The sequence below is a fragment of the Lygodium microphyllum genome, chromosome 30, assembly GCF_053477565.2.
Source record: "Lygodium microphyllum isolate KBCC chromosome 30, Lygodium_microphyllum_v1.1.10, whole genome shotgun sequence".
Lineage (NCBI taxonomy): Eukaryota > Viridiplantae > Streptophyta > Polypodiopsida > Schizaeales > Lygodiaceae > Lygodium > Lygodium microphyllum.
The window spans coordinates 36932277-37004365 of record NC_141164.1 but is presented as its reverse complement, the minus strand read 5'-3'; the positions used below and the strand labels follow the sequence as shown (position 1 = coordinate 37004365).

The following is a 72089-nucleotide window of genomic DNA, read 5'->3' as shown; positions in this document are numbered from 1 at the left end:
CCATAGTTTGTTATAAATGTCATCAACCTGGACATCTAGCAACCAATTGTCAATCCAAAAAGCCATCCGTCCATATCAATTATCTGGGAGCAATAGAAGATGAAGAACGTGAGGAAATGCCAGACTTTACGGAAGACGATGACGACATTGGTACTACTTCGGATACTTTGCCAGGTATGCCATCAGTCAATTTGATGATTACTTCCATGAAGAAACATATGCTAAGAAAGACAAAATTAAATGTGTCACTAACCATTTAGTTGACCGAGCATCCTTATGGTGGACTATGGTCCGCAAAAGCGTTGATTGTCCCACTACCTGGGAGACTTTCCAAAAGAGATTTTTGCAGAATTTCCTTCCTCCCCAATTCCATGAAAAAGCAGTCAAGCAATGGGATCTTCTACAACAAAGGGATCGCGAACCTGTTTTCCAATACACTGAACATTTCTGGAATGCCCTATTGCAACTACATATGCTCGAAGATGTACCTGAAGCAACTCATAAACGCAAGTTTATGTCTGGCCTACTTGGACATTTCTATGTGGAGGTCAATATGTTCAAGCCAACAACCCTTGAAGATGCAATTTCCTTGGCCCATGACACCGAAGACAAAATTCGTGGACGAGAAAAGCGACCACAACAATTTCCAACTAATGGTAATTATGGTTCCAAACAATTCAATTCAAATTTTCGAAGATTCAATCAAAGTCATTTTCTTCCATTTTCATTTCGTAAATCTTGGACACGACCACCTGCCTTACCATCAAACACAAATCCAAACCCTAAGCCATCTCTTCAGTCAAATCCCAACATTCCTAAACTTCCTGCCATTACCAATAATGTATCCAAAGCAAAACCCATAGTTTGTTATAAATGTCATCAACCTGGACATCTAGCAGCCAATTGTCAATCCAAAAAGCCATCCGTCCATATCAATTATCTGGGAGTAATAGAAGATGAAGAACGTGAGGAAATGCCAGACTTTACGGAAGACGATGACGACATTGGTACTACTTCGGATACTTTGCCAGGTATGCCATCAGTCAATTTGATGATTACTTCCATGAAGAAACATATGCTAAGAAAGACAAAATTAAATGTGTCACTAACCATTTAGTTGACCGAGCATCCTTATGGTGGACTGTGGTCCGCAAAAGCGTTGATTGTCCCACTACCTGGGAGACTTTCCAAAAGAGATTTTTGCAGAATTTCCTTCCTCCTCAATTCCATGAAAAAGCAATCAAGCAATGGGATCTTCTACAACAAAGGGATCGCAAACCTATTTCCCAATACACTGAACGTTTCTGGAATGCCCTATTGCAACTACATATGCTCGAAGATGTACCTGAAGCAACTCATAAACGCAAGTTTATGTCTGGCCTGCTTGGATATTTCTATGCGGAGGTCAATATGTTCAAGCCAACAACCCTTGAAGATGCAATTTCCTTGGCCCATGACACCGAAGACAAAATTCATGGACGAGACAAGCGACCACAACAATTTCCAACTAATGGTAATTATGGTTCCAAACAATTCAATTCAAATTTTCAAAGATTCAATCAAAGTCGTTTTCTTTCATCTTCATTCCGTAAATCTTGGGCACGACCACCTGCCTTACCATCAAACACAAATCCAAACCCTAAGCTATCTCTTCAGTCAAATCCCAACATTCCTAAACTTCCTGCCATTACCAATAATGTATCCAAAGCAAAACCCATAGTTTGTTATAAATGTCATCAACCTGGACATCTAGCAGCCAATTGTCAATCCAAAAAGCCATCCGTCCATATCAATTATCTGGGAGTAATAGAAGATGAAGAACGTGAGGAAATGCCAGACTTTACGGAAGACAATGATGACATTGATACTACTTCGGATACTTTGCCAGGTATGCCAACTCCCCATTCCTTATTAACAATGAAATGTTTTGTGCATGGTAAAGAAAAGACTATTTTACATGATGATGGGAGCACACATGACTTTATTTCTGCAAAATTAGTCAAAGAATTGAATTTACACACTGTTTCTACACATTATCGCAGTAAGGCTCCATTCTTAGATACGAGATATAATGGAACACAAGAGGTGCATAATTTAGAAATTAAAATTGGTGAATATACCGAATGAAGAAATTTCTTAATTGTACCTTTGCAGTCTAGTGACATTATCTTAGGAATGCCTTGGTGTCATCAATACAATCCTGATATAGATTATTCTACGCATTCAATTAAAATTTATTTTCAAGGAAAACAAATCACACTGGATGGTATGCAGGCTTCCAATAATTTTCCATTGCTTACTCATACTTAGGCTAAACGTGCATTACATAAAAGTAGCAAATCCTATTTAATATGGGTGAATGAAATTCAAGCTAAAGAAAAACAGATACATTCTAGCCATACACAATTTCTTGCCCAATTTCAAGATTGTTTTGATACTGATTTACCAGTTGGATTACCACCTTCACGACCTGAAGATCATAAGATAGATTTAATTCCTGGAACACAACCACCATATAAAGCACCATATAGACATAACCAAATTGAACAGAAAGAAATTCAAACCCAAATAGAAGAATTGCTTAACAGAGGATTAATTAGACCTAGTAGTTCTCCATTTGGTGCACCTGTTTTATTAGTGAAAAAGAAAAATAATACTTATCGCATGTGCATTGATTATCGTGCCCTAAATAAAATTATTGTTAAGAATAGATACCCAATTCCTAGGGTAGATGATCTTATGGATAAGCTACAAGGATCTGCCATATTCAGTAAGATAGATCTTAAATCTGGATATCATCAAGTAAGATTGGACAAATCTGATATATTCAAAACTGCATTTAGAACACAATTTGGACACTATGAATTTTTGGTTATGCCTTTCAGTTTAACTAATGCACCAGCCACCTTCAGTCGTATGATGAATCGCATATTTCTGAAACATCAGCAATGTGTCATTGTTTTCTTTGATGACATATTAGTTTTCAGTAAAAATGAGAATGAGCATTATGAACATTTGTCTTTAGTTTTTAAGTTGTTAAAAGACAATCAATTATATGCTAATCCAGAAAAGAGTGAATTCTTCCAAACAGAAATTGAATATCTAGGACATATTATTTCATCAGAAGGTATTGAAGTTGATCCTAAAAAGATAAAGGCAATCTTAAATTGGCCCATACCCAAAAATGTGCATGAATTACGTTCTTTTCTAGGTCTTGCTAGTTTTTACACAAAATTTGTGAGGAATTTCTCATTACTTGCATTACCTTTGTCAAAACTCTTGAAGAAGGGTATTGTGTATAACTGGTCTGACAATCAACAAAAGTCCTTTGATTTGATGAAACATGCTTTAACTCATACTCCTGTATTACAATTACCTGACTTCAATAGACCATTCTTCTTAGTAGTTACTGACGCTAGTGGATCTGAAATAGGAGCAGTCCTTATGCAAGATTCTCATCCCATAGCTTACTCTAGTTGCAAACTCAAACCATCTGAACTTAAATATTCTACCTATGATAAGGAATTGCTAGCCATAGTACAAGCCTTATGTCAATGGAAACATTATTTAATGGGATTTGAATTCATGATCAAAACTGACCAACAAAGCATTAGACATCTCCTTAGTCAACCACAAATATCCACCGACACATTAAATGGGCCGCTTTTATTCAAAGTTTTCATCCCCTTATACAATATCAACCTGGAAAAGAGAATGTCGTTGCTGATGCTTTGAGTAGAAGACCGACAATTCACAATATTTCTATGATATCATTTGATTCCCTTATTCCTATGAAAGATACTTATCATCAGAATCCTACTTTTCAAGCTGATTGGAATAAACTAGTTGCAAATAATTGGATTCCTATTGATTCACTATCTTATACTAATGGATTTATGTTTTATGAAAAAATATTATGTGTGACTATTCCATTTCGATCATTTGTTTTGCATGAAATTCATTGTCTTCCATATCAAGGTCATAGAGGGATTATATTTACTTTGCGTACATTGATTGAAGATTTTTATTGGCCACATATGGACACTGATGTATCTATTTTTGTATCTGAATGCTTAATTTGTCAACGAGTTAAAAGACACCATGGTAAACAATATGGTTTACTAATGCCATTATCCATTCCATCACGACCATGGAAACAGATTTCAATGGATTTTATCACTGGTCTACTTAACACTAAAGCTAACCGTGATATGATTTGGACTATTGTAGACAGGTTCAGCAAACAAGCATATTTTATTCCATGCAAGAAAACTTTAACTGCATCTCAAGCTACTCAATTGTTTTTGAAAACTATTTTCACTAATCATGGTTTACCAAAAGTTATTATTTTTTATCGTGATTCTAGATTCTGCAATAATTTTTGGATTACTTTGTTTGCTAACTTAGGAACAAAGATTGATTTTTCATCTGCATTTCATCCTGAAACAAATGGTCAAACAGAAGCTACTAACAATACTATTTTAGATCTTTTGCATGCTTACATCGTTTCAAAACCACACACATGATATACATATCTACATTTACTTCAATTTGCATAAAATAACACACCACATACAGCTACAAAGAAAGCACCATTTGAAATTATCTATGGATATCGATTGCCTACACCTGTTACATCATTATCAAACAAAATTCAAACTGCTGATGATATTACTAACATGCATGCTACTATTTTTGATGAAGTTAAAGATATGATTGCCAAAGCCCAGCAATCATACACAAAACAAGCAAACAAGAAACGACAGGCTATGAGTTTTAAAGTTAATGATTATGTTTGGTTACGAATTGAAAAACGCAGATTACAAAGTGTAGACAAACACCCCGTTGTCAAATTAGCACCTAGATTTTATGGACCATTCAAGATCATACACAAAATCATGACAATGCATTTAAACTAGAATTACCATAACATTGGAAAATCCACAACACCTTCCATATCAGTTTATTACAACCTTTTAGAGGACAACTACCTGTACACCCTCTCTATGAAAACCCTCCTTTGCTAGATGATGAAACTGAAATCCTTGAGCCTAAAACTATTATAGATACTAACTTTATGACCACTAGAATTGGCCATAGATATTCTAGATATTTGGTCAAGTTTAAAAATCATCCTGTTGAAGAGGCCCAATTGATGCATGCTAGAAACCTAAGTGCTTTCCCCACACTGTTAGCCCCACATTGAGCTAATAGTAATTGAGAACAATTGCTATCCCACCCCGGGGGTATGATGCCATGAGGCATATTCCATGGTGGATTCCGTGAGGTTTTGCGGTGGATTCCGTAAAATTTTATTACAATGGCTCATACACAAAGTGGATTCTTTGTGCGAGAAGTCGATGGGGACACCTATCCTTTTCGGGCGTTTTGTTAATTTAATGTGTAAGTGGGTGATTCCATAGCGGGTGATTCCGCAAAATACATATTTAAATTAATAAACATTTATGAGTTTTGAGTGCGCACTCGTAATAAAATAAGGTTAGGATTGATTTCTAACCAATTTATTTTTGTAGCTGAAGACTGCTAGGTATTCACTTTTGTCGGTTTAATTGTATTATTTTTCTAACAATTGTGAATGCTTCAGTTGATGTGTAGAGCAAGCAGCGGTGGCAGTGGGAAGTATTGGGGGATAGCATGTATTCAAATTATCATCAATTTTTTATGGGCGCGTATCTTAGGCATGGCGCCTATATTTTGTCGGGCTTATTTATTAAAGCACTTGATATTTATTTATTATTTTTGTATGTGTATGGATGTACGATTTAAATATTTGTATTGGACATTATATTTGGGTACCGCATGACTTCTTGGGCGCCCAATAGCTTTAATTCTTTAGTGGCACTAAAGCAAACACAAAAGCTAAAGCGTGCTATTTTGTAAATTGGGCTATTTCTTGAGCTTGAAGATGAATAATATATAAAATACATGCTTTGTGGAGTGCTCACACAAGACATGGGGGGGGATTGCACCCAATTGGTCTCTTGTTCATGTCGTGCAAGCTTTCTTCATTGGTTTTTGTGTAAAAAGTAGAGTTCTTTTGTTCTTGGGGACCTTCTGACGCTCACTACGTGCGCATACGGCATCCGATCTGTGCACCATAAATGGGGAGGAGTTATCCAAGTTAGGCATGTTTCTTAACCAACAATCCTCATGCTTTATAAGGAGGTCAATTTATTGAATTAATATATTGCTATCCTTTTGTGTCTAATATTATTGCATGTGTAGCTAATAACGAGCTTGTATTTATATTTTTTTTATAAAAATATTTTCAAAATTAAAATTTGTTAGTTGATGTTTAGCTAATTCGTTAGTTGGACTGCATGTTAGTTAGTTGGTTGATGTTTAGTTAATTTTTTAATTACTAATTAAAACTAGAATTAGTTAGTTGAAATTTAGTTAATTCTTTAAAAATTAGCTTTGAAATTTAGTTTAACTAATTAGTTAATTGTTGGTGTTGACTTAGTTAACATTGATAATTGATTATTATTGATTAGTTAGTTGGTGTTTAACGGTCGTTAATTAAACTAATTAAGATAATTAGCTAGTAAGTCTTAGTCAATTTTAAAACTTAGTTAGTTCATTACTTAGTAATCAAAATAGTTTTAAAATTTAGTTAAACTATTAGTTAGTGAGTGGCTAATTTATCAAGTAGTTGTTGTTAACTAAACTAATTAAACCAATTAGTTAGTGACTAGCTAGTTTAGCAGTTCGTTATTGGATAGTCAATTGGTTTAAGCATGGGTTGTTACGGTGTTCTAGAAATTAATTAGAAATTAATCTGATCAAATTAACTAGTTACTAGATAGTTTTGAAACTTCATTATTAATTTGAACTTTAAAAACTATGAAATTAGTTTTGTAATGTGTCATGAGGAAGGAGGGCGAAGGCATGGGGGACTAGAACTAGTAATTGCTTTCAAAGTAAAATCAAAAACTACTTTGAAGATTAATTTTTATACTTATAATTCTAATATAAATGTAATCATATTGAGAATTCTAATTAAATGTAGTTATAATTATCAAGATTAGTCAATTGTATATAGTGTGAGAAAGAATGTATGTGTGTTATTAGCTAGCTATTCATAAGTTACATAGTCACTTTCTCAAATTTAGTCACATGCAAGGGTTGTTAGCACATTTCGTAGTAGATAATTTGGTGAGTACAATTTGTTATCCATAAAAAAAAAAAACCAAATACATGGTAAAGAGGCGATCCTGATACCCATAAAACCAACTAAAAACACTAGATAGTGAGAACTAAAGGGCATTAATAGGTTATAGGTGTCAAGCGACCACCTCGATTGTTATCCCCTTTGTACCATGTGGATGACACCTAAATTGACAAAGTCACGGGAGATATTTTGTTGTGAGAAACCATAGTAGCAGCTTCCTTCTCTTAAAAATTGTATGCAACACAATCAAATTGCTACCATGATAGGAGAAACGTTGGGAGGAGTGATAGAATTTTGTTTTAGTTGCCACCATCAATAGAGGAAATGTGGAACAATGTAAGGATGTATGGGAGGAGCAAATAAGGAAGAAGATATGAAAACACAAGGATGTATGAGAGGAGTGGTGGGATTGTCATGTAGGAGGATTGATGTGTGTGTGTTTGTGTGGTTAAACATGAAACTAATAATTGTTCTACTTAAAATTAATCTACATTTCTCATTTGGTTGTCTTATCATTGTAAGTTTTGATTTAGCAAAGGCAACTCCAATTTTCATACATAGAAGCTTTCATAAGGTTGGAATTCGCTTTATCTAGTTTTTTAATAATGAGCAATAAATGAAAGTAAATAAAAGCAAAAGAAAGTTCAAATATTCTCACAAGACTAGGAAACGATACCATCCCCCATAATTATAAAATGACAAAGAGACTTGTGCTAGCTCTTTGATATGCTACTTGTATAGCATGATGATATCTTTTATTGTGTTATTGCTATGCTTTTATGAAGTTATAAGTTAATGCTTAACCAAAAAGGCTAGTTAAACATGAAAGCTACCATATATGAGAGTTTGACTGAGTAACTTTCTTTTTTTGGTTTTATATTTTGCATTCATCAACACAACATCTCAAGCTATATATGAGAATTTGCTAGCCAAATCTGATTACCTTAAAAAACTTGAGTAACTAAACTTGATCAAACATTCTACAAAATCATATAATTTTTTCAAACATAGAGATTAAGATGTAAAATCATACTTAATCATACAATCATACTATTGGCATGAATAAGCAAACATTATTATGCTAATAAAACATAGAACAACAATGCACTCCATGCACATCCCACATTACAGGATCTCATTAAGGTCTTCTAGGAAAATAAAAACTATAGCTTCAAGAAAAACATCACTAAAACCATGCGCCGCAAGTTAGTATGACATGTACAAATTGGAATCAACTTGGGGAGTTGAATGTGCAAGCATCATTGGTACACTAATAGTATCCACAACTTCTAGAGTAATCATGATGAAGCATCAGAACACTATCTCACAAAGAAACAAATGCAAGTTTTGACAACTCTATCAAGTACAATCCTTATCCTTGATGCCATAATAACAAGCACAAGGTCAACAATGAACATCATAATAACAAAATGCACACCATATTGTGCAAAAAAAGATCAAAATCTCCTCTTCCACATTAGGTTCCACTTCTTCTTCAGTCTCAATAGATCATTGGGAAAGCCACTTGCATGGGACATGGCCAACATCATGTGATTAGGTATGAGATTCTACATAGAGGCTCATTGCATGCACATGCCATTCTATGGTTGCACTAGGTAGACATTGAAAATACAACAAACAAGATTTGTGCATATGTTATGTCCAGTGATGACCAATGTTGTTGGACACAAAAACTAAGAGCCCTCGTCTTGGCAAAGCAACTTCACAAGGGTCTTCGCACTTGCTATATAACCAATACTAGTGGCCACGAAAAATGCAAGTATGTTCATTTCCCCTATACAACAATCCAAAACTAGTAGTAGACCTTGAAACTCAATAATACACCTACTACCATTTTAGAGATGAGCTTCACAATGTTGTGGCATATCACCCAACATTACTACTCTTGTGTGGAGCACACATAAATATTCACTGAGTAATGAATTCATGCATCTCATTCTACTTGCTCAAGTATGAAATGAAGGTTGAGCTAATGGGAAAATTAAACATTCAAATGGAAGATGCCAAGAGACTAGGTCTACAAGACTTAGTCTCAAACAACTAGAAACTAATATTTGCCACAATATTGTCCAAGCCAATATCAACACCACTGAAACAATCCTTGAATTGGATGCATATTTTAATAATGACAAAAAGCAAGGATGTTGAATACATAGACACCTTCCTAGCTAATATATGACAATGTAAGCTCATAAGGATAGGGAATATCATCATGTATCCCATCGACATATACTGCACCTGGCCATCAAGCTTAGACCACTTGGCATTCTATGACTATCACAAGAACTATACTATCAACAAAGCTATATTTGGATTTGATCTTCAAGTCACTCTATGGGATGCTTATGGAAACATAATGCAACAACTCAAAAGACTAGTACGATTTACCAATTTTCGTATGGGCCACCAAACTGAAGGTTTCTTCTTTAGATGTTACTGTAATGCAAATAATGATTAGATCTAAGAGCGACCTAATAAGCAACCAAAACACAATGGAATCATACTATGTTGAGTGCCAACTTTGTGGTCTTGTGGTGAATGAAGAAGAAATTGAAAGGTGCATCATCAAGTATACATAAAGAAATTTGTTGGCCTCAACCTTGCCTCAATCTGCACCCACCATAGTTGATAAATATGATCATCCAAAAAATCCCATTCATCAAAGCCAACCCAATAACAATCACATGATCTCCAACATCAACAAAGTGCCAAAACAACATTACATTGATGCAAACTAAGATGTTGCAACCAATTCAACAATGCAACATCTAGCCTCCACATAGTTAAAAATGCACCAGGTTGTAGAAAAAGATTTCTCATATACTATTAAAATTATGATCTCATTACTAATAATAAGAGCGTCTTGTTGGACAGCAAGCATAGGAGTTGTTGTAGCTAGATTATGTAGCCTCTCCACCACGATCCACTACCAATTTAAGATACCAATACTTGCACAACAATATCAAGTGTCCAATATCATTACAAGAGATAAATAAGCACTTTATCATAATAAGAGAAGTAGACACAACCATCATTGATGAGATACCCATGTTGACATTAACAACATTTGACATAATAGTGCACCAAATAGTTAGCGTTTACCAAGGCTCTCCAATCAATCCATTCAACAAAAATCTCATGATATTGTTTGGCGACTTGCACAGTTGCCTCCAATGTACAACCATTAAATCAAGTTGTGCTAACAATTTCACATCACCTATTAGCATGCTGGATACACTTACAACACCACACCTTGCATACTTCAGTCCTGCCATGCATAAAACCTATCGTTTCTACAATTCCTACAAGTGATTAAGCATCGATATCCAACAAATGAAGATATATAATAATGCCTACACGAGTGCATCATTGACAAGAAGGACATCTTAGATTTTATAGACCAAACAACAACAATCATACGTACACACAAGGAAGTCATCAATAACTACAGCAAGCAACTTTTGTACAAGTACTACACATTCGAAGATATCCATGTTGTCGAAGTTCTGACGAATAACATTGCCAAACTGGCTACAAGGCAAGAACTTCCACAAGATAAAAGAGATAACAATCAAAGCGATTGCAATGATAATAGAGAACTTTGATCTCACCATAGGTGCTACAAATGATGCAATATGTAAAATCAATCGTATTGAGAGAACAAAGGACAAAATGATCTTTGGAATCTATCACAATCTTGTCCACCAACCAACAACTTACACTACGATGTAACAAGCACCAATGCAAGGCATTAACTAGCAAGTGTGGCACCACGAATCTGCATTCTCATTAACTCTTGTTTACACAATCTCTAGTTGCAAATCACAAGGAGCTACAATCACCCAAATTGCCCAAAAAAAACTTTTGCACATTAAGAATCCTTTCACACTTAGACTAGTATATGTGATGCTCTCTTGTGTAACCACAAGAAGAAACTTGCATATAGTCAGGCTTCTAGATCCATTTACCCTTATACCAATGAAATACACAACACCATGACTCACACACAAAAATAGCACATTATAGTATAGTGGAGATGGGGTCCACAAACTACCATGATCTCTAACATTCGATGGATATATCCAAGTTTACACTCAATAATAATCCACTTGGAGAATTTTATAGAATCACAAATGGTACAAACCTTGCTATAACCTTCAAAACTTTGATTTTCTTATAATCTAACTCAACTAACACAAACACATTTCATATGCAAGACTCCTAAAAGAGATACTCAATGTATTTGAACTTTGGGTAGTATGAACACATGCTTGATAATCCACTGTGAACATGTGTTGCCCAAGTTCTATTAGGCACCAACATAAATGGCTCTCCACACATACAATCAAGATTCCACATTATGGATTTAGCATCTCACTCAAGGCCTTGGTAGAAGTAACAAAAGGAGAACCTAATGATACACTAAAAAAGTACATGGAAGCAAATTGCTACTCTCATGGATGTGAAAAGCCCACAATGACCATCTAACAGGTCACATACTTACTCAACAAAGAGGTTTACAACCAAATCCATGATAGCTAAACTAATCTATTTAGTGCTATCATATATTTGACAGGCAAGTAATCAAGCATGCCTTTTTTAAACATTCAATATGTTTAACCTTTAAAAAAAAGTCTCCAATAGTAGCAACATTCCTTGTAGAAGTGCAAAGACAAGTAGATTAACAATAAACAAAACTTCTATGACACCAGATTATCAACCCTAACCACTATAACTATTGCCACCTGCTCAAGTGCAATTGCATAATCCAATAATCAGCAACACCCACAATATACTTCAAAAGCGGCAATGCAAAGAAATAAGACCAAGCACTTCATCTATAGCATACATGCAAATAGAACGGTAAATATATGTAGGCTACACAACAAATATTGAAAAAAGAGTCTATCAACACAAAAGAACCCATAAAAAAAGAAGAAGAAAGACATCCAAACTTACCAACCATTCCAGGATAATTTTGAGGTCTCAACATAGAGGTAACACTGATAACATAGATAAGGTTAGGAACTTGGAGCAGAGAACACAAACCTAAAAAAGAATACGACTGTTACAAGCTACCACAACCTATATGGACACCCAACAATATGTAAAAATATTACTTTTTGAAGAGAAGAAACTTAGTTTAGCATAGGAATATATTGTATAAGATCTATTCAATGCTTGTTGACTCTAAAAGTAAAACTCCTTTGCTTTTTGGACTATCAATGGCTTTAAAGAATTTAAGTTTTGAGTTGATTTGTCATTTCTTAAACTCTAATGAAATATTAAATAACCTTCAACAAAATTGCTAGTTTTTCAACATCCATGAACTAAATATCTTACCTTTGTTTGATTTAAACTATTTTAGAGAACACTCACAAATTTTAAAAAAATATTTTATGTTTAACTTTGTTCACAAGCAACAAAAATAAAAGTGAACTCCTTCAAATGATGCAAAAACAAATACTTGTTAAAAAAAAAAAAGGAGCAAAACCTGAATGCACATGTTAACCTAGATAATGAAGACTATAAAGCATTAGACTATGAGCCTTGGCACACCTAAGTTCATTGACTTAGGCTGGGTTCACACACTGCGGCAAAAGAGAAAAGGGGAGGGGCATCATCCTGTGTGTGTATTTTTCATTTGAAAAGAAAAAGGTGGTTTTTTCCGGACCCACCAAAACTTCTGCCGGTCTCAGCCCCGGGAAAAAAAATTGGCTTGATGAAAGATGTTCCACTTTTACATGTGGCAAATTTTGATTCAACAAAAGTGTGGATAAACTTTTGTGATTGGTTGCTTGTAAAATATAAAAAATATATTTCCACACACTTTTGCCATTAGTGTGAACACCCATGGTAGATCTCCTCTAAATTGCTAGAACTTTTGCCGCCTTAGTGTGAACCCAACCTTAGCGTGGAAGGGCTCTCTGAGAAGAAGCCTATGGCCTTACACAAGTTAATACTTGTGGACCCGGCGGGATAACACACACATTTCCATTTTCTAATATAAGTTGAAAATGGGAGAAGATGTTTAAAAAGGAGAGAGAGAGAGAAAGAGAGAGAGAGAGAGATGCTGCCACATTCTCAAACTTGTGGAAGTCTTTCTTAGTATCACTATTTTTGGTGAAACTTCTCCACTTGCGGCAGGCCCACAAATTCGCGAATACAAGCCAAGCAGCTGAGTCGCACTCGCCTTGATGTGGCTCTAAAATGATGATAAACTTGAAGTAAAATACCGATTAATTAAATGCATTTATAAATCATTTTTTACAAATTTCTAATAAACAGGAACAAGGCGATCGAGTTCTGAACTGTGATCGGGCTTTGGGTTGTTAGTGGGTGATTGGTCTTTGTGTTGTTATTGGAAGAAGAAGAAGAAGAAGAAGAAGAAAAAACAATGCGCGTATGTGCGCATCCATTATCGAATACAGGTGCAATAGCCGCCATGTAAATATATGAGAGAGAGAGAGAGTGTGTGTGTGTCTGTGTCGCTCCATTACTTGAATTGTAAGTCGGTTCTTTTTTTCCTGATTCGCTTTCCTTTCTTCTTGGTGCGCGCATATATGGCCGGCCTGCTTTTCTGCACAGGAACATAAAAGAGCATCCACCATTTAAACAAAGGAAACCAAAAGATAACAAGTGCTTTGACTGTGGCTTGATTCTGGGAAAGGCTTACAAAGTAGGGATACAGAGAGAGCAGCAAGGAGGCAAAAAGTAAAGATGCATTCACTTTTGAAGGTCTTGCCTCTGTAATCTTCAGTTATGTTGATTGCCTGAACAAACCGTTGCGTTGGATTCCAAATTACGTTCTTGATTGGATACTTATAAACGTTCATTCCTGTTAGTATTGCATCTGCGATATGTGTTCAAAATGGTGGCTATATGGTTTTGGTAAGGTAATGTAATACAGATTGAGACTTGAAAGCTTGATGGGACATAATTCTCCCCAATCTTCTCTGAGGGTTAACTTTGAGGCAGCGAGCAATTTTTTTTTAGGAATAATCGCCTTGCTTGTGCGGTACATGTGGTCTGGTTGATCTCATTTTGGGTGGGAATGAACATCTGATCGTGTGGATGTTTGCAGCAGTACATTTTGCTTATCCTTGTGTTTTAACTGAAATAATCATCTTGTTTGTCTTTATATCTGTGCTATGGAGCAACGATCGCATTGTTTTTACTCTTGAATGTTTGATACCATGTTTTTAAAACTAATGTGTACAGGCTCTTCTCTTGCTCATATTTTGTGGTTTCATGATAATTGCATTGTGAGCTCATTCCAAGTGAATTGGTATCCAATCTTTGTGAATATCTTTAGATGCGAGGCATAGACATGAAGAAGAGGGTTGTAAAGTCAGGCACCCCCAAAGATGCACAAAAAGATGAAGAGACCAAGGAGCACTTTCGAGGGCCTGACACTTCTTCGCTGTCAGCATTCCTGTTTTCACTGTTTTCCTGTACGGATTCTGGTGTTCGATGTGCTGATGATCCTCTGGTCAGAGACTGTGATGATACTAGCACTCAACATGAGGCCTCACGTTCAATGCCAGAGCAAGTGAAAAAGCGAAGGCAAGGCAGACAATGTGCCAAGAAGAGTTCACGCTCACAAGTAGAAAGCACTGCTACACAGAGTAAGCCCAAGGATGATGAAGACGAATGGCATATCATAACAGACAATGATTTGCGTGAGATAGAGATGACATCCACACAATCTGCACTTCCTGGTATTTCTGATGCATCCAAGATTTTACCTGAAAGTGTCCGCAGTTCATTGTGCTCATTTCTTCCAACACTCGTTCGAGGCCGAGATTGGGTTCTTCTGTACAGGTATGTACAGTTTGTATGCAATTTGAGTTTTTGTGTAGAGTTGTGCATTAGTCTATTACTTTTGATAATACTCATCTAAACACTATCGCTCTGTTGCTGTGAAGTACATGGAAACATGGGATTTCTCTTCTTACCCTATACAAGCGAAGCGCACACATTTCTGGGCCTTGTTTATTGGTGAGCGTGTTGGCAAGATACTATAATATTTTTAGTTTGGGTGTCCATGATAGTTAATAATGCTGAAGTATACCCACAATTTTTGTTGTAGATTATCACTGCACTTTTATGGTAAACGTACATGCTGTAAATTAAAATGGACTTTATGTGCATGACATAATCCGAGTAGACTGGTGCATTATTATCCTAAGAATGGATTAGAATGTCTTCCTATAGCATTTCACAATTTCAGGCTAGGTGGTTCACTTGACTTGAAAGATGAGAATGAAAATTTAGATGCTATAGGGCGTCGGGCAAGTGTTGCTGTATTGATGCATTCAGGTGGACTGTGCAGCTCTTTGAGTTGTATTGTGGAGGGGTTGTTGAGCTTTGGGGGTTTTTAGGCTTGACAGACTTGGGGAGAGAGTATCATGCTAGAAAAATTGTTGTTGATTTACATATCCACTTCCATAGAAGAACTTCCTATAAATTCATCCACCTAACTGTTCCATTCATGTCAAGTCAGAATTATTACCACCTGGAGTGTGAAGGCTTGCACATAGGACTATGAGGTTATCCATTAGAGGAAGGTTCCCTTCTATGGCGGTGTAGGGCCAATAGATGAGGGCTTTGGTTATGTTAACGTTAATCCCATACTTGCCTATGATGAGAGAAGAAATCCTTGGTGAGCACGGTGTATGCACATCGGGTATAGACCTTGATTCTGAAAAGGGAAAGGGTGAGAAACATGGAAGGAGTTGGAATATCCAATAATGGAATATCAATTTGGTTGGCTATAGTAATCATATAAAGATTACTTTATTGCTAGGAAAAGATTGTTTTTAAATTATCTTTGTGTTGCACCTAAAGGATGTTCAATGAACCTTGTGTAATGGGATAGTTAATGAAGCTATTTTTATATATTCTCATAGCATGGTAAGACCCCTAATAAAGTAACTAAAATGACAAGTGCGTGCGTGGAAAGTGGATGGATAGCCATCCCAATGATGTTATCCTATGGATGGGTGGACCGGATAAGTGGGGTGCTTTCTTCAAGAGATTTATAGGAAGTTTTGAATGTTTAAATGCCTAGGATTGAGTTGAGTTCCTCGGCTGTTCACTCTTAGTCTTGATTGGTTACAAAGTAACCCTTCTTGATAGAGCGCTAAATTGCTAATAGAGATCAAGAAGTCAGATGTCTCTTAGGTTGATCCTAGTGCGTTGAGGTCATGACGATTTGTTGCAAGGTAGACTCAAGTCATCTGACTAGCTAAGTCCGTGAATCCTATGAGTTTGGATGGTCTTGCTCTCATTAGAAAAGACATTCGGGCACCTACTAAATGTCACCTTCCTTGGCTTGGCTAGGGGTGTGGGTACATCACATTTCTTCAGAGATAGATTTGATGAGAGTAGAACATACATTATCTCTCGATGTAATTTGCCATGAGGGATGGCTTACTTCACTTCTATTATCTGATCATTGGACATGGAGATTGCATTAACAAAATCCTTTCAACTAAGTGTGTTAGCCACTATATTCTCCTTGCCTGGCTAGTACTTGATCTCTAAGTCATACTCTTGTAGAATCTCTATCCATCTCTTTTGTCTCATGTTGAGGTTTGGTTGGGTGAATCATGGTTTTCTTTGTACGTTGTATAGGTTGATCCATATGGTATCTTAATGTATCGGTTTTCATGGTTTTGTTTATTGAACTACAATGTCTTTTTCACCACGTCTGACGCATTCTTGGGCATTGATTCCATGTCCTATCATGTCTAGATTGTGTTTCCCTTGCGTGTTTGCCTATGTGGCACTTTTTCCCAGTCCATTTGACCTTGGATACCACTTGGTTTGGCCCTTTTCCAATTGTGTACACCCTCATGCTTCTCTTTGGATTCCATATGCAGCTAGATTCAACCTTCTCACTATTCCTCTAGGAACCTCTCCCTTTCTTGAGCTTCTTTCTCTCCCTTTCCCTCTCCCTTTGCCTCTCCCTCTTTGAAGAGCCCTCTCCTCCCCAATCTCCCTTTGTCCCTCTCTCTTTGCACCAAACTTCCAAACCTCCATCAGTATCATGATGTGAGAAGCATGAGGGCTTCAATTTGTGTGCCATCCATGTGGAGGATACAAAGAAGTACACAAGTTGCATGGCTCAACTTCTTCAACACCTTTCAAAGTCGGAGGCAAGTTGTTCCATGCAAGGAGATTTCTTAGGACAACTTGGATGAGATTCTTGCCAAGATGAGAGAGGGATCTACTAGAGGAAGAGAAGTAGGGAGCGTGTTGGGACCAATACCTATGCCTACTCAGGATAAAGGCTTGAACGTAGGCTTATCTTTGACTAATGCCTCCACTGTTGATAGTGGGCAACACGCATCTACCTTTGGAAAAAGATAAAGAATAGAGACTCATGTGGCACTAGAGAGACAATCTACTCTCTTCCAAGCCCCCGCTCAGATGTGGGTCCACTATTGATAGTGGGGACTTAACATACACACTTACCTTTGGCAAAAGATAAAGAATAGATGCTCATGCAACACCATAGGAGAGGCACTCTACCGGCTCCTAAACCCTCGGTCATATGTGTGGGCCACTATGAAGATATGCTAGGGTTTACACTGAGGAAACACATGTACAACCAAGACTAAAACACAAAGACTTAGATAGAGACAAGCAAAACTCAAAACCTAAATGCAAAATGCAAAACGCAAAAACTCAAAATTCAAACATAGAGACAAACACAGAGAGAAGAAACTCTGAAGTGAATGAATGCTGTAAATGAATGTAAGAGTGTACATAATGCCCAAGGGCAAAGCAATGCAGTGTTAGAGAGTGATGTCCACTGGGGATGGATCCCAAGTGCAGTAACCACCAGTCAGAGTGTGGGAAACACCAAATGCTGATCACTCGAGTGTTAGGGAACTGAGGTGACAACATGAGAGGTGTTTGTTGATGTAGATGGCTTGCTGGACAGCAAAGATGCAGTTACTGCAATAGTGGCCTGGTGGGAGAGATGACAACAGCTTGTTGCTTGGCATCGGATGTTGAAAACACAGGCTAATCAAGTGCTATGATGACATAGTGGATGGAGGCGATGGCTGAAAACAGGCTAGGATAGTGATGGGCTGTAGTTGGTGATGGCTGGACAATGGATGGTAGATGGTTGATGGCTGAAATCTGCACGGTAGAGTGAGAAACTTGCACAAAAGAATGAGGTTGAATGGTGGGCAACCCTTCTATTTATAGATGTTGAAGGGTGCCCCAAAAAATTAGAGTTTTGGGGAACTGTTGAAACTCTCTCAAATCGTATACCAAATTTGCATTTTCATTAATTAAGCTTGTTTTGGGGCTGTTTAAAAATGCTAATCAGTTGTAAAGTGTGTTTTAGCTCAATAGTCACTTGCAACAACTTGTGGATGTTGAGATTGCATGCACCGTCATTGAGTGCAATCTCGCATTTAATGCCCTAAAGCGAGAGCAATGGTAAAAGCCATTGCCAATGTGGGTCCATGCGTACATACGAACCAAGAAAATTGATAAAGAGGAGGGAATTGATAAAGCTCTCAGTCCTATTCGAGCCGCATGGATGAAGTATGGTTGCTCCATTCTCACCGATGGATGGAGCGACCATAGTAAACGGGGCATTATCAACACGCTTGTGTCTTGTTCACTTGGCATATACTTTTCTTGGGCTGTAGACATTGGTGAGTGGGGGAGGAAAACCATGGGTGCGTTCATCTACCCTCTCATTCGACAAGCCATCATTGAGATATACATTGTCTTTTTAAAGTTTTTACTGTCTTAAGCTTTTAAGTTTCATATTATTAAATATTCATGAAGTCTCCCTCTCTCTCTCTCTCTCTCTCTGTGTGGTCTGAACGAATGAGCTGATGAATGCTCGCTTCTCTCTCTCTCTCTCTCTCTCTCTCTCTCCGAGTCCCCTTGACCCTCGGCCTGCAAAATCCTCGGCTCCATCCCCATCGGTGGCAGACCTTGATCCTCGGCCTGCAAAATCCTCGGCTCCATCCCCATCGGTGGCAGACATCGCTTATCCCTGGTTCTCCTACACTGTAGCTCAGGCTGAGGAGCTTCGCCGCACCGTCTCCGAGTCCACTGATAACGTCCTACAATCCGCTCATTCTCACCTCGTTGACCTGCAATTAGCTTCGTCTCACCATTTCAGCTACGTACATGTGACGAGGACCATCTCTCTCTCCCTCTCTCTCGCCTCGTCAGCGCCCCATCATCGCCCGTCTCTCCTCGCCGTCCGTCCCTCGTCCGAGATCAGCCCCCGTCCGAATTTCACCCCCCCCCCCCCCCCCCTCCCCTCCCCCCCCACAATCCCGTCCGAGTCCACTGAAAATCGGACGCCCTCTCGTCCGACTCGGACACTGCCACCGCCACTAGCCCTGCCCATACCCGACTTTTCCGCCACCTCCCACCACCGCCCATCACGCATCCACAACCACAATGAGGCCGGATGCCCACACCCCCTGAGCAAGCCTCGGAACCGTAAGGAAGGGATGGGCTCGAACAAGACATCCCCGTCACCAAGCAGCCGCACAAGGGGGGAGAAAAATGAGAAATACTCAGCGATTTGGAGCAGCATTGACAAGGTGACAGACTACCACACAAGGAAAGGCATGGAGGCCCTCCGAGATGTATGCAAGGCGCATGACCAAGACATCAGCAACATCAAGGAAATCATGGCAGCAATGTGCGGGGAAACTGCACACCAAATTAGGGAGGAAATAAGCACGAAAGTGCAAGAATGGAAGAACGAAATCTACGCCGAGATCACATCACACTTCACCTCTTGGAAGGTGGACATTGAAACGTCCCTCCAGGAGAGAAACAGGGTGATCGAAGAACTGAGGCACGAGCTCGATGAATATAGAAACCAGTTGGACCTACTCAAGAAGGAGGAAGGAGAAATCATCGAAACAACGCCCACCAAGGTGCAATCCGAGATCAACGAGCTGAAGACACAAGTAACAAAGGAGCTCAACACGTGGGCGAATATAGTGAAACAAGCACAAGCCGAAGTGGCCGAGAACTCCAAATGAATTGAGGTAGCCAAGAAATCGCCAACAAAGGAGGAGGAGTTTGTGAATGCAACACTGGAGGAGGAGAAAAAGAGAAAGCTTAGAGTGCTCCACATCCGGGTGGTCGGATGGAAGGAAGGGGATAGCCCCCTGGCAGATGCCCAACAGATATGTGGAAAGCTGGGAGTAGAGGACCCTCAAATAGTGGAGAATGCATGGCGTGTAGGGAAAGACCTCACCAAGGGAAGGCCTCTTATCCTCAAATTTGCCAACTTAGAATCCAGACGAGCCTTCCTCTCTAAAAGGACAGCTCTAAAAGGGGAAAAAGTCTACCTGGAGGATGGCCTCACACCCGCACAGGTGGCACACCGTAAAGAAGGCATGCCACAGATCCTGGAGGCTCGCAAAGCGGGAAAATGGGCAGTATACAGAGATGGTCGGGTCATCATCACAGATAAGCGCCAATGACGGGGCGCGGCCTATGAGACCCACCTGAGTTTTGCAGTGTGGAACTGCAACGGAGCTATGAAGACAGATGCAGGATTATTCCAGGAGACCTTCACCGGCAAGGACATCGTCCTCTACACAGAAACCCACCAAAGCCCAGGCACCTACTTACCAGAAGTGAGGGGATATAGATGGGAGACGGCATGCCGCCCTAGAGCCTGAACAAAAGGAGGGACCCGAGGGTCCGGAGGGGTGGGTGTGTTGTACAGGGAGGAGCTACAGCCCATGGTGCAGGTCATGCGGAAAGATGAGGAAGCCCGGTTCATGTGGATCCGGATACACACAGATCGCCCCCGAGACATATACATGGCGGTGTGCTATTTCCCACCAGCACACTCCCCATACGCACCACAGAAGGGCGAGTCACCATACCTACCACTGCACGAAGATATCATGCACTACTCCAGCCTGGGGGATGTCATGTTGGCTGGAGACTTCAATGCACGCACAGCACAAAGGCAGACCCCCTTCTTCGAGAGCGAAGACCACATGTACAAAGAGATTGCACCTCAGGAGATAGGACTCAACCGGGCGTCACAGGACACAGCTGAGTGCACCGAATATGGCGAACACCTACTAGCGTTGGTGGGGCACACGGATTGGCCATCCTCAACGGCCTCGACAGATGGCCCGGATTGGATGCCCTCACATGCTTCCCACACAAGCACGCGGCCAATTGCATCGGACGGGGGGCACATGGAGCACCCACACAGAAACTGGGAGCAAGCACAGTGGACTATATCCTCGGCCCTCTATCACTTATCCCCGACGTCCAGTCCCTTAAAATATCACCTCGCCCACTCGCAGTGGCTGCCGACCATGCATACCTACAATTTGACATAACTTGCAGGTATGACCTAACCCCCCCAGCAAGCAACCCCCCAAGATTCCCCAGTTACCACTTTACCAGGCTAACTGCGAGCGCATACTCCGACCATCTCTATTGGAGCCTGCAAGAAATGAATCCCCACGCACCCCTGGAGGAGGTCACAGCACAGTTGGCGGGCACACTACACACCTCAGCTGCCGAATACTTCCCCCACACATCCCCCTCCCCCCACCCCACCCCTCCGAACAAGAATGTCCCACAGAATAGCTGGTACGACGCAGAGTGCAGGGAAACCCGGCTCCGTCTTCAACAGGACGAAGCACGGGGAGTACACACGCATAAACGGGCACGCTTGATCTTCCATCGCCTAGTGCGACGGAAGAAACGAGCCTACCTCTCCAAAGTGGAACACGAATTCTACCAGCTATTCTTAGGACAGGACAGCAAAGAGGCATGGAAGGCGTTTCAGGAACCCCGAGCCCAGACGCCCATCACATCCCCGGACACTTGGCACGCATATGCAACCTCACTATACCAAGTACCCAAGCAGCCCCAGCTACCCCGGCCCCCAGGGAGCAGACCCGGATCATCCACATTCTTCAGCACGGGGCGGGTTCGGGACGCCATTGACAGACTCCAAAATGGCCGTGCCCAAGACCACGAAGGCTTGGTAGCAGAGCATTTGACCCATGCTAGAGACATACTAGCACCTCTCCTAGCACACATGTTCAACAGAGCCCTATGCGAAGGCTTTCCAGCCAGTTGGTCAGCCAACACCATAATACCTATCCTGAAGGCCGGAGACCCCATGGTTCCCACGAACTACCGAACAGTCATGGTTGGCCATGTACTAGCCAAGCTCTATGGATCCATAAGTGCTGGTACGCCCGAACAGAGACCTGGCTACGGCTCCATGGCCTGCACATGGACCACCTCCCCCCACTACAATACAGCCTAGACTGCCCACACCTGGAGCTCAGCTGAGAGGAGGTAAATCGCATCACCAGAATGGATATCATCCAGACAGACACCGCCAGGACATGGGTGACCCCCACATCGGAACTAGGAACCAAGAAGGCTTTCTACCGAGAACACTTCCTGCATATCTCCTCGGACGGCTTCATCACCCGCCCAAGCTACATGGACACACACTTGTCTCACGGGGTCAGAAGTGCCATCGGACAGATCCGCACGTCCTCACACCAACTACGGGTCGAAACGGGCAGATACGGGGCCAACCCCCTCCCCCCTAGAAGACCGAATCTATCAGCTTTGCCATCTCGAGCCAGAGACAGAGGAACACTATATCTGTAGATGCCCAGTGTACTACGAAATCCGGGGACGCTTCCACTGCCTATTCAGCGAAGGATTCGGACCACTCTCCAAGGTGACGGAATTCAAAGACCAGAGATGCCTGGGGCTCTTTCTACTGGAAATACGACGCCACAGAGACCACCTCCTACGAACCACGGAGCAAAGACAAGGAGCCACCAACCAACGCACACTCAACGACTTCTACCAAATACCAGCTACCCTCCCCACCACCGAGGCCCCACCAGCCCAACCGGCCTCCCGGCCCCCAAGGACCACCTTAGAAATAGCCACAACGAGAGGTAAAGCCCGGCGACCACGCCCCGCTGGCCCCCGTCCCCGCAGAAGACACTGGTCGAAGATACAAGGGATACTACGCCGCCATCGGAGGGCCCTGCCCCGCCGCTTTAGCCTCTCCATGCTAGACCGACCCATGCGGGACATCTTAGGATGAACACCCTAGGAGTAGTTCCACACCGCACTGGGAGTACCTCTAGATTGTATCTAGTCCAGATATCATTTTGTACCTACTCAATTTAGTTCAACATAGCATAAATGTTAGCTTCACTGGGACTTTTGAAATCTCCCAGACATTTGTATGCAACATTTTGGTCTCATAGGCCAACTTGGCATGTTGTAGACGTTAATATAACTTTCTTCTTTCTTTCTTTCTCTCTCTTGCCCCCCCCAAAAAAGAAATACTCGTCTACAGGTAACAAACACACTCGTACAACAAAGCAGAGACTGGTAAAGAACATAATTAAGGTCAGGGTAACTTAGAGACAATGAATATTGAAGAGAATAATGAATGTAGCAAACACACAATGTAAAGATGAAATATTGGCCCTTGAACTCATGTCTCCAGGACCGAGGCAGAGAGTATGAGTAGGAGAGTGTGTCATACTTTAATGGATCCCGAACACAGTAGGCAACCTCGAAAGATGTCAGGCAGCAGCAAACGCAGTTCAAGGAGGCTGGATCAGTGTCTGACAGAGCTGGACAGTGCAGAAAACTGAAAACATAGCAGTGATTGATGATGTGGCAGTTGGGCAATGATGCTGATCAGCAAAATGCAGTAGAACAGGTGATATGGCAGGCAGTTGGTGATGCTGGCAGCAAAAAGCAGGCTTCAGTTGATCATACAGCTCCAAACACAGGGAAGAGCACACGTGGCAGCAGATGACAGGCTGGGATGGATGCAGGCAACAGTTGCCAGCTGGACAGCAACACAAACAGGCTGGAAAACAGTCACCAACAGCAGCAAGGGGCTAGATAGTAGGCACCTAATGATGGACAGGAGTGGGCATTAGCTTGAATCAAGATATCCTCCACGAATGGGGTGTGGATAGTAGAGAGATGGTCTTGGGACTTTAATTAAGAGCTAATTGAGTTTAGAATGCATTTTTAGCTCAAATCACCCCCTCCTTCCGTCCAAAGAAAAGCTTGATTCTTGAATCTCTCAAGGCTCAACTGTGTGTGTGTGCACACACGTGCGTGCAAAGTTTTGTGTATGTAGATGGGCCTCTCAAATGTGATGCAAGTCATTACTGACAATGCATCCAATTGCCGTTGGTGCATAGGTCACTTACTTGAGATTGAGTTTCCCATGATTGTGTGGACTACATGTGCAAGCCATTGTATTGAATTATTGACGGAGGACACTGAGAAGCTCAAGTGGGTGAAGAGAATGATACTTAAAGCTACATCGATTGTCACCTTCTTCATAGTAAAGATAAAGGTGCTTGCAATGTATTGTGAGCACAACATGCTAGAGTTGAAGAAGCCTTCTTCGACTCGATTTGCTTTCATGTGGTTGATTTTGGAGGGATTTTATGGGGTGCGATCTGCCCTTCACTAGACAATGGTATGCACTCTATGGAATGAGTGGGATGAGCACAAGCTTAAGGAGGCCAAAGCCATGCAACGCTTGTGCCCCAACGAACAATTTTGACATAAGGCTCATGCTAACATGATTGCCGTGACTCCCTTTTATAGGGTGTTGCACATAGGGTGTTGCGCATGAGGAATTGCCAGGGGTCCATTATGGGCCTTCTTGTTCACTTCTTCAGAGCAGCATTGGTGGAGGTGTAGGTTTGGATAGTGATTACAGAGGCACAACGTGCACTCCTTGTAGATATAATAGAGAGGAGATGGAAATGAATGCATAATCCCACCCATGGTTTTGCAGTTTTGGTGCGTTTGGTCTGCAAGTCATCAACCATCATGGACAATAGAGCTTGCCTACTTGACTCGTGTGGTGTCCTTGGATGACCACAATGCATTGCTAGAGGAGCTTGAGTGCTATGCAAATTAGAGAGGGCATATGGCATTTACTTCTTCCACTTGTTGAAGGAGAGATCAACTTGTAAAGCCTCTTTTGGTGGTAGAATTTTGGTTGCACACTAGAGACTATTCACCCTTAACTATGAGAGTCTTGGCTTAGGATTGCTTTTCGGGTGGATATGAGAGACCTTGGAGTACCTATTTTCTTGTACACAGATTTGCAATGGACCACAGAACAATTAGAGCGGCTAGTCTATTGTTGCACTTAACTTGTGCATGATGAGGGCCATGCTTAGTATGAGTAGTCCCAAGCAAGTAAATACTTAACCATAAATGATAAGTTAACTTGTTGTTTTCAACTTCATCCTTTACAATTAAGTATTTACTATTGTTATGTGAATTGTGTAGGTGAATATTAATACCTTCAAGATGACAGGTGATAATCTTGTGTGTGTGCATCAAGAGGTTGATGAGAAGTAGTTGGTCTTTGGCGAGTTCTGTAGAGAGCTAATGGTAGCTGATACTTGTGACACTTGCAGTTAGCGTGCTCCTGGGCAAGGAGTTCGGTAAGTAGTAGCAAGGGCTTGGTCATTTGATGCCCTTCGATATCGAGGAGGGGTGTTTTGAGTGGTTTGCAAATGTATGTGACGCAGTGCTCTAGTGGCTCCAATCCCATGCCTCATGATGACATCCCTTACACCTGTTGAGCCAAAAATGCATGAGCTTGACTTAAACAACCCCAAAACATGCTTAATTAATGAAGCAAACCTTTTATTTGAAAAGGAAACATGATCCTAGAGAGTTGTTGTGTCCAACATGCAAACCCCTAATTTGGGTGCCCCAAACTTTCTATAAATAGGCATGCAGCCCACCACCCTCCCTTAATCTCGTTTTTGCAGATTTCAAGTCTTTCAGCTTGCTACCCCCACCTTGACCGCGGCGGATGTCGCGGTCCAAGCTGGCCATTGTTGTCTACAATAGACTGGTGCCTGTTTCTAGCCTATCACACCCTGTTTGGAGCCGATTTCAGCCTATTGACTGTTGTTGTTGGTTTTACTTGTTGTCACCAGCTTGCCACATCATCAACCAGCCTATTTTTGTTGTCTGGAGCTGTCACTTGTATGGTTTTCTCTCTCCTCAACTGTTGCCTTCTCCTGTAGGCTGTTGCCCAGCCTTTTCTCGTTGTGTTTGGTAGTTTTCTCTCCTGCAGCTGTCGCCCAGCCTAAATAGGCTGTGTTTTGCTGTTTTCTCTCTCCTCACGTGTGTTTTAGTCTTTCTTTCTCTTGTATTGTCATCTGCATCAGATCCAGACGTGGCTGCATTTGCTGGTGTTTGATATCCAAAGGCTGCCTTACTATGCGGTCCAATCTGGCCATTGTTGTCTACAATAGACTGGTGCTTGTTTCTAGCCTATCACACCTTGTTCGGAGCCGATTTCAGCCTATTGATTGTTGTTGCTGGTTTTACCTGTTGTTGCCAACTTGCCAAATCATTAACCAGCCTACGTTTGTTGTTTGGAGCTGCTACTTGTATGGTTTTCTCTCTCCTTAGCTGTCGCCTTCTCCTGTAGGCTGTTGCCCAGCCTTTGCTCGTTGCATTTGTCAGTTCTCTCTCCTGTAGCTGTCGCCCAACGGCTGTGTTTTGCTGTTTTCTCTCTCCTCACCTGTGTTTGTAGTCTTTCTTTCTCTTGCACTGTTGTCTACATTAGATCCAGATTTCCTTGGCTGCATTTGCTAGTGTTTGACATCCAAAGGCTGCCTTGCTATGTTTCGGGATCCATTTGGAGTATGACACACTCTCCAGCTCATTACTTGTGCCCTAATCCTCAAGATACAGGAGTTTGTGGTACATTATTTACTCTCTGCATGTGTTCTATGTTATCAGTTTGTGCTTTGTTGAATGATTGGTATTGTGTTTTTGTGTTTAGAGCATCTCGTTACATGGTATCAAAGCCAAGTTCTCTTTGAGAAACCTTGGACTTGATCGGAGAGCTCATCTACAGAAGCAAGAACAAGAGAAGGTTCGGATGGCTTTGAACATCGACAGACCGCTCTAGACTCCAGAACGAAGCATGTTAAGAAACGAGCAAGAGTGGGCCTCCCAGCTTGCCCTTGCTAGATTTCTCATGGATGGAGAAACTTCGGCGGACTACCATGGGGTTCATCAAGCGTACGAGATTTCAGCCTCGCTCAGTACAATCTTATCCTTATGTATAGCGCTCAACAGTAGATTGAAGGTAAGCCTGAGTTTCCTCCTTTAGATTCGGTGCACAGAACTATTGACCATGCAGGTATGATGGAATCTCCACTTCGGACTGGCCATCCTCAAGTGGAAACTAGCATGGATTACATACCACTTTCATCTTATTTCTTTTCTCCAGTGCTACGTATACACAATATTGTTTTTTCTGATTCTATGGTATTTGATTCTTCTATTCCTCATGGTTCGGGAGATCCTCTTGAAGAAAGGGTAATACATAATATCTTTTGGTTTGGAAGTAATGAGAAAGATATTTCTTTGAAAACTCCAGACAAGGTAAGAAAAAGAAGCAAGAACTTGTAAGCATTTCTTTTCTTCCTTTTCCTTCAAGTAATTTTGTTTCTCATGGTCATACTGGAGTAGGTACATCTCATTTTGTTGCATTATTGGACAAAAGGAACCAATGATGTTTCCATACCTTCATCCATCACAAATCCATTTGGGCTCCCACCTATTCCTCCCTCATCTTCCGCTGCACATTCCTTTCAACCTCCATTAAGTACACCTATGTTTCCACCACATACTACACTTAGGGAATTCTCCATTAGGCACAACCTTTAGGACTTCTTCTTTCTCATATTCAGGTGGTGTACCAATGATGGGAGATCATCCTCCCATACATAGATTTTCGAGTTTTTCCCCTCCAAGGCATTCTTTGAGTGTGGATCATTTTGTACCACAGTTTGTCTCTATGGCTTTACCTAGTGAACCACTTGGACATTCTGTTGTGCCCTAGTTGACTCTTAGGTAGGGCTATCATGTCCCAGTGCCTCCATGTTTATCTTTGGCACCTCATGGAAACACTTTTGTTCCAGTGCCTCCGTAGGAATTGACACTCATTGGACATCAATAGCCTATTTTTGCCTATCCTATTTTTTATCCCCCTCCTTATCCTCCACCGTCTTATCCACCACCACATCATGCTTATCCGCCTCCATCGACACCTCATGGTTCTAGCTCCTTGTTTGCTAAGAACTCATTCAATGACAAAACTCATTTCAACGGGTCTAACTATATCACTTGGTCCAATTTGATGAGGCATGTCCTAGACTCCCAGAACCTATGGGATCTTGTGCAGGGGTTGAAACACCAACCCGATCGCGCACTTGCTCCATACGAGGTCGTCCACTCATGTAAGGCTTGTAATACCTTTGCTATAGTTGAGTTGATGCAGGGCTTATTACTTGAGTTTCATTCTTAGCTTCAGCATTTTGACTTTGTGTTAGAGTGTTGGGCACACTTGATTGATTGCTATGCGGCCTAGGATAGGACCTGTCGCATTGATCTTGACCATGAGCTTCAGATTTTCACCATTAATGATAAGGATCCCTTAAGCTCAAGTTATTTGAGTATCAATGACTCCGCACTGAGTTCTCTACGACGGGGACTCTAAGTCCCCTAATGACTAGGTCACACTGTTCCTAAACAAGCTGCTAAGAAAATACTTTAACTTTGTGCAGCAGGTCATCTCACAGCCCTCTATGCCCACATTCTATAAATTTGAGTGTTAGCTCTTGCGTTATGCTAGGCTGCTTGATTAATTTCATGGGGCATCTCCTATAGGGGGAGCTCTTATTGCCACTTCTCAGAAGGGACAGCAAGGGAAGGGTAAGAAACCTCAAAATTCCACTCAGACCTCATCTAGTGAGACCCAAGGAAACAACCAATCCTCTCTGAAACCAAGGTGGCAAAATGTACCTAAGAAGAATAGGTATTGTCGACATTGTCAGAATGTTGGCCATTTTGACGATGAGTGTCGTTCAAAGGCAAGAGGCACACAATCAAAATCAAAGAATCAGATCCCCATACCCCAACATGGTAACCCCTAGCAAGGGAAGTAGGGTGGTGGCAACCAATCTCAGGGGCCTTGAAAAGCTCAGTCTTTTCTTGCCATTTGTTAGCCATCACAGTCAACAACGTTCTCAACGCCAAGGGCTTGTTTGATTGGTCTGCAGAGGTCCACATTGTCTCTTTAGAGGCATCAGATGTGAGTCTTGTCCATATCTGTGAGCTGTCTTCTGAGAAGATGGTTGCGCAGAGGCCCACTTGTCAGTGCTGAGCACTTCTTCTACTTGGATTGTGGGCAGTGGAGCTATACTTCACATGACCCCTATAGATGACATTTTTCTCACTAGATATCTTGCAGCTGAGAGAGTCAGACTAGGGATCAACTCCTCGGTTAAGATCCAAGCTTGTGGTCGCATTAGTTTTGCCATTTATGAGGGCTAGGATCACGCTACGATGGACAACATTTATTATGTCCCCTAGCTTGGGGTGAACTTATTGTCGGTTCAATAGCTTTGTTAGTTGGAGCGAGCAGTCTTCTTTACATCGATCACAGTTGAAGTCATTGATGACAATACTAGTTTAGTCGTTGCTCGTGGCAAGGCAGAGCTAAATGGCCTCTATCACCTTATGCACTATCTTACTGTGCTAACACAGTTGAGAACTCGGAGTTCCATCGCTTCTAGGCTTTAGCCACTACACCGTTGCCTTCGAGCACTGAGCATCTCAAGCATTACTGCTTAGGACATCTTGGAGACGACTCTCTTTATGAGTTGTCGCATCGCTAGATGGTTGATGGCATTCCCCGCCTGAAGCTATCTCGAGAGGTCTATAAAGCATGTCAACTAGGTAAGCAAAACCATACACCATTCCCATAGCAGTCCACTTATAGAGCTGAGGCTCCATTGAGATGTTGATCTTTGTGGCCCGACGCCCATTGCTGCCTTAAATGACGCACTCTATTTTTTTTTAATAGTGGATGATTTAGGTTTGATGCTTTCACCTATTTCAATGCTTGGATGCTGCTGGTTAATAACCAAACTAGATGTCGTGTAGGTACCATGAGGAGTGATAGTGGTGGTGAGTTTATCTCCTACGAGTTTTTCGAATTTTTACAAAAGCATGCCATTTCTCACTAGGTCACCTCTACCAACTTCCCTTCCTAGAATGGAGTCACAAAGTGTAGGAATAGGACAGTCTTGAACATGGCATGCTCTATGTTGTTTGCAGCAGAGCTTCCCGATTGTCTATGGGTCGAGGTTGTTAGCATTGTAGTGTACATCCTCAACGGATGTCCAACTGCAGCAATCTCTTAGCGGACTCCCTATGATGCATTCTTTGGCGAGAGACTTGTTTCCCACTTCAAAGTTTTCAAGAGTCGTGCATACATACACACACCTAATGACAAGATAGAAAAGCCCTCTCCCCGAGTTGACCTATTGATCTTTGTGGATTATTCTTTTGAAGCGAAAGCCTATCATTTTTTTGATCATTAGGCAAACAAGGTGATCGTTAGGCGGAATGTCATCTTTGATGAGAAGGACAGTGTGTAGTCTTATGCATTGGATTTGGAGTCCTTACCTCAACCCACATCATCCGATATTGTGCCTTCTGAGTTGCTTCAGCTTCTAAGTATCCCTCCAACAAGACCCATTACCTCGTTGGTACGAGCAGACTATGTGGGATTCAAGGATCCTTCCACTGGATTACTCTTTGGAGTGCCCTAGAAGATCTCCTCAGCTTGCCTCTCATACTTCATATGCTTTAGTCTTTACGGTTGATTACATTGCACATTCTGAGTTGGAGAGTTGACATGAGGCTCTCTAGGAGCCTCAATGGTGTGAGGCCATGGAGAAGGAATTGGATAGCATTGACCGGAATGAGACTTGGACTTTGGTGGATCGTCTTGGTCACAAGAAGGTCATCGGGACAAAGTGGATTTCTTGGGAAAGTATTTGTGCCTCACAGTAAAAGTACGCTGAAAGATGGCTTCGGGAAAGACAGAGAAAAACGATGAAAACCCTGAGCACGAGTGTTTCTTCTCCTCCCAACCACGCCTAGATAAGTGCTGGCACCTCTCACACGTATTCCTCTGCCAGCCGTCCACCTTTCTGGAGTCCTACTATTCTTGGACTCTCTTACTCTCTAGGCTCCCCTTAACCCCGTTCGGGCGCCAAGAGCCCGAACGGTCATTCTCGTGCATGTTCCCCTAGATTTATCTTAATGTCACATTAAATGTCACTTTAATGTCACATTCCATATTTATGACCTTAACGTGACATTAAATGTCACTTTTAATGTCACATTAATGTCACATTTCCTTCCCCTTAAGAATCGGTTTCGTCCTCGAAAACGATACTTGGAAGGTCTAACTGTAAATCAGGAAACCTATTCTTTAAAGTACTTACTCGCTCCCATGTTGAGCTTTCTTCTTAACAATCTTTTCACTTAACCAAACATTCCTGATAAATAGTATTCCTTGTTCGTCTATTACGAACATTTAATATTTTTTCTGGTTCATGTAGATTAGATTGGTCATAGAATAACTCCTCAATATCATCATTTAAGATTAGATTATCCAAATCACCCAGCTTCTTTCTTAATTTACTTACATGAAAAACTGGATGTATTTTACTACCAACAGGTAGTTGGAGCTTGTAAGCCAATTCTCCCACCCTTTTAAGTATTATGAAAGGACCACAATACCTTGGTGAAAGCTTTGGACATTGTCCCTTTTTCATAGTTTTAGTTTGTTCAGGCACCTTAAGATAGACCAATTCTCCTTCTTCAAAGGAGATGTCTCTTCGGTGAGGATCTGCATATGCTCTAGCTCGATTTTGAGCTTTTTTAATATTTTCTTGAGCAAATTTTAACATACTATTCATATCCTCCAAAAAGTCTTTAGCTGCCTGAACCTTTTCCTTTTGCAGTAGGGCTTATGCAGTCCTACTGCAAAAGGAGCTCTGGGCTGAAACCCATACATTAACATAAATGGACTATATCCAGTGGAAGAGTGCTTGGCACTGTTATATGTAAACTCTGCTATCGGTAAATACTCTTCCCAATTAGTTTGCCTTTTACTTACATATGCCCTAAGCATATCTTCAAGAATTTGGTTAACCCTTTCAGTTTGCCCATCTGTTTGCGGATGATCTGCCGTACTCATGCTAAGTTTAGTATCCAATTTCCTAAATACCGCACGCCAAAAATGGCTATCAAATTTTCTATCCCGATCAGAAACTATATTTGCCGGAAGGCCATACAATCGGTATATGTTCTCTACGAACAATCTAGCAAATTCTGGTGTTTTAACATCAGTTGAAGTTGGAATGAACCTAGCCATTTTGGTTAACCTATCCACAATCACCCACACAGAGTCGTGCCCCCTCTGTGTTCTAGGTAAAGCAACAATAAAGTCCATGGAGATACTCTCCCATTTTCCCGAAGGAATTTCTAATGGATGGAGAAGTCCTCCCATTTTTAATCTTTCAGCTTTATTAACCTGGCATTTATTACATTTGACCACATAGTCAAGGACGTCTTTATTCATTCCAGGCCAATAGAACTATCTTTTAATAAGACTATAAGTCTTATTAACTCCTGGATGTCCCGCACTAGGGGTATCATGACACTCAAAGAGTATCTGGCGCCTTATTTCTGTATCTTTCGGGACACATACCCTACCCTTGTAGAGTAAATAACCATTATCAATGGTAAAATTCTTCCACTTGAATCCAGTTTGAGCAACCCCTGATGCTCCATTTTCTTGTTGAACATCCTCAGATATTCCTTTCTCAGTAGAAGCACTTTCATTTGGATCCCCATTTTTTATTGCTTCCCATATGTTGGAATATGCCGGATCAACCTGGCATTTCCCTTTTAAAGATTCAAGCAAATTGGAAGTGAACTGAGTAAAACTCAATTCATTAATGATGGGCATTCTGCTGAGTGCATCAGCTACTATATTATACTTTCCTTTTCTATATCTTATCTCATAGTCGAACTCTTGGAGGAGTTCGGCCCATCTGGCTTTACGCCCGTGTAAATCCGGTTGATCATTAAGCCACTTAATGCTTTCATGATCCGATAAAATCAAAAGTTTGGCACCATACAAATAGTGCCTCCATTTCTTCATTGCATGTACTATTGCATACAGCTTCCTCTCATAAACAGAATAATTCTGTTTTGCACGATCTAATTTCTTGCTTTCAAAAGCAACTGGTCGACCTTCTTGTAATAAGACCGCGCCTATTGCCTTATCACTGGCATCAGCTTCAACCACAAATGGTTTATTGGGATCCACTATTAATAATACTGGAGTTGTAGCAATAGCTACCTTAAGTTTTTGAAAACTTTCATTTTGGTCTGTTCCCCAATTAAAACTTTTCCCTTTCTCTTTAAGTTGGTCTGTCATTGGAACAGCTATTTTGGCATAATCTCGAATGAATTTACGATAAAATCCAGATAAACCTAGGAAGATCTGCAGCTCTTCCAGGTTCCTTGGAGGTGGCCATTCAATAATTGCCCTTACTTTTTCTGGATCCATGTTGATTCCCTCTTTCGAGATAATATGCCCCAAATATTTGACCTCTTGTGCAAAGAATTCACATTTAGTTTTCTTCGCATAAAGGGAATGCGTTCTTAACAGTTGGATTACTAATTGTAAGTGTTCCAAATGTTCTTCTCTTGATTTACTAAAGATCAAGATATCATCCAAAAAGACTACTACAAAATGTCCTAGATAGGGCCGTAAAACACTATTCATCAGCTTCATAAAGGTAGCTGGTGCATTAGTGAGGCCAAAAGGCATCACCAAAAAATCATAATGCCTGTATCTAGTACGAAATGCTGTCTTGGGAACATCTTGTGCCTTAATTTTTACTTGGTGATAACCTGATCTTAAATCTATTTTTGTGAAGAATTTTGCCCCTTGTAATTGATCAAAAAGATCTTCCATTCTGGGCATAGGAAATTTATTCTTCACCGTTATTTTATTAAGTGCTCTATAGTCAACACAAAGTCGCATAGAACCATCTTTTTTCTTTACCAATAAAATTGGTGAAGCCCAAGGTGAATTACTGGGTTGAATAAACCCTTTATCCAGGTAATCCTTAATTTGTCTTTCAACTTCTTGATGCTGTGTTTCACTTAACCTATACGGTGGTTTTGAAATAGGGTGTATATCCTTATTTATATCAATTGGGTGATTTATATCACCCCTATCTGGTGGAAGGCCACTTGGTAAATCAGAAGGAAACACATCTTTAAAATCATCTAACAAACTACTCAATTCATTATTAACATTCAACTCACAAACATAAGAAAATTGTTGCTTTATATTACAGAAAGTAAAAGTATTCTGTACAGGAAGAGACCATAGCATATATACCTCACAAACTTCCTTCTTTATCAGCTTCTGAACTTCAGTAGAACATAGCAAAGGATTATCAGATACTTCATGTTCACCTTGAATAACAAAAGTCTTACCATCCCTTTCAAATTCCAGTGTATTATGGTGATAACTACGTTTTAAGGATGGTTCCAATCCCCATAGCCACTCCCTCCCTAGAGCAATATCAGCTCTTTCCATGTTCATTATTTGGAAATCGAGTTTATCTTTATATTCTTGAATCTCAATTTCCAAATTGGATACCATTGTATCCCATATTTTATTGTCTTGGCCTTGCATCATACGAACAACATATTGATGCCCACTCTTTTGTTGGGGAAGTTTCAATTTTTTGACAAGTGCATAATTTATAAAATTATGTGTGGCAGAGTCATCAATCATGACTCTAACCCTCTTTCCAGCTATCAATCCATGTACTCTAAGTAAATCATGTGGCCCAAAAGTAGGCTGCCACATAGAAGTTGACATACAACACTTATGTTGTACATCCATGTGCAAGACCTCTAAAGATTTGTACTTTTCATGGCCCTTTAATTCTAAGGTCTGCACTACATGGATTTGTTTTTCTTTTCCCTTGCCCTTGTCCTTATCCTTTTCTTTGTCTTCCCCCTTTTTCTTTTGAGGGCAATTCCAAGCAGCATGGTTAGGGGATAGGCAATTGAAACACAACTTTTCTTTTTTGGCCTTATCAAAGTCATCAGGACTTAACTTTGGACTCATATATGGTTATTTTTCAAAAGGTTGTTTTTTACCCTTAAAAAAGGGCATTTTCCTTTTAAATTTGCCCACAAATTTTGAGGTTTCCAATTCCTTAGACTTGGGCTCCGTATCAGTGAGACTAGTGAGTGTACCTGGACGCATACTATCTTCATGAATTAATGCAAATTTAATTGCCTCTTCCAGCGTCTTTGGTAAACTCCGTTTTACTTCCTTTTTACAGGCTTTATCTAGTCCCCTAATGAATCCTCTTGTTTTTTGGAATTCATCTATTCCTTCCAATTTGAGGATTATCTCACGATATTCCTCCAGATATGTCAGCAGGGGTCGTCCCTTTTGTCTGACATAATCCCAATCTTCCCAATTTCTTTCCATTTCATTTTCAGGAAGAAATTCTTTCAAAAAGACGGATTCAAATTGAGCCCAAGTTTCAGGTATTTTATTCGCCTCCTTTAAAGTTCGCCACCACTTATATGCTTTGGGCCCCAAAGTTAAACTAGCCTCCAGTGCTTGGAGATGTGGTGGGGTATTTTTTAATTTATGTAAATCTTCCCATTTTTGGAGGAAATTAAAGATTGTGTCTTTATTCCTATCTTTTTCCTCCCCGTAAAATTGAGGTGGTTTCATATCCTTTAGTACTGGATTATCGCTCAATTTATGGTAAGGTTGGGGTTCCTTAGGATCTCGCATAGTCACATCTAAATCTTTCGATGAAGATGGGACATCCGAGGTTTCTATCTTATTTTTATCTCTTTCCAACAATAAAGTTAATTGAGATTTTATTTCAGTGAGTGTTTGAGTTAAAAATTCCATTTGAACCCCTTGAGTTTGCACACGAGCAGTAAGATCATCAAATTGCTCTCGTGTAGCAAAAAATTCTTCCCATTGTTGTTCTTGCATTTCTGGTTTCTGGGGATCTACCATAGGGTGGTCCCCAGAACTAGAACCTTCCATTACTTTCTCTTTTCCTCTTTCTGCCATTAATACACTGGAATTGGAAAGCAAAGATAAGAAATTTGCATACAAAGTAAAGTACTTCCCTGATTTTAATGGCAGGCAGTGGTTGCTAGTTTGGAAAGAAACTCGAAGAGTAAGAAACAGATTTTATTTTCCCGGACAAAGTCAGTCACGCCGAAAATGGAGCTTCTTTGCAGAACGACTAGTATTCAGCTCCCTTCTTTAATAATCACGCAGACCATCAATGTCCTTTTCCTGAATTTACTTTCTGCTGAACCTGTACTTGTAATATAAATACAGTCGAGGCTGAAAAGAAGAAGTCCGAACACGCAGTCGACTGATCCAACACGTATCAGAAAAGAACTTCAACTTCAGCCCGTGAAAAGGAGAAGAATGCGTGTCTTGTTGGTGTGTTCATGGAGGAGCATTCACAGACAGGCGTGGGCAAGATTCGATGGCCCACGATCAGCTTACGCGTTTTTTAAACAGGCGTAAAAAAGAATGGCTGCCCTTTCGATACGTTTCGTGACTACAATTACACGTCACGTTAAGTTTTTCGTGACGTGTCACCTCACGTCTGACCAGTGGCTTACGGGTCGTTACGGGTCCGTCGACTGTTGTTGACTAAATTAATAGCGAGCACTTGACGTTTGACCACGACTTTACGGGTCCGTCGACTGTCGACTGAACAGATCGTGGAGCACTTGTTCGTCGACTGTCGACTGAACAGATCGTGGAGCACTTGTCCGTCGCTACCCTTTCGTTGAAGATCTCCAGGAATCCTCACGGCTCTGATACCAATGAAAGATGGCTTCGGGAAAGACAGAGAAAAACGATGAAAACCCTGAGCACGAGTGTTTCTTCTCCTCCCAACCACGTCTAGATAAGTGCTGGCACCTCTCACACGTATTCCTCTGCCAGCCGTCCACCTTTTTGGAGTCCTACTATTCTTGGACTCTCTTACTCTCTAGGCTCCCCTTGACCCCGTTCGGGCGCCAAGAGCCCGGACGGTCATTCTCGTGCATGTTCCCCTAGATTTACCTTAATGTCACATTAAATGTCACTTTAATGTCACATTCCATATTTATGACCTTAACGTGACATTAAATGTTACTTTTAATGTCACATTAATGTCACATACGCCCTTCAATCGGTGGAACAATATTGCACGGACCAGACATGGCCTATGACCACACTTCTTGATCGCACCATTTGTTGAAGGATAGCCTAGGTCAGCCCTTCGATGCACACATCTATCGATCTGTTATAGGAAAGCTTCTTTGGTTGATTCATTCTAGGCCAGATTTAGCATACTCAGTTAGTGTACTTAGTTAGTATTTTGCAGCACCTTGGATGTCATATTGGATTGCTCGTCTTGGTGTGTTGAAATATTTGTAGTGTACTTTTCATTATGAACTGACTTATGGACATGGTTTATGCTTGTAGGTTTACACCGATTCTAATTGGGTAGATCCTGACACCCGGTGTTCCCATGGTGGCTATCTCTTTTCCTTGGGCACGACTCCCATTTCTTGGTCAAGCCGTAAGCAAGAGACGGTGGTGGCTTCCATAGTGGAGCTCGAGTATAGGGCTCTCTTTGATGGTACCATTGAGGCCATTTATTTGAGTAGCTTACTGGCTGTGCTTCAGTTCCCTTGTGTTTCTCCTATAGTTGTCTATTGCGACAACTAGAGTGCCATTGTCCTTGCGGGCAATCCAATCATCACCCCTCGAACACGGCATGTGGGAGTCCACTTTTACTTTACCAAAGAGTAGGTTGAGCTAGGCATTATTCGCCTAGAGTTTGTGTCTTCAAGCAACAATTTTGCAAACATTTTGACCAAAGCGACCAATCGTCCGATTCTATAGTACATCCTACCTCGACTTGGGTCCACCTTTTTCTACTTCTTAAGATTGACAGGAAGAGGGTGCTTCCCTTTTGCTTCTTCCTACAGTTTGGGAGAGTGGTCTTAAGCTGTAGGTGATAGCTTCCATGACTGTTTGAGCAGGGCAGCAATATCTTTTCAACGTTTCTCGTGATGAAACTCTAAAATTTCTCTCTACAGCATTCTCTCCCATCTCCTAGCCATGTTCAAGTTATCTTAGTATTTTACAGCAGTTCGAGGCATCGCATCAAAGGAAGAGATTTTAGTCAGTCTCTGCTGTAAGAGTAGAAATTAGGATTTGATAGCCACCTTGGGATGGATGGTTAGAATTGGGGGTCTAGGACTTGGAATTCCAATAACCGAAATTAAGGAATTTCAGGGAGATTCAACAGGCCAGCCAACCAATATCAGATTTGGGGTTAAATTTGTCTTTCAAGAAGCAAGGTGAAGGTCAATCCCCAAGTAAACCGAGGGGCAAATTGGTTTGAGTCTTGCTGATTAGTTTTGACAATAAGAGGCACTTGGATTAGTGGTGGAGATCAGAGAATCTCAGTTGGAATCCTTCCATTTTGCAATATAAGATAAATAAATATTACAAGGCGTGCCTTTTTTGGGGCCAATGGGGTGTCCAATGTCTAAGATTAAAGTTGTAATGTGTGCATTTTCAGTTTATGTGAATTTTATGCTTGCTATAACTAGTGTTAAATTAGGTTTGTACCACCCTATGCGAGGAGGGAGGCTGGTTTCAGTGAGCACCTCCCCCATGCATGTATTTACAAATTTGAATTAAGCTTTTGTGCTCAAAATACATTGAATGCATCTTTTTGTGTTTTTGCTTTTTCTTTTATTGTATGACTTGCTTTTGGGCAAATGAATCTAACATATCCTATTCTAAATAGCTTTATATCCAAGAATAATATTTTAAATCATCTAATAAATACATCCAAAATAAATCTATTGCACGTGTGCATGCAAAGTCCTTATGCTTATGAGTGTCTACAAAATATAATATTATCATATCGTGTAGTGTACAAATTTCAATAATATTTGCATCCTATGAAGTGTACAGTTTCCATGCATAAAATGCACATATCAAAAAATAATAATTCCGCATAACTCCATCTAATAATCTACCCATCACAATACAAAACACATTAATATCCTTCTATCTATTTACCAGGCATAATGGAATTAGTACGACACGTGCGTATTGTGCGATAAGTCACACATAATGTGGCAAATAAACAAAATCCTCAATAAATAAAATAAAATTGAATTATTTCTATAGTGAGTCTTGGTAAAGTATCATGATAAGTATAATTCCATAGCACTAGATGGGATTTGAAGGTTTAGGTAGGGGTCAATGGAGACTTGTGTTGATTAGTAGGAGGCAACGCTCCCCCAAGATGGATCAACAAGAGCCGATGCTCCCCTAGGATAAGTAGGAGCCTCCAAGCATGATCAGTGGCTGTGAGGCCATGTCTCCTCCCCAAAATGGGTAGAGGTCAATGCTCCTTGCCAAAAGGGAACCATATTGAAAGGGGCTGCCTAGGCCCCAAATTGGTATCGCTTGTCCAAAGGCAAATTGTCTAGTCTAGGAGGGTTCCACCCATGCCAAAACTAGCAAAAGGGATTTGCACCATCCTAGAATGGTAAAAAGGGATCCGAGCCATGAGGGAAAGGGATCTATGCCATGCCAAAACAATCAAAAAAGGCAAACAAGACGTGTTTAAACAACTATCCTAGGGTTCCCACTACCACTTGGTCATGCAAGTTACATGTGTCATGACCAACACAAGGTCGCATGCAAAACCAACCATATGTACGAACCGATTATAAGTTACTCTGGAAACCCATACTGTACTTGTATGTAAACATATAAATTTGCATCTTTACCTTCTATTTCATGTGAGCACGATTTTGGACCTTAGTGCTATTCATTCTCAAATTGCACCTCTCTCCCTCATTGAGCTTGCATTTAGGCTCCTTCCCTCACGCTTTTAGCATCTAGGCTTATATCCTACTCTCACCTTCTTCTCTAGGTCTTATTCCCTCCCTCCTTGGTAGTCTAGATTTAGGTCTTTTAGCTTCTAGTCTGGGCGCCTCTTTCCCTCAAGATAGTTTAGATACTCCTTTTGTAGGTGTTAGACCTTTTTCAAGTTTCTGCTTTTATCCCTTGGTGAGTGCCACTTTGCACGCTAGTGCTCCATTGCTGGGAATGCCAGCCACGCACTATGCTCTTCTAATCTACCTGCAAGTGAGTACCCCTGTTCTTCTCGGTGCTGCTGTATTGGGCATCCACCTCATGCACTCCAAGCCTCTACCCTCAGCCATGCTCATGGTGTGTCTGTCTCTCCTCGTACCGTTGGATCTGCTGTGCATACTTCACTGATGTATGCTAAGAATGACCATTATTGATATGTTTTAGGTTGCAACTCCAGCAGCTGTGTGCTTTGAAAACCAGTGTGCTAAATGTGTGTTGAGAATGAACAGTTGTTTTGAATGTGTGGACTGGTTTGTAGGCTGTTCAAGATAAGCAGGGCACTGTGTTTGGCGGCCTGTTATCAGCACCATTAAATCCCACAAAGAAAAAGTTCCAGGTGCAAGCATATTTTCTGGAAACAATTCTAGGAAAAGTGTTAATGTCATAAGCTTTACTTCTGGACTCTAATCGAAGGATTCCATTTGATGTTTGCTCTTAATATGCTTAGGGAACAAATGATTCCTTTGTGTTCACAAACATCTCCAATAAGTTAAGTCTGTTCCGTCCAACAGGTATGTCTAAACATGTCAAGTACATAGCTGCTCTTGTAGTCGATTCCACCATACTTCAAAAGATACCTTTTATATAAACTCATGGCAATAATCTGCTGCTCTTTATAGGAATCAATCGTTACTTCTTTCTATGTACAAATAATATGATAGCATTTGGTGGAGGAAGTGCCTTTGCTTTATACCTCGATGAGGACCTGTAAGTTTGTTGTCTTGCTTGAAGATCATTTCAGTTCAATGAACAGCTTTATCTGTTTTTCATGTTTGAAGTAATCCTATTCTGTTGTTGTCCTTTAAAGGTTGCATGGTTCGAGTGGTTGTAGTGAAACTTTTGGCAACTGCTGCTTGGCATATGAAGAAGAATTTTCTGTGAGAAATGTTGAGGTACTGCTACTTATGCATGTGCAGAACTGAAGCTTTTCCAGTTTCTGTTTTAAAAAATTGAACGTTTGCCTTCATTTTGAATCTGAAATCTGGATGCATATGGGTTGCCTCTCAGCTGTGGGGCTTTGCTCATACCTCCCAATATGTACCAAAACAGGCAGTGTATGAGGAACCCATAGAAGCACCAGGCATTTCCAGATGGTCATAGATGTATGCACTCTTTTCCATCCAACTCATCTTCTTATTTTGGGATGTTGAAGAGTGGAGAGATTAATTTAGATAAATTTGTCATAGGCATGTCTAACAGTGGAGAGCTCCTGCTGGTAAATGCATCTTTCTGATGACAGGTCCAAATATAATGGAAATACAAAGTGATTTTGAAACTCAGATTGCAGCTTACACACCTCTCAAGAGTAGGTATTGGTGGGAAACTGTGCTGCGTTATGGTCTGCTTTTATTAGTTCATCTGACGGCTTAAATCAGAGCTTTCATTTGTAAAGGAGCTGTTAAACTGTGTTCCCATCAGTTGATTACTTGTGCCTAAAGTTGCAGGTTACATTGAAGGTGGTTGCATTATACATGCTTTTCAAGAGTGGTGACAAATCTTCCTAGATTTGAGGAACCTCAAGAAACTGAAACAAGGGAACCATACAGTACTTGTACTAAGCTTCTTTTACACACTTCCGTCATGTTGTATATACAAAGTCAGTTGCTGAAAATTCAGTTGGGTTCTAAACAGGTCAGATGACTCTATTTGGTTAACAAAAGCTTGAATGAAAGGAGAGATGATCATCACAGTAATGGAGACATTTGTTAGGAAGACTGAATTGAGGCTACTTTAGAGGCACTGAAATGTTCAGTACGATTGGCAAAAGATTGGAAAAATGGGGGCTATTTCAGCTGCTCTTATGGATAGATTGTTGTAGTGTGAAGTACTTTTGACAAACAAGTTGGCTTGATAAGCATGATGATTTCATATCACACCCTCATGGTTTGCTGGTCTGCCTATAATTAAGGTTATGTAACTTCAGGGAAGACACCCAGAGGCAAAATGGTGAATGTTATTGTTGCTGTTGGAAATCTATGAGTTTTTTACCTCTTCAAATATGTATAGAATCATGTTTATGGTTGTTGGAACACCAAAGAGTTAAAACTTGCTGCCTGGTTGTGATGCAGTCTTGATTGTAGAAACATGTTACTATTTGAAAGAAAATCTAGTTCAATTTGCACTATGTTTATAATTTGTGGTCTAGCTAGTTCTCCCCTTTTAAAGCCATCACTACTATTTTGGTGGGCAAGCATTAGTTTTTTAAAGTTGATAACAAAGTATTTTATACTTTTATTGCAACCCTGGTTTGTGAACCTTCCAGTGGTGCTATGAAGCAATGGGGAGGGCCTCATTTAGCGCAAGCTGTAGCTTTATAATTAAGGATGCTACACCTTCAGGATTAACGAGAGGATGGATGTTTCCTTTTCCCCCTTTTTTGCCATTGGGCTCCTCTAGGTGACATGGCACTAAACCTACAAATTATTTCACTAAGTTGCATAGGGAATAGCGTGGGTAATAAATGTTATGATAAATCATGATATTTCACTGCTGATGAGGATAGCCCGTGGGCTTGGGAGTATCATTTGTTGCTTGGCTTGTTTTAGTAGTTGGTAGGGATCTTGGCTTGTTTTAGTAACTGATTCAAGTGCTACTTGTAAAGTATGTGAGAGCAATTCAATACAAATAAAAGCTTGATATCAAACATAACTTTTGGCATGGGTGTGATTGTGGCGAGATTACTTAGTGTGGTTCTTATTGTCCATGCAAAAATGTATATTCAAAGTTGAGATTTGAGGGCTTAAAAATAGGATTTCAAGAGCCAATCTAACGAGTGCATTGAATTGACAATTAGTAAGCCATGTTGAATTTGACGGTTGACCTCACACACACACACATGCACGCACGCACGCAACTAGGTAACTAGAGGTTTCAATCTTGAGTTGGTGAATTGTAGATCAAGTGGGTATAGTTTCAAGAAGAGTGTTGCTAGCAAGTGGGTATAGTTTTAAGGAGGGTGTTGCTAACAATATTTTATTTTAAGAAGAGGGTGATTAGAAAAGCTTTTCTAGAGTTTCTAAGTGAATATAAGAAGTTGAAAAGTTTGTAAGTTGTTTGGTGTTCATTTTTCCCCTTTGTCTCAAATTATTCCTTGAATATTTTAGATGAAGAAACCTCTCAAAATGACAAACCATGCCCTACATCATAATAGCCTTTACAAGGCTTTGATCTAGTAAGTGCTAGAAACATATCTTTTGTTTTGGAAATGACTATCCTAGATTTAGAAGTATGTCCTCAAATAGATTCCAAGAAATGTATAACTATCATTCCACACTGTTTAGAATTGCAACTTGAGAAATATCCAAGAAGTCTTTGAAGCCAAGATCTTTATACCAATCCATGTTGGGAATTGGGTTGGGTTGTTCACATTTTGCTTCTTAAAATCCATTCTTAAGTTTTACAAGTATAAAGATCCTATAGAAAGATAATAGAAACATATCTTTCTCAATAACTGCCCCAATATATCCAACAACCAATGTAGAAACAAAATATGATGTTCTTGGTTTTGAAATGGCACTTCAATATAGACCTTTTAGCTCATATGTAAATGATTCCTTGAACATACTCCTAATCTTGAAGTAAGCTTGTAGAATATGGGTAAGTATTTTTCCTTATTTCAACACATGGAAGCAAGCATGCATGTCCAAAGTTGATAACCTATTTGTAAATTCTCTCTCTTGTTATCTCGCGTCAAATAATCAAACTTGCACTTCCATGGATCTTATGGAAAGTTATCTATATCTAGTGTAAGGGCTTTTAACTTGCTTTAAGGGGGCCAACTAAGTGATCACCCTTGGTAGAAAACCCCATCCCTCCTCGCTCTTTCTCCTTTGCTTGTGCCAAAAAGAACAAAAGTACCACCTTAACCCACCGACCCAATTTTATGTGCATTCAATGGAAGACCCTACCAAGGAAAATCAAAGCAATGGTGGAGGGAGAGAGTTTTGTAAGTTGATTGAATTGATGTTCTAATTTACTAAAGTGATTCCTAGTTAGCTCGTAGTTATTTTTGAAATGTGATGCATTAAGTATGTTTAGGTTTGCTATAGGTTTGCTAAGTTAATGAATACCCACCCTCTCTTTTACCTAAGTGCAACTTTTCATGTATCTCTACCAAAATGGTTTTGTTGTGGATGACATGTAATAGTAAAGGCATGGGGCATGGTTTTGTGTCATAAGACTAGCCCCCTTACCATATGTATCTTCAAATGGACTCTAATGACTGTTACATAAGAACATTGATGGATGTTGTTATGCAAGGATTAAATGGGTTTGGAAACAAGTTCTCATGCTCTTTAGGGCTATTCATATTACAGGGCTTATATTTTAGTTGCAAATTGATCTAGAGATAGTTCTTGTAAAGACATATATGTGGACTACAAATATATCTATAGCTTGCACACTTATATTAAACATGTAGGATCCTTGAACTAGATCAATAGCCTCATAATTTAGATTCATCTCCAATATATAGAATACCCACTTAGTTTATTGACTCATTGAGATATACCACCATATCAAACATTGGGATCTCAAAAAAAGAGAGAGGAAAAAACTTGGGACAATTTGACATTTCATGAAGTAGACCTAGTTATAAATGAAGGTTTTACAAAATCGTGACAATGAAGGGCCAATAGAGTGACACTCCAGATGCATTGTTTTAAGGTTTTACAAAATCCAAAGTATAAAAAAATTTATGTGGCTCAATTTTTTGACTTGCATTAAGGTTATATGTAATATGAAAAAAATTGTATCATAAAATGAAGTGGCTAAAAAAGTTGCATGATTTTTACAAAATTGTCACTAAATTGGGGTGGAGTGCATTTTTCTTTTGGGGGGGTACTTTATAGGCCCTTTTACCCTAGAATGCAAGAAAGACTAACTACATCTGGAGAGAGACTCACATTCCATCTTGTCAAAATAGCCTAATGCTTCCTCACCACGCTTGTGTTGTGCATATCTTGTAATCAACATAGTCCTTGCAACTACATTCCAACATAAAATTAGTTGTGTTCCAAGTTGAACACATTTGGCCTACTATCCAAAACTACATAGCCGGTGTGAGTAGATTTTTCAAGCAATCCTTCTTTGACAATCTAAGCATATATGTATTTTCCATAGTCAATTGCTACTATTCTACGTGAAACTTTTCAAATGGAAACAACAGTGGGTGCATCCTTGGAGATGCTCCTTGTACATTGTATCCTTTGAAAAAATAGTTTAGTGCTTCCTCACCGCCCCCATGTTGGGCATATACTATGATTAGAGCATTCCATTCTACATTGGAAGCTTATAAAATTCTTCTTATTCTTTGACAAGTGCACCTGACTAGTCAAACCTTGACACTTGATATACGTTAGCATTAGATGTGCCTACATATATAATAGAGAAACCATAGCTTGCCACATATTTTCTCATTTTATCAGCGATCTCCAACATGTTTAGTCTATTTACGTTGAGTGCTTGCTTGTTTTGAGTGGTTTGTGTGCTTCTCTTGTCATAGGGACTCATGCAACAAAGTAGGCAAATGAAAAATAAAACATACCAAACAAGATCCATTAGCAACTTCATTTACTTGCAACAAGACAACAATAGTTCTATATTACTCATTGTTTTTGTTTATCATCTTGCTCATCATGTGGCTATCCTACCTCTCCTTGATTTAGAGTACTCATTGTTCATGTTTATCATCTTGATCATCATGTGGCCATCCTACATCTCCTTAACTTAGGTTAATTGTGCCAGTAATATGGTAGGTTGTTGGAGCCCTCACCAATAAAACTTAGATACACTTGAAATATTCTAGATTGCAAAGCAAAATGCATGTGGCACAACATGCTTGGCCAATATGCACACATTAACAATTGCATATGTGATCTAGAATTGGAGCATCATTCAATTGTTCCAAACACTTGGTTCAAGCGATTGTGCAAGCATGAAAATTTGAACTTTTGTAATGAATGAAGTTGAGAGGAGAGAGGAGAATGAGTAGAAGAGAGAGAAAGAGAGAAGGTAGTAGAAGAAGAAAAACTAGAAGAGGAGAGAGAAAGACAAGAAAGAGGGGAGAAAGGAGGAAGCCATGGAAGGTGGAGATGAAGGTGAAGAGCATGTTCTTGATAATAATTGGATGGCCTAAACTGGGTCTCTTACACCTTATATACCGTGGTCAGTGTGACTAGGTGTCTAACCCCTAGTTTCCATGTATCCCACTCATTATAATTCATCCCCACCCTAAAAGTTTTGCCCCTAAAAAACAAAAGAAAACTAGAGGGACCTAATAGAGGGGCTAAGGAGTGGGGTGCATAGTACTACTCTGGTCCACATTATAATGAAAATGGATGGGTGAAGACTATAGGTAGCATGCTGTCCATTATAGGTTTGTTGAGGTAAATTTGCCATAACTTTTGATAGGATACTCCAAATGGGGTGTGTTGCATGTTGAAATGGAGCTTATGACATGCACTTTTAGTCATGGAGGAAGCACATGGTTGAGATTTGACTAGGTACAAAACCATTCTAAAACAGTGTGTAGTCTACAGGCAAGGTGTGGTCAAAAGGCGGACATACTTGTTAGTCTTTAGCCCGTTGGGAATCTTGGAGGTGAGAAAGTTCATTGACAAAAGTGGTTGGGTGCCATGAGGCTTCTTCTAGGGGTAGGCCTTTCCTGTATTGAATGATACCTTCTTCATCTATGGGTGAAGCTCATTTTCCAATTATTGCCTTAGGGATGTACTGAATGTTATCTTCTTCGTCTATGGGGAGAAGCTCTTCCACATAATCCATTGAGGTGCCAATGAAGGGATTCAGTTAGTTGACATGAAACACGTTGTGAATCTTGGTGGTAGGGGGAAGCTCTAATTGGTAGGCCAAGGCACCAACTCTCTTAAGGATCCAGTAGGGGCCATAGAAACAGTGGACTAGCTTGTTCCTATAGCCTTCTTTTAGAGTGGAGTAATGGACTTAGGAACTTTCAAGAGGACCAAATCTCCCTTTTGGAATTCCAAATGCATTCTTTCTCATCAGCATAGAGTTTCATGTGGGTTTGTGCCTTTTGAAGATTCACTTTGCATTGTTGAAGTAGGGCCCGCATGTGATCCAACTCGGCTTTACTTCGAGGCTTAATCTTATAATTGAATACGACTGTAGGAAGGGGAACCTTATACCTATATAATACCTCAAAAGGGGAAACCCCAATGCTTGAGTGGGTGGACTTGTTATACACAAATTCATCCAAGTGGCGCCACGTATCCCAATTGTGTTGTACATCATGGCAAAAGTATCATAGGTACACCTCAAGCTATTTATTTACTCTTTCTGTCTGACCATTTGTCTCTTGGATGGCATGTAGTGGATGGAGCAAGCTTGGTGCCCATAGATGTAAAAAATGCCTACTAAAAGTTGCTCATAAACTTGGCATCCCGATCATGCACTATGACTTGTAGTAATCCATACAACTTGAAGACATACTCCATAAACTGAGTAGCCACCTAAGAGGCAGTGTATTGGATCTTAGTGGGGATAAAGTGGGAAGCCTTGATGAGGTGATCAACTACCATGTATATACTGTTCCATCCTTTCTTTGTAATGGGGAGGCTTGTGATGAAGTCCATGGTGATATGTGTCCATTTCCCTTCAGGAATATGCAGGGGCTGCAAGAGGCCAATGGGTCTAAGTGTGCTATCCTTTTTTTGTTGGCATGGAACACATTTGATCACAAAATCCTTGACATTCCTCCATAAGGCTTTCCAATGAAAGCTCTTGGCAATCCTATCATATGTTTTGAAAACACCAAAGTGACCAGTAGTGGGGCAAGAATGCATCTCTTCCATGATTTTTTGTGTGAAAGGAGAAGTGTGGGGGATGATAATCTTGCCATGAGACCAAATAAGCCCATGTTTGAGTAGATATTGGGAGTTTTCAGTCATTACCCCATGTTGTAATTTTTGGAATGTGGCTGAAGTCCTTATCCAACAAATAAGCTTCTTGAAGGTCCTCAATCCAATCACTATGTGACTCTGAAATAAAGGATACTTTGCATGTCCACATTCAAGAGAGTGAATTAGCCACCCATGATGTTATCTTTGCCCAAGTGTAAGACATGTCAAAATCATAGTTTTGAAGGTCACCACCCATCTCCTTTGCTTAGGAGTCAAAGTAGACTAAGTGAGGACTCTACGATCTCTCTTTACTCTAAAACGGTTGCCATATAAGTAGTGGTGCCATTTCTTAATAGCATGGAGGATGTCCAACATCTCTTGGTCATACACATTCATTTACATCTCCTTGTCATCAAGCTTACGGCTCTCAAAAGCAATCACACGATGCTCTTGTAACAATACAATACCAATACCTCTCCACTGGCATCACACTGAATCGTAAACTCCTTGGAGAAATTAGGGCATACAAGGATGGCGGCGGAAGTAAGCATTTCCTTTGATTGCTTAAAGCTGTAATCGGCACTAGCATCCCAAAAGAATGATTCCTTTTTTCCTATCGTCAAAGGTGTTACAATGGTGGCATAATGCTTAATGAAGTGTCTATAAAATGAAGAGAGGCCAAGGAAACCATGTGATAAAGTAGTGGTGGATGGAATGAGATAGTCCTTAACATATTGCACGTTCGTGGGGTCCACTTATATGCCATTTTTGCTAGCAATGTCCCAAGTACTCCATTGATGTTTTCATGAAGATACACTTGCTTTCCTTAGCAAAGAGTCGATGCTCTCTCAAAATATCAAATACAACTGTATCACACACATTGCCAAGAAATGGGGAGACTAGGATCTAGCCTTAACCAATTATATCATGTGGAATTTCAATGATGAGTTTCCATGCCCATTTATTCACTAATAGATTTTCAAATGATTATATGTAGATGTGCATTCAAAAAGATCCATTTCATATTTGTTCAAAGGCATGTAAAACCTATAATAATGGGTTAGCAAAGCCTGGGTGGGTGGCTTGATCATGATCAATGGAAGAAGATCAAGAATGAAAAAGGAAAATCCCCACTTAAAAAGAAGGTGTCACGCATGCAAGTTGTAACAAGCTCCTTGAGAGCAATTAGTTGGGCCTTCTTCAAGTCATACTTTGTCATTATGATGTTTTAATATGTTCATATTCTAGGTTTGAATTGAACAAGTAATTTCATTATTATATTTACTTTACCTAATGTTTATTGTGTATCTACTTCTTTTCTAGTATTGATACATTGGTCATTCGATGGACTAGAGGCTAGAGAAATAATATGTAGTAGGATTATGCAACTTATGAAGAGGTTATGGGCACAGAGAAAATAGATATCTAATTATAATATATTAATAAGTTTATACTTTATATTTCATTCAAGAGTTATAATGTATGCTCGAGGATGAGATCTATGATTAGGGATCTTGTCATTGTCTACTATATAGATATTAAGTTATATCATTAGCAACTATAGTTTGATATATATATATATCTAATTTTATCATTTGTAGTTGTACCATTTGGATTTATATGTATTCATTTAGTATTGCATCATTAGGACATCACTTTATTTTCTTTCTACTTTCAAGTACTTTGTAGTATCTTTCTTGTATTGTGTATATTCAAATGGCTAATTTATATTTGTTACAATACTACTTTCATTACTGCTTTGGGATTTTATATAGGTTTGAATAGTAGTCTATGTCTCATAGAATATCAAATATGGACAACAATGGGATAACCCTTGGAGAGCAAGATCTCTACTGCATTTCTTTTACTCTACAGTCATTATATTGATGTAATTTCTTTGCACTCCTCAGAATAGTTGTTGGTATTTGTCACTATTTAGCAACACATATTTTGAGGGGTATTTCAATGGCTATTCCAACAAATACTTTAGCATATTTTTTCCAATAATAATTAAATCACACACACGCACGCACGCACACGCGCACATGCGCACATGCGCGTGCGCGCGCGCGCGCGCACACACACACACACACACACACACACACACACACACACACACACACACACACACACACACACACACACACACACACACACACACACACACACACACACACACACACATAGATGTGATTGATATTTTGAAGTATTTTGAAGTGCATTCACATCGGAAATTTTGATGGTATATCATTCATATAATGTAGTGATCATTCATCTCTTGCATGTCAATATTATAAATCCTTAATTCCTATGCTAATTAACTATAGTTATTGTATATTATATACATATGAAATATCATTGTGATACACAATGGAATATAATCTCAATAGAGATATCTTTCTAGGAGGGAAATAGAAAGGTATTGTATCATAATGGTACATAATGCCAATGAACTAAGCTAGTTGTTCAACACCAATGAAGTGTCCACACTTCCCAAGTGATACTTCAAATTAAAGGTAAATGACATCAATTTAGTGCCAATTGATAAGCACAATGAACCATGACCCAAGTATGGATTTTAAAAGTCTATGTAAGTGGCATAAACATTATTGATAAATAAGTCTCATGTGAATTCATTAACAAACATTTTTGATAAATTAGTTTGATGTGAATTCATTACCAAACATTTTAGATAATTTAGTTTGATGTGAATTCATTATCAAACATTTTAAATAATTTAGTTTGATGTGAATTCATTACCAAAAGAAGCAAAGACTACAACACATTTTTTTTCTTAAAATATAATGACACATATATTCAAAATATTACATAATTTCACAAATATATGTATGCTCGGGTAAGTTACTCATGAATATATGTGTGCATCACGTGAGTTCAAAATAATGTATTTTTAAAATACCATTTGTATACATTTTTTACATACAGAAGGGTGTAATATAAAGGGTTTATTTACAAATTGAATAGAAAAGGGTTATGTTTTATTCAAGGAAAATTCACAGATAAGGATATTTATAAATAGGCCTTGAACACACATGATGTAGAGGATATACATATAGTAACTTCCTTGAGTATGTATGGTGGAAATCAACTTTGTCCATGTTAATACCAAGGCAAAACATGCATGCATATGTGCACACACTTGCATGTGCTCAAAAATTTGTATACACAAGCTATAGAAAGAGAGCTTATCTAATTTAATCAAATGTGAAAAATATAGATTGTTTGAGTCATTATATAATAAAACTCGGCTTATATGTATACAATGGTGCACCTACTACTCAAAACACTAAATATGGTCTCCATGTTTCTCCATAAAGAAGACATTTTTGCTCACTACCAATGTTGTTACTAATAGGCTTTATCCTTTGTTTTTATAGTCTAAGGCTAATGCCAATACTTGAGTAGTGCTTCTCACACCATCGGTTCTTAGCGCACCATCCATGCACTATATACCAATGCAGTGTACATGCTAGGCCAATGTATGAATTGCTCATTTCCAAGCATAGAGATCTTGTGTATGGGTCCTAAGCCCATGTAGATCAACCACCCAATGCATCAACTACTCATTTCTATGCCTAGAGATCTTGTATGGGGTCTAGCCATGTTGATGATTAGGACCATCGGGCTTTAGATGAATAGGAGCATGTGGTGTCAACAACTCCAAGCAACTAGAAAAGGCACATGAAGCAAGCTAGAGTTACCTTAGGAGTTGTTCTCATAAGGGGGTTTCGTATAAATTGTTTCTAGTGGTTTCCACGAAAAATTGGATACCCCTGTAAGTCACATGGTTTTTGGTTTTGGGAAGACCCCCTCCACCTCAGAGAACTTAGCTTGTTTGGTTTCTTGGTTGGGAACCACTCCTCATTTTAGGAAAGGTCTTTATTAAGATCTAAATCCCCTTTTTTCTGGATTGAAGTCCCACAATGCATGTTTGGTTTTTAAATTCAAGGTTTCTACAAAATCTTTAGTGTTGAACCAAAGAGGTTTTAAGGAAACGAAGAAGACCACTAAGAAGGAAACCCCTTCACGAGAAGAGCTCGTGAGTCTTGTCTTGATGTTTAGATAGAATTGTTTTGAGCATGCTAACGAGTTGCAATGGGAACGGGGTGCAGGATACGATATGTAGCCGGCATGGGAGGATCTGTGACGTGGAGACCAATGCGAGAGAGAGAGAGAGAGAGAGACAGAGAGAGAGAGAGAGAGAGAGAGAGAGTGTGTGTGTGTGTGTACAAGCGAGCAACCACAGCACAGAGAGAGAGAGAGAGAGAGTGTGTGTGTGTGTATACAAGCGAGCAACCACAGCACCACAGAGAGAGAGAGAGAGAGAGAGAGAGAGAGAGAGAGAGAGAGAGTGTGTGTGTGTGTGTACAAGCGAGCAACCACAGCACAGAGAGAGAGAGAGAGAGAGAGAGAGAGAGAGAGAGACTGTGTGTGTGTGTATACAAGCGAGCAACCACAGCACCAGAGAGAGAGAGAGAGAGAGAGAGAGAGAGAGAGAGAGAGAGTCGTCGTCGTCGTCGTCGTCGTCGTCGTCAGCGATCCAGTCGACATGGCGCCGGATCATCAGGATTCACGTAATCACGAGGGAGACCATGGATCGCCCATATCAGCTGCAGCCGCAGACGGGGTCCTTGTCTCGATATCCGCCATGGAAGAGTCTGATAAGCCCCAAGAGAAGGCCAAGACGAAGAAGGAGGAGCAGAAGCTGAAGAGCCGCGGCCTCGCCATCGCTGACCTTGCCCTGCGCATCGCGGCCCTCGTCGTCCTCATCGTCGCACTGGCCGTCCTCGCTTCCTCTTCTGATTCCACTCAAGAGCAAGACTCTGTCGACTATTTCGGCGACGTCGTCACCACCACCGTCTCCGTTAAAATCACGGACTTTGACGCCACCAAGTGAGTCCTCTCTTTAGCCACGTCTCCTTACACGGTGCTCTTAAGGACACAACTACTTAAGCAACCTTCCTCAAGGCACAATACTACTCATCCAATGATTTTCGAACCTCTCGCACAAGACGTTTTCGACATTTTCCCCATCATGTAGGAAAGGGGCTCTTTCCTCTTGTTTTCCCTATCCTACTACTCAATATTAGAGTGTTTATTCGGGAAGCACCACATACCTAGCTAGGTCCAGTTCGAGGACTAGGGGCTATTGCCCCCACCCTGCAACAATAGCCCCATGCCCCTAATCACACCTAGCTAAGTATGCGGTCTCTCCCTCACAGAAGCTCATGATGTTGTTGTAATTCACAGTGTGAAATTTATCTAAAATTTTGTGTGAATTGCTTCCTAAGTACAATATACTTGACACTATTGGTAACAAGAATGAATCTATGCTTAGGATCGGTGCACTACTAAAGGAATCTTGTCTATAACATGAATTTTATAACATTATATTTAGCATATTGTTATGAAGAAAATGGCACTTTTTCCATGTAGCATCCACCTAAAATAAAGTTTACAAACTTTTCATATGCTTGCCATACTAAAGCTTGGGTGATATCATATACCTGTCTTGGTCCCAAGAAAAGTTGAGATCCCCATGTTTACAGCTTTTTTTAGATAGTCATGTCAAGAATACTAACTTCATCAATATCCTTATTTCTTTATTATGTCCAAACGAAAATGTAAAAAAGATATAGCCCACATTCATTAGCTAGCATTAAGGAAAATATGGACTCCAAAAGGGTCATTTAGCTTAAGAGCTAATCATTTTATTAAGCAAGAATTTTATGAGCTAGATAGATGGGTGAGAGTGTGATGTGCACATTTTATCTAGACCCTTTCGCCTAATTTGGACTAATAGTCCTAGTTGCATTTATAAGTAGGGTTGTTTTCCAAAAAGATATATTCAATTTCGATTTTAAAAGATGGTCCATCAATTTGTATGTCTCCATACATAAATGTGTAGGGAAAGAGGCACTTCAGATTTAAATTCAAATTTTTAGTGGAATCCAATTTGAAAAGAATGTTTTGTTAGTCTCCGTATGTGGGATATAGTGTAGCATGTGGATGTGACCCCACAAGGGGTTAATGGTATATCCATGGGATATAGTGTAGTGTGTGACACACGGTCACTACCCCACTCATGATCAATGATACCCATGGCCATTATGGCCTTCATTATGACTCTATAGATGGGTTACAGGCCAACTACATTGTGAATATAGGCCCAACCGTATACTAGTAGGGCATGTGCCAAGAAAAATTTCAATAGAGAATCATGATGTTTAGACCCTTTTTTAATTGAAAACCATTCTTGGTTTTGTCAAAAAAATTTCAATGCTCATGATGGCGTGTAGGCTCATAATTAGGAAAACAATCAGGAAGTTGACAAGCACACTTTTGCCAAATTTATTGATGCATTTCATGATGATCACCCACCTTTTCCATAAAGAAGTCATGGGTTGAATTGCCACTTCTAAAAAAGCATAATTCATTAACTAGTTTGTTATGCATTAGCTCGAATAGAACTTGGAGCTTAGAAATTGTTACAAAGAACTCTCTAATTTTGGCATGGTCTGTTGGAGTCATTGTGGAGTGTGGAGTTGTGAGTAATGGGCTTAACACTATTTGAGAAGTGTGGCATGTGAAGCCCATCTCCTATTGGCATGCATGCATGGTGGAAATGGGAAGAAGCCTAGAATAGATTAGGAAGATGGTGAATTGAATGTAGTGACCAAGCAACAAAAGCATGGGAAGTAAAAAATCAAGCTAGATTTTGTAGGTACTCTAGGGGCTGGTGAAGATATGGTAGAAAGGGAGAAAAAAGTGCCTAGATATCAAAAGAGATAAAATGAGAAGAACATGCCAACAATCATAGAGAAAAAGTAGGTTCTATGCATGTTGGTAGCATTATTTTTGTATCAAACAAAGTCATGCCAACTTTTCCTAGCACGGTCTTTATGTTTAATATATGGGATATCCTCCTATGGAGGAGTTTTAGGAATGATTCTCCTATGGAGGACTTTCAAGAATGGTTCTTGTACACATGGAACTCGAGCCTCCCTTGTGCAATATAGATTTGTGGAGAGAGGTTACTCTTTTGTGGTGGTTGCCTCACGTGTATGAAGAGATTGGACACTTAGTTGGGTTGTGAGATACAATGGAAATCTAGTTTGCTTTGATACCTTGGAGTTGTATCTTTTCTCCTGAAGAAGTGCTCTAGCACAAATGTCTAGTTTGGGTCACCTACTTGAGGTTTCTTTCCTAGTTAGATGGAAAGATTCATGTGTGAGCTAAAACCTTTCGTAAGGTAGTACATGTGCTATCTATGATATCTCCAAGAAGAACCCATAAAGCAAAGAAATGAGTATGTTTTGAGTGATTGAAAGAAGCCCATTGTATCTGAGATGTTGAGGGTATTTGATGCAAATGCAATTGAGTTGGTGGTGGATGCTAAAGTTTTCAACCTTCCCAAATACTTGCTTTCTATGCTACGAGGTAGGGAAATTTGTGAAAGATTTCCTTAGGAGGGAGGGGACAAAGGATAATTGATAGTATGTAGGTATAAGCTGACCATCAAGAGGGAGAGAAATTTGAGGAAGAAAATGGAACTTGACAACATTTAGGGGTATTATATGTTGGAGAAGAAAATAAAGGCATCGAGGTGTGCAAGTTGGTAGCAAGAAAGAGAGGAAGGGAAAAGTTGATGAAGGAAAAATTCAGATTGTCGAGTAACAAGGATGAGTAGAAGAGAATTATCAATTCTAATTTCACAAGGTATAGACTAAGTTGAGCTATGGTTGAAAGAGGGAGAATGTTCCACCAAAGAATAAAGAGCAGCAAGGAAATAAAATGTATAAGATCTCACTTAAGAAGCTTGTACAAAAGCCTTTGATGGACATGAATTACTTTGAAATGTTGGAAATTAGTTACTTTGTAGTTTTGGATTGAGATGATGTAACTTATGATGATGAAGATTGCATTAATATTTGTGAATAAGGGTACAAGTTTGATCATACTTATAGTAATCACATCAAATGTTAGAGGGTTAGGGAGTGCACTTAGGAAGGACTAGTGCTATGAAATTCTAAGAAAGTCGAAACTACCTAAACTAGATTTGCAAAACTAAAGCTTGGACAAGGAGAAGCACAATAGTACTTTTTACGGAATACAGAATGTTTGGAGATTATGCAAACATGAGAAAAGAGGAACAATACTGCAGATCAAGAGAGCTTACAAAGCTAAATAATTTTGCACGAGAGGTGATAGGAGGGCAGTGGTGGCACATCTCATGGTTGGTAAGGAAAGAGTGGTTCATGTATTGGTGTGTGATCCAAATTGTTTACCTAAGAGGACACCATTATAGGAGGATGTAGGTTGGTTGTCCACAACATGTTGTTGATTAGAGATTGAAATATGATGCTTCAAGAGGGAGAGTAGTCTCATGGCAAGGGAACCATGCTAATACAAGAGAGATGGATCTAGAAAGATTTGCTAAGGAGGTATCCACACACCAAGTTGAAGACCTACAGGACAAGGATAAGGAGCACTAGAAATTCTACCCCTCCTATAATTTAATTTGATGTTAGGGAAAGTAATTATGAATAAGATACCCACCAGCAAAGCTATGGAGGTCTTATCTTTGTGTATATTTTGTAAGAGGGACGAGGAAGGTATCATGCATCTGTTTTGAGAATGGAGGGAGGTTAGGTGCATGTGGAAGCTAATGAAGACTGGTTCAATAGACCTAGCTTGGCATCCAATATTCATGCTAAGATAATATTTTTTTCAAGAGAGCAAGGGGCTCTAAATGAAGAGATCATGAAAGTATGAAAGATTTTTAGAGTTATAATGGTAACATGGATATGGAAACACATGAATGGGAGGAGTTTTGAAAGGATTGACTTCATTGCCCTCAAGGATTACTGGACCATGGTGAAAGATGAGATTCTCTTAGCAATTAAGAGCTTCCAAGGAAGCTCTAAGATAGTTAAGGTAGTTTGATGAGTTGGCTATTTCCTAGAGTTTCATTAGACTCACACCTAAGGGGTGTTGTAAAGTTCTTTTATTTTTCCTCTTGATCAACACAAACAAGTATGCGATCACATTATTTTTTCGACAAAAGTCTATTAGCCCCCTCTTAGAATTATTCTCCTAATAAATCTCCATTAGCACTTGTGATAGGTGATGAATGTAGTCAATGAGGACCAATAAATTATTATCCTCATTTATGTCCTCTAGACCAAGTTCAAGGTGTCTATCTCGTTCTTGTTCTTTTCAAATGTTCTTAGCATATCTACATATTGAGAAAATATGTGAAAGAGTAGCTCTTGATGGGGATTGAACTTCACCTAAAAAATGAATGCAAATTAATAAATATCCTATGGTCTCCTCCTCGTAGTCACTAAACTTGGTATTAGTAATGAATCACCTAAATGTACTTTTTGAGGTTTCCATACCTTATAGTTACCTAGGTCTCAATGGAAGAAATCTAAAGAATCAAAATAAAGGCAACCACTCTCACAAGAGAATTGTGAAAAAGAGGGCTGTTAAAATGAGAATGGAGCTTCAAAAGGATGCAGTTTCTTATAGCACACTCAACTTATGTCCAAATTTATGAATTTATCTTTATGATCTCCATGCTAGTTTTTTAAAATGAAAGTGTTTCTCTTCAATGTTCGAGTATTGTTAAATCCATATAATGCTTATAACTACCTTTATGTATGTGGAGTCATGGTTTTTACTAAAGATACTTCTCTAAGATCTTATGCTAACTTTATTTCCATGCACTAGATACAACTATCTCTATAACTTTGAGCAAGTCATTTTGAATAAGAGTACTTCTCTCCAATCTATAATAATATTGTTTCCATTAAATAGGTAGAATAGTTTTAAAAATATCATCTATAAAAAATAAGTAATGTTTGCCACTACCATTGCTCCAGTGGGCAGCTATAAGCACATCAATTTTGATTCCACGGCATCTATTTGACTCCAAATGTGTGCAAAATTGTCCCTTAAGTATATAATATTCAGAGTTTAAGTACATGTAGAGCTAATGATCATGACCAAAACACTACATTTTGGACATTTACTATTTTGCATGCTCATTCCTTTTCTATGTGACATTTTCCTTTCTATATGACTCCAAGAAACCTATCATTGATAGATTGTGTGAGTTCTTAAACACAAACATTTTAGGTGTCCTTTGGTATTCTTGGCATACAAAAAATGTTTACTATCCTATAAATGGGGCTAGGGGGAAAATGATACCAAATGACTTAATCCGTGCAAGAACTTCAAATATATGTGTTCTATGATGTAGTTTTTTCTCAAAACATGCCATTATGCGAAAAATTGGTGTAGAACACTTTTGTTAGCAAATGTAGCAGTCAAGAGCACTACTATGATTTGTCAAAAAGATGTATAATTTGAATCAGTTATATGTGTGTTTACATGAGAATATGTTTATAGCTACAAGTGCCTAATCAAAGACAACAACAATAGATGCACATAAGCTTGTACATTTTCTGAATGATATATTGAGGTGCTACTTGAATCATTAGTATAAGTTTGAATAGAACAATAATCATTCAAACCATATATCACATGCAATTTCTTAAGATTTTTTTTTGGTGCAAGGCTAATGCTATTCAAAGTGGATGCATGACTAGCTCATGCTTGACTTCCACACTTGTAGAGGTATTTATTTTCATGAAAGTAATCCTTTGTCCCTTTTGATGTTTAACTTTTGATGGCCCAAACAAGGGGACACACATACACCCAATCATTAGTAAATTAGATTTCTTCCCCTCACCATCCTTTACCTTGACATCATACAATATCATATTAAGGGTAGTGTCATTGTAGTGCTTCCTTGAACTTGCAATCGGTTTGGATAAACTCAAATTAAATTATACCTAGACCTAAAGGCTCTAAAAGGACTTATGATTATGTACTTTGAAATCCTAGACCAAATTGTGAGACATATAGATGCTTGCCTTTAGCATGAAAGTCCTTAGTCTTATTCCTCTCTTCCTATCTTCATGAAAGCATGTCAAGTACTAGATGGTGGAACTAAGAAAATGAAGAAAATTGAGAAATAAGTAGCTTTGTTTATTTGTTCTTAATTGATGGATCTAGTCATGTTTGGGGAAATTTTGCTATTTTGGAAACAAATGAGGTGCAAAATGCACAAAACTAGATATACTTAATAAAAAAACATCAATTATCACCAACATATAGTGATATGATGACGTTTTTATTAGAAAATATTACTTTTTTGCAAGAAGATGAGGAATAGAAATTTCTCAACTCAGATTCAAAGTACCTTTTTCTCTTGAAAGTGTGCACAAGCTCATACATTTTTCATCATTGCAATGAGAGAGAGAGAGAGAGAGAGAGAGAGAGAGAGAGAGAGAGAGAGAGAGAGAGAGAGAGAGAGAGAGAGAGAGAGAGAGAGAGAGAGAGAGAGAGAGAGAGAGAGAGAGAGAGAGAGAGCTATCTACTATATTAGATGGATGCATGTCACAACTAGCATAACAAGTCTAAATGCTAAATGAGTTTTGATTGACAAATCTTTAAGAATGCATCAAGAAAGAAACTAGAGGAGAAAGATAGAAAATATAACATTATTGAAGGGAGAGAAATATGAGCGGTAAATACTAAAATAACTTAGAGAGTAGTCATGGAAGTTGAGCAAGAAGGTGAAGCTAAAAGAGACATTTCAATATTGCACAATGCTTTAAAAAAAGTTCATCTTGAAATAATATTTATAGGACTTGGTTGAATGAATTTGAATCAAATGGGTCAGAAAACTACCTACTATAATATAGATAAATCTATAGGGATTTTGCACTTCAAACACTTAGTGAAAGCACATGGAAATCATTTTAATAGTAAGGTTTAATTGAAAAATCTTGCAAGTTTAGATTTAAGATGAGGAATTATGCTTTGATTGAAGATCTCTAAATATCATTTGATTTCTAAATTGTGTACCGAATAACTTATTTGTAGCCAAAACAAGCTTAAAAGAGCCATATTTTGGTAAATTAGGATTTGTAAATAGCATTTGATTTTTAGATTGTGTATCTCCCGTAGATTAACATCTTTGTAACCAAAACAATTAAATAATAATTTTAAAGAATAAAATGTATTCTACATTGATGAATATTTGTAGGTATGGACTTGCTGCCTCCACAGTTGGCATCACATACTCAATATATCAACTTGTTTCATCCTCTTTTTGGCTAATAAAGGGTCAACCAATGTTGCCTGGATATGCATCTTCATTAATTGCTTACATTGGTGACCAGGTTCATTCTCTCTCTCTCTCTCTCTCTCTCTCTCTCTCATATGTCAAGTAAAGGTTACTGATGATGTGTATTGATCACCCCTTTTGATTTTTTTTTTTCGGGGGGGGGGGGGGGGGACTCATCATAACATATGATGAGAAAGAGTTTTTATTGGAAGACTAAGGATGTAAAGGAGTATATGCTTATGCTCTTTAATTGGTAAACAAATAAGGCTAGCATTCCTTGCACATGGAAGTGGCCTTGTGAGGGAAGCAAAGTTTCCATGTGATACTTCACTTCCCTCACTTTTTCTGTTATCCTCTATCTCCTCTTTTTTCTTTTCTCTCCTCTCTTTATTTTCTTCTCTCTCCTCCCCTCTATCTTCCCTTCTAATATTTTTCTCTCCAATCTCTCTCTTCTTTTATCCCCCTCTCTCTCTCCTCTTTTTTCCTTCTCTCTCTCATCTTTTTATTTTCATTTCTCTCTTATTTTTTCTTTCCTTTTCTCTCTCATATTCTCTGTCTCTGTCTGTCTGTCTCTCTCTCTCTCTCTCTCCCCTCCTTTTTATTCTCCCTTCTATTTTTTTATTCTCTCTTTCATTTAGTTTATTTCACACACACAAACACACACACACACACACACACACACTCTCTCTCTCTCTCCATTTACTAATTTTTTTCTCCATTCTCTCTATCTCTCTTTTTTCTTTTCTCTCTCTTCCTTCTTTTCCCTTTCTCTCTAATATTTTTTAACTCTCCATTCTCTCTCTCATTTAGTTTATTTTGTTTATTCTCTCTCTCTCTCTCTCTCTCTCTCTTTGTCTCTCTTTGTATAATTTTCTCTCTCTTCATTCATCTCCCTCTCTCTTATGTTTATTTTTTATTTTTTCTCTCCATTCATCCCCCTCTCTCTCCATTCCATCAATATTTGTTTTTTCTCTATCTTCATTCGTTGCTCTTTCTTTCCACTTTTCTCTTCAGTCTCTATATGTTTTTTCTCTCTCCTCATTCATCCTCCTCTCTCTTGTGTTTACTTTTTGTTTTTCTCTCTCCATTGATTCCTTCTCTCTCTTGCCCCCTCTCTTCCCTCCCCTTTTTTCCTTTCTCTCTCTCTCTCTCTCTCTCTCTATATATATATATATATATATATATATATATATATATATAAGTTTTTTTATCTTCATTCATCCCCCCTCTCCCCTCCCCTCTCTTTTTTTTCTTTTTTTTCTCTCTTCATTCATCCCCCTCTCCCTCATATATATATATATATATATATATATATATCTTTGTGCTACAAGGGAAAATACATAGCAAAACACAAACACAGCTCTCACCCTACCCCTTGAGAAAATCAAGGCAAAGTTACCAAGCACTCAAACCTCTCTCTCTCTCTCTCTCTCTCTCTCTCTCTCTCTCTCTCTCTCTCTTTGTCTCTGTGTAGGCATGTTGTAGAGGTGGGCATGGAGAGGTAGACGTGCTACTATTCGAGACTGATGAGTAGCCCCGAATTGGGTAGTAGGATAGCAAGGAAATAGCTAGCAATGTCAACTAAAAAGCAATTATCAATAGTAGCGATGAGTGATGAGGTGGTAACTAGCAGTGGTGGTGGTGAGCTTCCCTAAGCTACATGAAAAATAATAATGTAGATAGATGAGTACTATTATGCCATCTCAATTACTTCATTCCTTACCAATTCTTACATGAAAAATGAACACATATCATGAATTTGGATTTACCACGAGATTGCAAACTACAAAGCATAGCTAGAATTCTCTCTCTCTCTAGTGGTGTATAGACTAACAAAGATGGGGCATTTCATTGTAACCAATGTAGAAATTTTAGCCTACTAGCCAGAAAAGCAATTCATAGAGGATGGTGAGATTATTTAAGTTACATGACTTGCTATGTATTATTATTCATGAGCATGACTCCATATTCATGGGAACATTTTGGCAAAGTGTTTTCAACTCATTGGGCACTAATTGTGGCTAGTATCTTCCACAAACTAAGGGGAAGATAGGGTTCAATAATCAATGGTCAAAAGCCTATCTTTGACATCTTTCTCATAACATAGAAGGAGGATGGGACTAATGATTAGGCTTGGCTAAACGTTTTAACATGACAACTCTCTCAAGTTTTGGAATGGTGCCCTTTGAGGAACTATATCTAAGTAAGGTTGATGTTCATGCTGCAATGTCAACATCAATATTAAAGTGGTAATGCTCAAGTACAAGAGGGTGAGATGGACATCTAACCATCACAGTAATGCATAAATAACTTGCAAAATCATGATGATGCACACATAAGGGAGATCACTTATCTTTGAGAGTGCCCAAATCAACTATGCCACATTGAACGGTGGACAAACTAGCTTTGACATGGTTTTAATCCCTTTTTCACCTTAATCTAATATTCATAGCAAAAAATATGGCAGTTTGAAAATAGGGTATTCTCATTGGAAAAATTTGGTAATAAGGTCTATAATTTCAAGATTTCATGAACTATCCTTGGTCTTTGAGATTTTAGCTTATCACACTACAAAAGGCACCTTTACCTATCCCATGTTTCAGTTTCTTTCCACTCACTTGACTAATGGACTAATATAGAACTTGAGGGAAAAATCTCTTAATGATGGTTGTGCGTGAATGGGACCACCATGGGACATGAAAAAACTATAACCAAAGATAATAGGGGCTAGAAGTATTTGTAATATCTAACAATAATATAAGAAATTTTAGCAAGAGAAAGAAGGTGAGGGGCCATGGGATTTCAATTTCACATGATCACCCACCCTAAAGAGTTCATCAACTTACCTTAATATATTAATGATGATGGATTGTGATTAGCAATATGATCTCAAGTTGGCCATCTTAGTAGAAATGTATAAGTATTATCACCCTAAATTTAGGAATCCATGGCAACAAAATTTCAAATTATTCAATTTTAATTGATGGGGATTTTGTAATACACATTCGTGCTCAATTAGTTGATTTTCAATGATTAATATCAAAGCTCATTTAGGCTCATAAAAGCATGATCATGCTACCCTAATTACCTTACATCATGGACAACTTATGGTATTATGTAATTGGAAAGGGGGAAGGGGAGGGGGAGTGTGTGTACATCTGTGGTAGACCCCATTAACTTCGTTGCTACCTAGGGTTAAAAACACTTGAGGAGACATGTATAAGCTTTGAGGATGGAGGCTCAATGCTTAGAAATTGGGGGGGAATGAGGAAGAAAGAAAACAAGGGACAATGCCTAGAATGGGGACTTAAAGATATCTAATGCTCAAACCATTCTGATTTCTTATTTCAAACTTAAATTTACCAATCTTGTCTTGATTACTTTAGAGTACTTATAGATTTTCAAATAGATATAAAGTGGTCTATTGAAATAAATGTGAGTATATATGTATGTATGCATGCATGCATGCATAAATGTATGGTGTGCATGTGAGTGTGGAGAGAGAGAGAGAGAGAGAGAGAGAGAGAGAGAGAGAGAGAGAGAGAGAGAGAGAGAGAGAGAGAGAGAGAGAGAGAGAGAGAGAGAGAGAGAGAGAGAGAGAGAGAGAGAGAGAGAGAGAGAGAGAGAGAGAGAGAGAGAGAGAGAGAGAGAGAGAGATTTTATGTCTACATACAGATAATATGCATATAGGAATAACACATCATATTTATATATTTTCCATGCTTCTTTGGTGAATCCAATTCATTTATCTCATTTTTTCTAAGCTCTTTATGTTTTTTTGCAACTTCAAAAACAATATGAAAGATCTATAAAGAGTTAAATTAAGGAGATAAATAATGTAATATGAGTTTCTTATCATTTTATGTAATCTACACCAAAATCTTTTTCTTTGAAGGATTTATACTTAATATCTCAAAATACCCCAATTCCTACCCTCATTGTTGCACTATCCTTGTAGATTGTTGCTGCCCTTCTCTTGTCTGGAGGCACTTCACCAGCTACACTTCTACAATATGCCTATAAGAAAGATGCTTGCACATCAGTAGAGAGCTTTTGTAGTCAAGTGGCTGGTGGAACTGCAATGATATTTATAGGTTTTACTATATTGGTCGCAAGTATGATTATATCTGGATACTCTTTCTTTAAAAAAAAATATTGAACAATGATAAGATAGATATAAGGTTAAGACAAATGTAGATTGATTATTTTACATGACTAGTGTGAATAAATTTTTGAGTTTTTGATTTTTCATTTCTATAATCAAAATTTGAAATATATATATTTGAAAGAAAATTCAAGCACAAAGGTTTTTCCTTATACTTGTAAGTCTAATTGTAGCATTAGTTGGATTACATGAAATTCATGGAAAAATACATAGAGAGATTTATGCATGATGATGAAAAACTAATATACTCTCTTCCTTTAGGAGGCTCAAGATTTAAAATACTCATGATATTCATTGTCACACATACAAATTAGAAAAGTAAATGTAAGTTGATCTTGTGTGTTGCAAAAGCGCAAAGGAGGAAATAGTTTGATGTATAATGGAAGCTTTAACATTTTTTTAAAATAATGTTTCAATGCATTCCTATTGAACAAAGTTTAAGGTCATTAAGACATATTTAGTTGAGAATTTATGAGAAAGACTTTAAAATATACAAACAATATGCCATAACTATAGTAAAGAAACTCATGTTACAAAGAGCCCCATCTCTTGGAACACCTTCTAGTACAAAATCCTTAAAATATACAAACAATATGCCATAAGTATAGTTTAAAAGCTCATGTTATCGAGAGCCCCATCCCTTAGAACACCTTTTAGTACAAAATCCTTGAAATTAAGTTTTGAAATCTGTTGATTCCTATCACATAGGAGGTATTTTGGCACACATCCTAGTGATAAGGCACTTGAAAATTTGGCAATCCCATTCAGGATCAAGCAAATATAATGTCATGATAAGAAATCAATGGAAACATTCAAACAAAAATTACATACTAAAAGTGGCTAAATTGATATGCTGGCATGTTTTCAAAGCATCTATTATTTAGTTAACATGATTGCTTTCTAGTATGATAAGATGATGGCTATTGTAGTATACATTTGCATATGGAATAATGTTATTTCCAAAATAAGTATTTATTACATATGAATTATCTTCTACAAAAGATATGTAGATAAAGAGAGACCCTCGAATAGGGTGCAAAATACATAATTCTCTATATAAAGATAGACCACCTCCCTCTATTTCTATTGTACAAAACATTCAAACACCATAGAAAGTATTCATTTCTCTTTGCCTACCACTACTTGATGCTTCTATCTATCTATAGGTTTAAATCAATTAAATAAATTTATATAAAGGACTTAGTCAAACTTTGAGGAGTGTGGTTGCATTATTTATATGCAAACATGATTACATTCGAAAATAATATATTAATATCTTACCTTTAGCTTATTTTCTTGTGCAAGATGGTCGTATCACATGTTAAAGCCTCAAACCATAGCTTAAGGATAATTCAATAAAACTAATATCAACATAAATAAATTGAAAGAAAATGAGACAAGAAAATGCACGATACAAGATTGGGTACAATCTCCCCCATGCATGTGTGAGCATCTTCCTCATAGTGCATTGCAAATACTTTTGTTCTTAACATAGGATATTACATCCAAAATAGGATTTTAAGTCCTTTGTATGAATAGGCTTATCTTTCTTGATAAATCCTAATATCAAACTAAAATCTTGAATGCAAATCATATTTTGGCTTGATAAAATAAATACCTAGCCATAAGGCTATAAAATAAAGGTTACAAAAATATTGAACAGTCTTGCACATAAGTGTGCTAATGAATAATACATTACAAATCAATAATGACAAATATTATTTTTTCAAATTAAAGCATCCCCTTGATACATAAAAGAATCATGATATCTACATCTCTTTAATCTTTAATGTTCTAAAAAAGTAAACTAAAAAAATTATCATAAAATTTCATGAGAATAATAAAACCACAATCGTCAATTTTAAAATAATTAAAATAAATTAATTATTATAGCAATGCTTGGGGATAGGAAAATAACAATCCTCGATTTATTAAAAAGTATTAAAAAAGCATGGATGATCAATCACATGCTAGTGCTTTCTCATGTGGGGGATTTGCACTAAATTAACTAGGAACAAACAAAAATTTAAATCTTAACACTGATTAAAATACACACATACACACACTTGCACATATATGTATGTATGTATGTATGTATGAGGTGATTAATATGTGCTGCCTCAATGAGTACATCTGCATTGTCACAATGAGAATATGGGTCTACAAATTTTCCAAACTTTGTGTTATATGACAAATCTATATTTGAGATAGAATTCAATGTATTCGTGAATAGTATGTAGAATCTATACAGATTCAAATAGTCACATGTTAGGGAAAGGGGTGTCTTTCGAATCCAGTGGGATACTTTAATAGAATGATTCTTGCATCTTATCAAGTACCTATGATACTCATGGCTAGTGCATTAAAAAATCTTATTCAAGGAAATTTCTATGTACACTTTCTTATCCTTGAATTTATCTAGCTTATATAGAAAATCTATATAAGGCATCTTCTATTTTTTTGTAGTTTGTATATCTAAAAACTATCTCATTGCCTAACTTGCATGACAACATACATCTACAAAAAATTAACTTCCCTATGACCTCATTTCCCCAAAGAAATGTTTGGGGTAACTCATAGTGAAAAGAAGGCCCACTTAATTGAATTGAACTAACACTTAATTCCTAGAAAGCATGAAATGTAACAAGAAAATGATAATTTTTCATTAGCCTTGAGCTCCATGGAATCCATGGTTGCTGCAAAGTACAATGAAAGTATAAGATATAATAACTTTAAAGGTTAACTAGGAGTTCTTCTTGGATTTCTAAAAAATGAGAAAAAAGTATTTACAATGGCATCAAGGGCCCCTTATCTATTCCCAAGAGAATAGTCTAAATCACTCTTCACTTTTCAAAAAATTATCCTCTTTTCCCATTTAATAATGGACTCCTAAAAGAGTATTTGCCAGAGCATTTTTCTTTCATTATAGACCATTCCTTCCTAAAGTAGCTTTGCCCTCAAAGCTTGGATGATGGAAATGATAGAATCAAAGGAGTACCATAAGAATTGAAGCACAAAGAAGTTTCTAATTGGGAACATAAGATGAGAAAGAAGAATCACAAGTGTAGCAAATTGTAAAAAAACCAAGTGGTGTCCAAAATAGGGCTATAAGAGTACAATGACCAAAAATTTGGATATACTTCTCCAAATAAGACAAATGAAATGTCTAAATGTAGATGACACTCCATAGTATCGATTTAGACCATAGAAATCTAATTTTGATGAAGTTATGCCAATTATTTTTTATGCAAAAATTTAACATATAATGATATTTTTCCTATCGTGCTGTCAAGAATATTCTTGAAGAAGCCATGGAAAATTATTTAAATAAGTGGATGATTGGCAAGTAGATTCCTCCGATAGTAAACCCTTCCATTTGATGAGATATTCCATAAGAGAACAAGCAAAGAATATTCTCACACTGCTAATAATATTTTTGGATTCATAAACAATTAACCCATCCTCATCAAGGGGAGGCAACTCCTCAAGCACTTGAATTTTAGGCCCAACATATGGCTTCAGCTGATAAACATGAAAGACATCATGTATACAAGTAGTAGAGGATAGTTGAAGCCTATAAGCAAAATCTTCAACTCTTTGAAGCACTTGGTATGGACCATAGAAATGGTGGGCTAACTTATTGTGACCTCCTTTGATTGATGCATAATGAGACTTAGGTACTATTAAAAATATCCAATCTTCCGCTTAGAACTCCACATGCCTTCTTATATCATCTGCATAAGACTTCATTATGCCTTGGGCCTTACAAATATTTTCTTGACATTGCTTCATAAGGAACTCCATATGCTCAAGTTCATCTTTAGCTTGAGGATTGACATCATCATGAAGTGTTGAAGGTACTTGGACCTTATATCCATAGAGAGCCTCAAGAGGAGACAACCCAATGCTCAAGTAATGATATTATTGTAGCAGAATTTAGCAAGGTGAAGCCAATTGTCCCAACTCAACTCTGTATTATGGCAATAGTATCTCAAATAAACTTCAAGCCATTTATTCCCTCTCTTTGTATGTCTATCTTTTTGAGAATGGTAGGTGGTGCTAGGAGTGAGTACTAGGTCCATAGAGTTAAACTATTCTAAAAACCACAAGTAAACTTGGAATCCCTATCAGAAACAATCTTCATGGGCAAAGAATATTGGGTCTCAGTCGAAAGGAAGGGACTGGAATTTGTAAGACACTCAATAATCACAAAAAAGCTATTCAACCATGTTTAGTAGTTGGATATCCCGTAATGAAATCCATAGATATATCAGTCCATGTGGTGGTGGGAATGGGTAATGGCTGTAATGATCCACTAGATGAAAGGGAAGAATCCTTATTTTGTTGATATTGTAAGCATTGGAAAACAAAATCCTTTACATCTATCCAAATCCCTTTCCAATAAAAATTCTTATGAACCTTATCAAATGTTTTGAAGGACCCAAATGCCTCATCATTGAAGAAAAATACATTTCTTGAAGAATGTTTTGCTTGAAGCTAGATAAAGGTGTCAACTAAACTCAACCTTTGAACCACAAATGGCCATTATGCCACTTATAATAGGGAAATTTTCCATCTCCTTGCTATAATTATTGCATTATTGTGGCTACATACTATTCCAATAAATACCCTTCTTGGATGTCATTTATCCAATCTTTATATATAGTGGAGATGGTTGATAATGAACATGTCCCCATGTGTGATAGTGCACCAACCACAAATTTATCATTTCCAACCATGTGAGAGATTTCAAAATCACAAATTTGAAGTGTGATAAACCATCTTCTTTGCTTTTAAGAGAGTGTGGGCTGTGATAGCAAGTATTTCTATACCTGATGATCAATTTTCACTTTGAAATGGCTATCATAAAGATAACAGTGCCATTTCTTGATGGCATGGAGTATTGCTAACATTTCTTGCTCATAAACATGTAGGATTATCTCCTTATCATCTAGCTTTTGACTTTCATAAGTAATGACTCCATGGTCTTGAACTAAAATATCCCTAATGCTACGACCACTTGCATAAACACATATGGTAAACTCTTTAGAATTGTCTAGACAAACCAAGATAGGTGCTGAAATGAGCAAGGTTTTTAGCTCATTGAATCTCGTCTCTACAATAGCATCTTAAAATAATACTTCTTTCTTTAACCTATTGATAAGAGGTGTTGCAATATGTGAATAGTTCTTAATAAACCAACTGTAGAAAGAAGAGAGTCCAAAAAATCCCCTCAATGAAGTGGTATTGGTTAGAGTAGGCCAATCTGTATGCATTGAACTTTCTTGGGATTCACTGTAATACTCTGTTCCCTAAAAATATAACCTAAATACTCCACCTCATTTTTTATAAAAGTGCACTTGGAACTCTTTGCAAATAATCTATGCTGCCTGAAGAGCTCAAACAGTTCTTTGACATACTACAAGTGATCCCCTTATAAATCAAGATATCATCAAAAAATACAATGACTATTTTATAAAGGAAATAGTGTAGTATTTTATTCATCAAATCTTGGAAAGTAGTAAGAGCATTAAATCATTTGAAAGGTGTCACTAACTAATGGTAGTGTAAGAGAGTAGGGATAGATAGGTAGGACATGGGTTACCATGGGAATACCCGATTATTTTGATGGGGTATATAAAGTGTTGAGAGACCCAATTAGGGAATCAATTTTATCAATATTCAAGTCTCTTTTACCCTTCCTTCTAGCTTTCATGGCTTCCCTTCTTTTTCTCTATTTTTTCTTGCCTTTCTCTCTCTTCTGCTAGTCTTTCGCTCTTTTCTTCTCTCATCTTCATCCTCTTTTTCTCTCCTCTCTGGAGTCTCTCCCTTCTCTCATTCTCTCTCCTATGTCTCCTTCATTAGTTTGTATCAGACCATAGGTATTTGGTCATTTCTTCTTTCTCTTTTCTCATATCCAGTTCTATTTATAAAAAAAACTAGTCAAACAAGTACAGCATGGACAGCAAGAGCTGTAAGGAGCAGCGATAGAGTACCACAAGAGGATGGCAGCTTTCTCGAAGAATACACAAGCTATGGTAGGAGGCTTGTACAAATTGGAGGCACCGTCCACATAATACTTGGCCTCCACATCATGGATCTTGTACCCTAAGGTTTCTATGTAAAGCTGGAAGGCGGCTCGGTTGCTTTTCCGCATATGGAGGGAGACATACTCGACGCCAAACACTTCCTACATAGCTCGTTGTGTGGCATTCATCAGCTTGGTCACCAGGCCAAGCTTGCAATTAGTCCGCAGCACAGCCAATGAAGTGATATGGCCATGACATTCTGAGGATTCTTCCTCCATCTTGGCGAGGGCATATCCAACGATCTTCTTGTTGTAATCCTTTGCCATGGCCACATACAGGAGCTGCGCCCATGATAATATGTGGTAGAAGTAGTACTTCATTTGATAATTCTCTGGGAGGCACAACAGGTTGCATGTCTGCATAGCTAGCAGATCATCCGTATGCATTAGTTGAGGGTGTGAAGGTCCCAAGCAAAAGAAGAAGTTCGTGAAAAATAAATCAAAGCAGAGGAGAGCACAACAGAGGGAGTGCAATGTTGGAGAGAAGAAGATGAGGTGAGGATCTACCCTTCGGCTCCTCTGCCATCTGAGAAAGAAGCACAGGGGAAGCTAGGTTGAAGAACTAGAGAAAGAAGCAGAGCGCAGCAAGAGTGAAGAGCCAGAGAAAGAGAAAGAAGATTGCTTGAGAGAGCGTGCACGGTCTGAGGTTCAGCAAGAAAAGGAGGCCAAGACAAGCTTGAGGTTTAGCTTTTTTCCCAATGGCATCCTGGATGCATCGGCTAGTGCGCGGCATACCTCGGTGGCTGCAAAACCAGGCGATGGTACTGAGGTGAATCTTCCATAACCTTCTCTTCACTCAGGCTTGGCATTTCACAATCACCATGGACAAGAGAAGAGGCTTTCACTTGCAAAAAGGAATGGCCCAATTGAGACTTCATTTTGCAGAACATTTCCATCCTCTCACTGGTCATCATCCTCTTCGCCATCAGCAACACTCATGGACCTTCCTCCCTCTTGAAGCGGTGCATCTTGTTTCTTCATGTTGCGCTTGTAGGCAGGATTCACGTTCGCATTTTATTAGACAGCCTGTATCTTACAGAATTTTCCTACACGGTGTGCCAGCAGTTGTTCTGGCGGCAACTTTAGGAGCTCTTGCATGTGCCGCATTATAGCCTCCTTGATGTTGTTTGATGCACTGACATGATCTGCATATGCATCACCAATGGGTTCCGGAATAACTTCCTCGACTACATTCAATTTCACGAGTTCATGAGCAGTGATCTTCAATGCCTTTGTTGCCTGCGGTGCCGCAGTAGCATCTTTCCACAAGATAGCTGCACATGCCTCCGGA

The 72089-nt window shown here is 38.9% G+C and overlaps 2 protein-coding genes across 16 annotated transcripts; both read left to right on the top strand.

Moving 5' to 3' along the window:
- Window positions 1-13487: 13487 nt before the first annotated feature.
- LOC148009735 (uncharacterized) lies at window positions 13488-42529 on the top strand. Of its 15 annotated transcripts, none has more exons than XM_087673421.1 (11): window positions 13488-13644; window positions 13802-13927; window positions 14529-15037; window positions 15142-15214; window positions 40705-40782; window positions 40894-40957; window positions 41066-41153; window positions 41254-41338; window positions 41454-41548; window positions 41686-41751; window positions 41891-42529. In XM_087673421.1, exons 3-9 carry the CDS (start codon window positions 14529-14531, stop codon window positions 41544-41546), a joined length of 990 nt encoding a protein of 329 aa, XP_087529547.1. In that variant the 5' UTR covers window positions 13488-13644; window positions 13802-13927; the 3' UTR covers window positions 41547-41548; window positions 41686-41751; window positions 41891-42529. The 15 variants fall into 15 exon arrangements, with proteins under 15 accessions (XP_087529547.1, XP_087529544.1, XP_087529548.1 ...); XM_087673418.1 differs by having other exon boundaries at window positions 13802-13951; XM_087673424.1 differs by having other exon boundaries at window positions 13512-13660.
- Window positions 42530-52737: 10208 nt separating this feature from the next.
- On the top strand, window positions 52738-64758 carry LOC148009734 (CASP-like protein PIMP1). Its single transcript, XM_087673193.1, has 3 exons — window positions 52738-53236; window positions 60465-60600; window positions 64504-64758. Exons 1-3 carry the CDS (start codon window positions 52893-52895, stop codon window positions 64702-64704), a joined length of 681 nt encoding a protein of 226 aa, XP_087529319.1. The 5' UTR covers window positions 52738-52892; the 3' UTR covers window positions 64705-64758.
- The last annotated feature ends 7331 nt before the right edge of the window (window positions 64759-72089 follow it).

Excerpts from the sequence above, each read along its gene's own strand:
- LOC148009735 (XM_087673416.1), top strand. The coding sequence starts at position 13,619 with ATGTGCGCATCCATTATCGAATACAGGTGCAATAGCCGCCAT. Across the intron at positions 40,958-41,065 it reads AAGTCTGTTCCGTCCAACAG|GAATCAATCGTTACTTCTTT; the intron begins GTATGTCTAAAC and ends TGCTCTTTATAG. Across the intron at positions 41,339-41,453 it reads TTTCTGTGAGAAATGTTGAG|CTGTGGGGCTTTGCTCATAC; the intron begins GTACTGCTACTT and ends GTTGCCTCTCAG.
- LOC148009734 (XM_087673193.1), top strand. The coding sequence starts at position 52,893 with ATGGCGCCGGATCATCAGGATTCACGTAATCACGAGGGAGACCATGGA. Across the intron at positions 53,237-60,464 it reads ACGGACTTTGACGCCACCAA|GTATGGACTTGCTGCCTCCA; the intron begins GTGAGTCCTCTC and ends GAATATTTGTAG. Across the intron at positions 60,601-64,503 it reads TTGCTTACATTGGTGACCAG|ATTGTTGCTGCCCTTCTCTT; the intron begins GTTCATTCTCTC and ends CTATCCTTGTAG.